This window comes from Diceros bicornis, chromosome 27, assembly GCF_020826845.1.
Source record: "Diceros bicornis minor isolate mBicDic1 chromosome 27, mDicBic1.mat.cur, whole genome shotgun sequence".
In the NCBI taxonomy this organism is placed as follows: Eukaryota; Metazoa; Chordata; class Mammalia; order Perissodactyla; family Rhinocerotidae; genus Diceros; species Diceros bicornis.
This window is the reverse complement of record NC_080766.1, coordinates 19,891,492-19,963,580: the sequence shown is the minus strand read 5'-3', so window position 1 is coordinate 19,963,580 and position 72,089 is coordinate 19,891,492. Positions and strand designations below refer to the sequence as shown.

General features: G+C 38.5%; 1 protein-coding gene across 3 annotated transcripts; it reads left to right on the top strand.

Annotated features, from left to right (window-relative positions):
• Positions 1-19,932: 19,932 nt before the first annotated feature.
• Positions 19,933-52,750, top strand: C27H21orf91 (chromosome 27 C21orf91 homolog). Of its 3 annotated transcripts, none has more exons than XM_058522950.1 (5): positions 19,933-19,990; positions 20,946-21,079; positions 44,250-44,786; positions 46,091-46,153; positions 47,906-52,750. In XM_058522950.1, exons 2-5 carry the CDS (start codon positions 20,953-20,955, stop codon positions 48,070-48,072), a joined length of 894 nt encoding a protein of 297 aa, XP_058378933.1. In that variant the 5' UTR covers positions 19,933-19,990; positions 20,946-20,952; the 3' UTR covers positions 48,073-52,750. The 3 variants fall into 3 exon arrangements, with proteins under 3 accessions (XP_058378933.1, XP_058378934.1, XP_058378932.1); XM_058522949.1 differs by lacking the exon at positions 19,933-19,990 and adding an exon at positions 20,035-20,136; XM_058522951.1 differs by lacking the exons at positions 19,933-19,990; positions 46,091-46,153 and adding an exon at positions 20,034-20,136 and having other exon boundaries at positions 47,906-47,961.
• The last annotated feature ends 19,339 nt before the right edge of the window (positions 52,751-72,089 follow it).

Here is a 72,089-nt window from a genome sequence, read left to right as displayed (position 1 = left end):
ATGATAATATTTTAGATACACTGGATTAAATAAAATTCATTATTAACATTAATTTCACTTGCTTCTTTTTACTTCTTATAATATGGCTACTAAATTTTTCAAATTACATTAATGACTTGTATTATACTTATTGGACTGCACTGCTCTAAAAATTATGGAAAAGAGCCATAGTGTGAAGAGAGAGAGAGAATGTGTATGTAACTCAGTATATTCAACAAGATGTTTACTTATAAGCCACAGAAACAATTTAGGCTCATACCGTAGAAGCAAGAAAGATTTTATTAAAGAATAAAGGAGGCTCTAAAATCCGATCCAAAGAACCAAGCTTGGAGGCTGCACAACCAGGTACAGGGTCTGCAGATTGTTTGCAAGAATGGCTCCGTCGTTCCCCTCCCTATATCCTCATCCCTTGGCAACGTGACTTTGAAGCTCCTCCCATCAAGAGGTAGGCTGCATTTCTCTACCCCTTGATTTTGGGCTGGGCTTGTGACTTGTTTTCACCAATAGAAATTGCAGAAGTAATGACTGTATCACTTCTAAACATAAACTTCATGAGGTTGTCCTTCTTGGAACCCTGCTGAGCTGTCATGCGAACAAGCCCAGGCTGGCCTGCTGAGTGACAGGGACACGGTAGTCCAGTTGTCCCCATAGCCTCAGCCGACTGTCAGCCAAATCACAGAAACAGAGCTGCCTTGCTGACCAGCAACTGATTGCAGACACATGAGTGAGCCCAGGGCTGCCTAGTCAAATCCAGTCCAAACTGCTGCTTCCACAGAACAATAAGCTAAATAGGCTACCAAGTTGTGAGATGGATTGTGTCAAAGACAAATCTGAACACTAAAGTCGTAAGAATAAACTTTATTCAGTAATATAAAGGGGTGGGGGAGTGGACAAAATCATTTGTGCTGAGAGTCTGCAGTTTTTCTAGGCCAAAGTTGAGACCTAGCTGAAAAGAGGGCTCAAGGGAGCCTGTCTAAAGGTTAGCCTAGAAGATAGTCTCTGTTACTTGCTACTTATTTTTGCCATGGTTTGTTATGCAGCAAAATCTAAATAATATAACATGTCAAATCAAAGCCACAGGACTGGTCCAGTGGAAACTCCACCACCACTCCCTCCAGACCTAGAAACTGCAGCTTGCACTGCTGGATCTGGGTGTTGCCACTAGTGCCTCTGTAAAGCGCACGTAGCTCCCACCGCTGCCAGGCCCGCCAGAACGGATTCTACGTCATTCGTGCTTTTTAGAATCACTACCCTCAATTCAAAGTCTGGAGAGAGCGCATCTGACTGATGGAGCCTAAATCAATTGCTCAATGCTTCACATTGGTATCTTCAGCCTCTGCAATGGAAATGGGTTCTGTCTAATAAAATAAGAAATTCCTCAATGAGAGAAGGGTGTTCAGATGCTGGGTCATCAAAACAAAAAAGCAAATGCTATTACAGGTACCATAATATTCCATACTTCATTGCTTTACTGATGCTGAGAATCATGACCAAAACACATCCTCATCCTTTTCTACTTTAATACTTCTCTTCATCTTCCCTGGGAAATCTTCAACTTCCCCCTTCCTCAAACCTGGCTGAATTAGAAAAATGCATAGAGGCATGAAACCTGCAAAGTAATTAGCATTCTCACTCTTTCCTTAGTTCCTCGTTGGTTATAGTTCTTATCATTAAGCATCTCGCAGTCTGAGTGAATGAAATCTTTCACCTATTTCTCAGTGTCTGGAATACAGTAAGTATTCAGTGTTTGCTTCCACACAAATAAACCAGAGATTTCATTACAGGAAGAAATAGGAAGTGAATTTTATAAAATAGGTTGGTGTCAGATTATGCAAGATGTCAAGGTAATTTATCTCAGAGGCAATATAGCACCACTGAAGGTCTGAGTACTATTTATTAGAAAGATTCACCGAGAATCAGTGTGTAGGATGCAAAAAAGGGAGTGAGAATAGAGCCTAGCTGGCAGGCTACTGCAAAATACTGGTATGTGAGTAGATGTGGGTAGCCATGGCAATGGAAGAGAAGAGTCAGATACACAAGATAAAATTAAGAAGATGATAGAACCTAATTGGTTCTGGGTGGAGGGGGAAGAAAGGAAGGAATGTTTTCATATGTCAAGGGACAAAAAAGATGAATTGAAGGTATGTGTTTTATTTTAATTGTAGTAATTTCCATGCTGCCCCCAAGAACTTTCCATCATCCTATTCATTCTGAAGCATTTTCCAACCCAGGAAAAGAAAAATTACTGCAGAACAGGAGAAAAGGATGTCATATTCTCTGCTTTTAGCTTCAAAAGCAAGGTTCTTAGGACAACAAAGATGTTGCAAGAGTACTTGCAGAAAGAGACTACATCCTTCCTCTCCACTCAAGCTCCCACGCCCAGCAGATAAGAGCCTTCTGATCAGGATGAAAACGAGTCATGGGGGGAAAGCAAAAGGGTTGAATGCATATGCAGGGAGGATTGGAACGTGATCCTCTTTCCCAAGTATGTAGCTTGGGGAGAGAGAAGGTTGGAGAAAAGTGTGGTGTTCTAGATCTACCACATCAACTTGGTACCCCAGTATCAGGACAGAAATGGTGGTGTGGGTCTCTCTGCACCATAATGACATCGGGCCAACAATTAGATATGGCGGGGTGTGACAATAGGGAACAAAGAGGCTCTGATGACTACCTTATGCTCACCAGTGAGAAGTGGACAAATAAACTTTCCGCCCTTCCCTAAGCATGGCTCAGATGTCAGTTGAAGGAGACAGCTGAGAGCCAAAGGGGTTGAATTTGTAACCCAAGTGCCAGTGCGAATCGTGCAACTGAGGCTTTACAACTGCAGAGATTTCAGAGGTGGCCTTTCTGAAGAACGCCAAATACCATGACCACTAAAGAGCAGGCAACCTTCCTCTCTGCACGTACTTCCAACCTCATCCTGTCATTATCATAAGTAACCCTTGGAACAGGAGTGTCACCCCGAAGAGGAGGAGAAGAAGGTCAAATTCAGAACTGACGTGATTTTAAACTTGAAGTGACTGAAGAAGCATGACAAAGACTGGGTTCACCTGGAAATGACTAGATACCATTTTATAGCATCAGGAGAAATAGAGCATATAATAGAAACTAAGTTCAATTATGGGAAAATAAAATGTTATCTGTTTTGTATGTATGATTTTAGAGCCTAAGAAAATGATACTTGCAACAGGTATCAAGAAGTTTAGTGCATCCTTAAGAGGATTAAGAGCTCTCTTTGGGGAACTACAACATATTTTATTTAAAAAACACAATAAATCATTAACTGAAATGGTTCAATACTAGATTGAAATTAACAAAGTGAATTGCTATTTTCCTCATGCCTGGACTTCCCTCTGAGGAGCGTTCCGATTCTAATTTAATGCTGGGTTTGGGTCACTATGTGATAAGGGTCGATAGCCAATATTCTTCAGTACAGGGCATTCCAAAGATTTCCAGTATACTCTTGGATCAGTTAAAGTTTAGAGGACTCCAAAAAGATGCATTAAGTTTTGAAGTGATAGCTAAGATAAACTCTAGAGCAGCAGTTCTCAGTGGGGCAGGAGGGAGAGGCAGCAGGCTGAGGGGTGGAAGGTGCACCCCACGGGACAGTTGGCAACGTCTAGAGATAGTTTTGGTTATCACAACTGAGGGTGGTGCTACCGGCATCTAGTAGGTAGAGGCTGGAGATGCTGCTAAACACCCTACAATGCACAGACAGTCCCCACAACAGTCAACAGTCAAAAAAGTCAATAATGCCAAGGTTGAGAAGCCTGCTCTAGAGGTAAGTTAGAAGCCTAACCACTTTCAGGGATCCTGGCAGCCTCATAAAGTTGACCTATCACTTTGAATTACTAATATAAGAAATTTTGTGTTCGCAGGATCTTCTGTTCTGGGAAGGGCTTGAACAGACCTTCGAGAATTGTTTCAAAAATAATTTTTTCTTTAAAGGGCTCTTGACGATGATAATAATATTCAGGTAAACTTAGTTCTAGTTATAGTTTAGTGCAAGAAAGACACAGATAGCAATCTACTCCTCTGTTTCTTTTGGATGCTATATTATGGGCTTTTGAATACAGAGAACAGGGGAAGGAGAGGAACAGGGGAGGGGAAGCAGTCTGTAAGAGAGAGAAGCTCAATATTATCATTTCTGTAATACTGGGAAACAAGTTACTAGGTCATTTAGTAGTATCAGCTTTGAAAAATGTAAACCTTACATTTTAAAATGGTCATTAGATTGTTTTAAGAAACACTTTAACTTCTAAATAAAAATAAAAGTACATTCTTTAAATACTTTGCCTCCCTCCTTTAAATGTATAATTGAATTAGTTAATAAATACTGCCACCTCTCTCTTAATGTCAGTAATCTGTTCTTGCGTAGTTCTATACAAAAACACTAACTGGGAACCTAATTACCATGTTAAATGGAAAAATTATAATACAGCATATGTCAACCACAAACCTGTAGCCAATTTCCTAAAACTCAGTAAAATACCTATAAGTAAACGACAAACTGTCGTGTTAGGACGTAAAATGCTTAAAATACTACTTCCCAATAACCAACAAAATAATATAGCTAATAATCAGTTGTTTGGTATACAGCAATATACTGAACATCTCCTGTCTGAAGGCTCAAGAGCTTTTCAAAATATCAACATGTGACTCTGACATTGTGGTTGAAATAACTCAAAAACTTTCCCATAGATTGTTTCACTGAAAATATTTTGTTGATTTTTCATTCCACTAATAACTAATGGTGTTGTGTACTTTTTCATGTAATTATTGGGTATTTATATATCCTCCTTTGTTAAATGTCTGTTCAAGTATTTTGGCTATTTCTGTTTCAATTGTGTGTATTTTCATTATTGAGACATAAGAACTGCTTATATATTCTGAGTATAAGTTCTTTGTCAAATATATGTACTGTGAATATTTTTCCCCAGTTTGTGGTTTGCTTTTTTTTTTTTTTTTTTGGTGAGGAAGATCAGCCCTGAGCTAACATCGATGCCAATCCTCCTCTTTTTGCTGAGGAAGATTGGCCCTGGGCTAACATCCATGCCCTTCTTCCTCTACTTTATATGGGACGCCGCTACAGTGTGGCTTGACAAGCAGTGCATCAGTGCGCGCCCAGGATCTGAACCCGCAAACCCTGGGCCACTGAAGCAGAGCGCACGCACTTAACCGCTGCACCACCAGCTGGCCCCTGCTTTACATTTTTTTTAACAGTGTCGTTCAAAGAGCAGAAACTTTTAATTTTGATGAATTCAATTATTCAATTGTTTCTTTTATGGTTAGTGATTTCTATACCCATTTCAGAAAAATTTACCTACCTCAAGATCACAAAGATATTCTCATGGTTCTTTCTTCCAGAAGCTTTACACACACTAGAATGGCTAAAAATGAGGGTTGACAACACCTAATGCCAGCAAGGATGTGGAGTAACTGGATCTCTCACAAATTGCTGCTGAGAGTGCCAAATGGTACCAGTACTTTAGAAAATTGCTTGATAGGTTCTTACGATGTTAAACATATACCTACTCTATGACCCAGCAATTCCACTCCAGGTATTTTCTCAAGAGAAGTGAAAACATGTCCATCAAAAGCTTATACAAAAATACTTATAGCAGCTGTATTCATAAAAGCTTAAAACTGGAAACAACACAATTGTCCAACAACAGGGAGTAGATAAACAAATTGTAGTATATTTATACAATAGTGAATGAAACACCAATGCGTACGACAATATAGATGAATCACAGAAACATGATGAGCAAAAGAAGACAGACACAAAAGAGTACATACTTTATGATTCAAGTTCAAAACAAGTAAAACTACTTGATATTGATAGAAATGAGAATAGTGGTTGCCTTGGGGTGGAGGGAAAGAAAGAGGATTAACCAAGAAGGGGTACAAAGGAATTTTCTAAGGTAGAAATGCTTTTTATCTTGACAATGGTGTGGATTACATGGGTGTATTTTATTATGTGTATGTATGTATTAAGTGAATTGCACACTTAAAATTCGTGCACTTCACCACATGTAAATTATACCTTGAAAATATATATATCATATTGCATTTTAGAAGCATAAGTATAAATTTGTCCTAAATGTATATGGCTGAGAGATATGCATACTTTATGGTGTTTGGGTATTAAAAGTCACAGGCATTCTACTGGAAAAATGTTAAACTGAGAGAAATTCTCTTGGGGTGTGCCTGTATTTCCTGAATGGCTGGAAAGATCTGTCCTCGTTTGTGCCCTTTTAGATGTAAGTAGAGAGTCAGATTATGTGCTGGAGGTTGTTTCACTCTGGATTACAACATTTTAACTCAGTGGGAATTCCCAACAGTGGGCCTGTGTTCTCCGCTATGCTTGATCTCTACTGTTGGGCAAGTGCCAGGAGTTCATTCTATCTATCCCTATAGTTGTAAATACAAAATATGGTATGACAGGATTTTATTATAAAATAACAAAGTTGGAAAGTATTTTTGTTAGCTATAAAATTAATGTAACCCACTCCATGTTCTCAAGGACCAGAGAAAGTGCATCCCTTAATCAGTAACCAAATCTGCTCAGCCTCCAATCTAGTCTTAACAGTACAAAAGAGGCTGCGTGACTATGGGTAAAGCATTAACAAAACCTTTTATCCTTTATGAACAAACTTGACCTTGGGTTAACTTTATAGCACTGTTTCCCTGGAAACCTGAAAAAAGGTAGAATGAAAGTGGTGCTACTGGGCAATATTTCTTATGATAAAAAATGACAAATTGCATCTGGCAGGAGAGAGACTATATGTGAACTATAAATACCTGGTGGAAACCATAACTTTGGAGTGTGATGATTCTTATAACTCAGCAGGCCCATTGCAGGGAATCTGGAATTTATGCCTCAAACATTGTTACAAGAGATATTGGTTCCTATTTCAGACATGAGACTTTATAGCCAAGATGGACCACATGTATGTGTCTCATCCCCTTGCACCCAAACTGTCAACTTGGAACCAAAGATTAGCCCCTTGATGGGTGTGAAGACAGCTGCAAGAAGTCTTACTGAAGAGGGATGCCCAAAGCTGCCAGTTACATTTCATATCCTATATATCTCAAATTGAGTCTGATGCCAAGTGTGCCCCGTGGAAGTCTCGTGAGTCAGAATTTTTAGAGACCCCCTGGTGGGCATTGCAATAACTCAGTACACAATATAGGATGCCGTATATGGAATGATAGTGAATAAATGTCTGTCATGATTGATGGGAAATTCACTGCTCTTGGAGTCCTTCTCATTTCTGTCCCATGGATAAGTCACTCTTCAATGCCACAATATAAAGTAGAGATGACATCTGCTTCTCTACAATAGTAGGAATGTCACAAACATAAAATAATACATGAAATATTTTGACCTCCTTAGAAGAAAGGCATTATAAAAGGCAAAATAGGCTTTAGTACAGGCATAGTTTCTAGCTTTATTTCCTCTTATTTGATAATCTATTTTTTGTTTTCCTCGCAGATATATACATAAATGGTTCTTCTTTTTAAAACAATAAGTTTACATATGTCAAAAATGAACCTTATAATCTCTCTTCTCCCCTGGTTAACTGCACTTGGCCATTATATATCACAAATCAAAAGCAAAGGAAGGGAGCAGTTAAATAACATTAGAGAAGTTGATGATCAGAGAGTAGACAGGAACAAAGAACAGAAATCCCCAAATCATTCTAAAGCAGAGAGAAAAAAAATTAAGGCTACTTAATTAAAGGTACTTGACATGAACATTAAATAAATAAAGCAAACTAAGAGGAGCTCCTGGGCAGTTTCCACGGGCATATAAATTAATCCACTTGTTAGGTCTGTCAGAAATCAGCGTCCCGCCCCGAGCCTCCCCCTTGTCTTCAGTTTGCTATATAAACTTTTTTCCTACATGAACTTTCAAAGAGCCTAACATAAAAAGCAAGCGAGTGAACCTAATCCTAAATGACGCACTTAGAGAGATTAAGACTCATCCTGAGCATACATGCATTTGTCATTTGAACTTTATTATGAAAGAGAGTTGGGTACACTCCACTTCCCTTACTGACTTCTAGGTATAAAGCCCACATCCTCCTTTGGCAGATAACATTACCATCTGCACATACTGAACGGCTTTGCAAAAAAGAGGGTTGGATATATCAATGATTAGATAGCTAGTTTGGGATGATAAAGCTGCAGGGCTTTTTTGTTTTGTTTTGTTTTTGAAGACAAAAAGACGCTCTAGTTTTCCAGATGATTAAGCTGAAACATTTAACAATCTGCAATTCTAATTTATTTTCTACACATACATACAAATTTCACTGATAGCCTGCAGCAGCGTACTTAAGCTGCCACCAGTTGATCAACACATTCTAACCACAGTCAGTCTCATTCTTCTGGGTGTTTAAGAAGGACCTGTAAGTGGACATGAAGGAGAAAGAGGCAAACTATCTCATCTGATTCCTTAACCCTATAATCTTCTCCATCAATGAGTTTATGTCTGAATAGATAGGAACTAAATATGGCCAAAATGGCCTACATTAGCATCACTCTTTCTGTAGCAATAGAAGACAGCCTCTGTCAAATGGTGAATGAGAGTAGAATCCATGTGGGCCCATTGCAGAGATGATAGGATAGACTACCTGTCCATCTTGGTATGCCTAGAAGACTAATCAATTCTACTAGTTACATTGAATGTGAATGCTAATAAGTACCTGCTCTGTGATAACAGTATGCTAGACAGATAGCTCTGTGATTATTTGTTTGCACCTCTATTGTCAATTCTTTGAGGATATGCATGAACTGTATCTTATTAATCTTTTTACTCTAAGTTTTGCATCTAGCATGGTACACAGTAAATTTACTCAGTAAATGAATGAATAGACAAATGGTTGAATGGGTAGCAGTATGGTGGCCAGTTCGTCTCAGCAGCTACTGAAGATACTGCTACTCTATCAGTTAGGATGTTTTCAGCTGCAATCAAAAAGTAACAGACCAAAAATGGATTAAATGAAGTAGACATTTATTATCTCTTTTAAAAAGGAAGTTATTCCAAGGTTGGTACAGTGATTCAGTTATGTCATATGGATCTAGGTTCTATCTTTCCACTCTTCCAACCTCAGTATGTCAGTGACGTATGCTTTCATGGTCACAAGATGGCTACTAAAGCTTCAACATCACATCATCACAAGAACAAAGAATAGCCAAAGCAGAAAGGAAGGAATTGATCAAAAAAAAATTTTTTTTCTTTCCAGAGGTCCTCGATTCTATCACTCTCACTGGCCTCTCACTGGCCAAGGCTGGGTCACTTGTCCTTTGTTAGACTGGACAAAGAAGAATGGAATTTCCATAACTGGTGTAGAACAGTTCTCTATGGCTAGAGAATAGAGAGAGAACAGAGACGCATCCTCCCTGTCCTACACTACTAAATGAACAAAGTGAGAATTCTGCTTACATGGAAGAGGAAGAAATGGCTATAACCCACAGTATTGGCACAGCTGACTAACAGCATGATATATAGCAGATCCGAAAAGTCAGCACACTCTCAAATCATTCATTCATTCATTCAACAAATATTTGTTGAGCACCTACTATGTGGCAGGCACTATTCTCCATCCCCAGGATACATCAGAGAACAAAATATAACTTCCAAACCTCATGGAATTTACATTCTAGAGGAGCAAGACAGACAATAAACAATAAGTATGATCAATAATAGTAAGATATATGGTTCATATATATACATATATACAGATTTAATATATTCATACATGAAAGCAATAAGCAGGTTTTTTAAAAGATCAGGGTAAGGTGGGAGTGAGTAGAAGTTTTAAACAGGGTGATCAGAGAAGGCCTCCTGAGAAAGCAACAATGATTTGAAGGTGAAAAAGCCAAAGATTAAGTGCCCCCGGGCCTGAAAAACTGATTTAATCTGGATCCCAAATGGCAAAAGGTCAGAATTCTGTCTTCCCAGCCAAGTCACATTTTTCAGATGGCCTCAAGATAGCTGCCATTAAAATGAAAGAACATGTCAGAAGAAGAGCAAGAAAGCAAAGACTGAAGTACTGTATAGAACATATGCAGAAAAATTTGTGGTTGTGCTTACATACTGGAAGGAAATAAACTAGGAGCTTACTAATATTGAGGAAATTGTGTTGTTAAAGAATTTATGAGCCTAAGAACCAAAGAGCTATGTGACTCTTTGAGCCTTAAAACAACCTATGAGCCTACAAACAGCTGCAAAGTATCTGCAGCCCCAAAGGGAACATATTCCCGAAACCCCATTTCAGATGTCACCAAGAAGAATAATAGACAAGGAAGGTCCTTCCAGAGAGCAGAGCAGGGGATCACAGAGAGCAATGGACAAGAATTTCCTCCTGGGGAGCAGAAACAGGATCCAATCAAGGGACTTGCTTCACTGCCAGAGCAGAGGTTGTTGACATCCCTGCTCAGCTGGTTTCCATCAGTGCTATGGACCAGGGACTGTTGCGTTTCTCCTTCTTCTCTTCTCCAAATAGGAGTTTTAATTATCTGATCCACCTGAGCTACGTCTGGGCCTGAGTGATAGGACTGAACATCACCCAGGAATCATGGAGTCTAAGCTGAATATAGCAACTGGATGGAACATGACTTGTCTCCCTTGAGGAAGGGCCGAGTGTGCTCTATGTGTCTTGCTTGGAGAGAGGATGACAGTGAGAAGGACATACACAGAAACTTGGCAGCCAGAGTTTCAGGCTGCAGGAGAGACAGCAGCCACCAACCAATATGCATCCACCCCTTATTCCTGGGCACATAATTGGGTTACATTACCCAGTCTGCTTTGCAGACTGATGTAACCATGTGACTAAATTCTCAGCAATAATGTGTGAGTAGATGTGATATGTGCCTGCCTCTTCAGGACTGGGGTCTTTAAGAGAGGTGTGCCTCCTCCACACTGTTCCCCTTTCTATTGGCTCAAAGCTGGATGTGGTGACCAAGCCTTGACAGTGCACCTGATGACAAGTTCCTAGAGGATGAAGGAGTCACAAGACAGAAGAATCTTGGGTCCCTGAATCACCACATGGAAGAGAGCTGCTACCAACCTGGAGCACCCTTGACTATTACATGAGGGAACAATAATCTTCTAGTTGATTAAGTCACTGATTTTCTAAGTCTACTTTTACAACAACTTAGTCTACACTAACACAGAGTTTTAGCTCCTTGGCTAATGCAGAAATTATCTTCCACATATTTTAAGATGGCAAAAAATAGTATAATACATTTTAGAAAGCTTTTGTCTTAGTCAGTGTCAGCTGCTATTACAGAACACCATAGACTAGGTGGCTTATAAACAACACAAATTTATTTCTCGTAGTTTTTGAGGCTGGAAGTCCAAGATTAAGGCACTGGCAGATTCAGTGTCTGGTGAGAGCCCACTTCCTGGTTCCTAGAAAGCCATCTTTTTGCTGTGTCCTCACATGGCAGAAGGAGAAGCAAGCTCTGTGGGGTCTCTTTTTTAAGGGTACTAATCCCATTCCCGAGGACTCCACCCTCATGACGTAATCACCTCCCAAAGGCCCCACCTCCTAATACCATCACATTGCAGGGTTAGGACTTCAACATACGAATTTTGGGGGGCATAAACATTCAGTCTATTGAACCTTTCTCTCAAAATGGCTAAATTTTTTAAAATTTTGAAACCATCATTTTCCAGCTATTTAAAAAAAAAAAAAACTGGGGGCTGGGCTGGTGGCATAGTGGTTAAGTTCGTGCGCTCTGTTTCGCCGGCCCAGAGTTCACAGATTCAAACCCCAGGTGTGGACCAACATACCGCTCATCAAGCCATGCTGTGGCAGTGTCCCACATGCAAAATAGAGGAAGATGGACACAGACTTTAGCTCAGAGCCAGTCTTCCTCAGCAAAAAGACAAAGACTGGGAACAGATGTTTGCCCAGGGCCAATCTTCCTCACAAAAAAAAAAAAAAAAGAGAGAAAAAAACCTGTGGTGGAACCCTTCATTTCCTACAGATTATGGATAAATGAATCATTGCTATACTCAACATGTAAGATTTAGCAGAATAATGAAAAAGAAGCAAGACAGAAAAATATTATTTACCAATGTGGTACTTAGACATCTTTACAGTGCTACAGCAATTAAAATGCAACTAAATTTCAATGCTATTAAAAACTCCATTCCTAAAGCAATTACTTAATGCCTGTCTCTTGCAGTAGGTGGTCAATTTCTCAAGAATAGGGACTGTTTTGCTCTCTACTCTATAATATCTGGCATAGTATCTCACACATAATAAGCATTTAATAAAAAGTTGTTGAGTGAATAAATAAATGATTGAATGAATGAAAAAATATTTAAAATGTTTAATTAAACTTTTGTGGAAAAGTAACATGTTTAGGAGAAATTAAAAAAACAAAAAAATTGTATTTTTTTTCACTTACTCTTAATGCTATCATCTGCCATAAACAAACCTTTCTGAATTACAGAAATTTCTGAAAATTTAAAATTCTGAAATTTTAAATACATCTAACTCAATGGGTGCACCAATAGTTAACTCAGAAACATGTCTAGATTTCAATTTCTAGCTTGAGTATTCCACACCTAGACACCTGATATTTATATAATGAAATATAAAAATAAACTTCTGGTAAAATATTATGAAACAGACTCTTTTCTAACTTCAGACATCAATCCTAAACCTTTCTTTTGTCACTCTGAGTGTAACAGTGGGAACTGTCCACATTACTAAAGACTGGATTGGCCCACAGTGGGAAAAAAAATCAATAGCTTGGTAGTTAACTCCCAGTCATCTCCCAGCAACGCCAACAGTGAATTTATCCACAGACTGGAAACAGGTTTGGTTTGTTCTGCTTGCATAACAGGACAATGGATCAGTAGACAGCTTACCCATAATGTCAGCATTACTGAAGCTATAGGTGGTAAATCCCTTTAATGCAAATATTTGTATCCCAAACTCTCAAAGGGATGCTTGTCTAAAGCTTAAGAGGAGCCATAATGTTAAGAGAGGTATTTTCTTTAGCATTCCCATAGAGTAGCACTAGGCTCTGTCCAGAATGCTGTAAGGATTAGACTTTCAGAAAATGGATCAACAAAACTGAAATAGCCTGCCACACTGTTCAAACTGAGTGCAAAGCAAAAAGAATCCTAAAACAATCAATTATGGCTTTCTTGCTTACAAAAAATGAAAAATAGTTTAAATAGGTATTTTAACCTCAAATATATTCTTTAAACCAGCATTGACTCTAAGATTGAAAATTTAGTCTTCGGTGTTTATTAACCAATTTTAGTTTTGATTCATTCACTCACACATTCATTCAAGAAATATTTGCTGAGCACTGTGGCAGAGATTGCTTGTTATCTATTCCAATATCCATGCTTCCTCTTTAGAAGCCCTGATTTGTAGCTGGGCACATGGGTGCCTGGAATGAAGAAATGACCCCCAAGTCTTCCTTTCAGCTAGGCTCCTCCCATTGCAAGGGTGGGGCATAACCAGAAATGTTATGTGGCAGCTTCTGAGAAATAGCCTTAAAAGGCAGCTGGTCTATATTCTTTGCCCAGTCTTCTCAATTTCCTCCATCCTGCTGTTTGGAATATGGTTCTAATGAAAGGGCCTATCTCTTGCCCACAAAGATGAGACCCACATCCTAGGAATGACAGAGCAGAAAGCTGGAAGCAGCACATATGCCTGAGGACTTTGTGGATCAGAGCCACCACACTTGCCCTAGACTGCCCACCTCTAGACTGTAACGCAAGAGAAAACATAAAATCCTATCTTTTAAAGTCACTCTCATTTGGGGTTTTTATATTATTTGCAGTGAAACCTAATGCTAGCTGATACAGGCACTATTTGTAAGCTATTATAAGTATTGAATAAATATGAGTATGGCAGAGTTCCTGCACACAACAAGCTTAAAATTTAGCAATGAATACTGAAGTATAAAGAGCACCAGAGTGGACTATGATAGACAGTTTTTGCCTGTTTATTATGTTTCAAACCACCTCTCTTCTTCTGGCAACAACAACCACTTTCCTTTGGAGAAACTCTTCTCTCGTATCATGAGATCACATTTTAATCCCTGTAGCGGCATTGCTGAGCCAAGTTCAGTTATTTGGGGAAGTGGGGAGGAGAAGAGGTGGGAATGTAATCCAAGCCTGGCCAATTAAAGTATTAGCCATTGTAACTGATTCAGGAATAAGCATATGAATTAAACTTGGCCATTTAGAATCCTGGGTATTAACAGCTATCACACTGTTCAAGGCAATATGTTGCAGAACAAAACCACCCACAACTCACTGCTTACAACAACAAACATCTATCATGGGTCTACAGGTCAGCCGGGCCTACCTAGCTTTAGGCTGCAGATTGGGCCCAGGTCTGCTCCATAAGTCTCACAGCCTCCTTGGATCAGCAACTATCTGGGTGAAGTTCTTCTCGAGACATATGGCAGAAGCACAAGAAGCCAAACTAAACCAGGTCAGGTTCATTAATATTCCATTGAGGTGGGGAAATATATTTTGCCCACTGTAGTGAACTATAAGGTCACATACCAGAGGGAGGGTAAGAAGAAGTGGAAATGATAATGCAATCGATTATGCACACAACTTGAGTTTCTGGTGCCTTTAGGGTCATGATACTAGAAAGCTCTAAGCCTGGGGCTGCACGTGCCAACCTTCTAGGCTAAAAGGATGAAGCACATCTCCAACAGCAGAGCGTGAGATAACACACAAAGAGAAGCAACGACAGGGAAAAATACCCAAAAATATTGGAAAAATACCAAAAATAGTAGCGGCATGAACAAGAGTTATGGGGATTCAGAAAAGGGAGATGATTAGAGAAATTTTTGTAGCAGACATCATTTGAATGATGAGTAAGGATTATTTTCACCAAAGCAGATACAAAAGTGATTTTAACTTTTCATATACAGAAAATTATGTAAACTCTCCAGCAGTCATTGTTGGTTTATTTACCTAATCTTTTTTCCTTGCTTTTTGGTATAGAGGCTGAAAAAGGTAAATACTCATTTTCCTAGAATCCATTGTTTTCATATAAGCTCTGGTGATCAGATATAAGTGGAAATCTGCTGGGGTCTCTCAGGAAAGCTTTTCTTTCCTTGCAAAAATGAAAGAGGCAGCTTCCTCTCCCATTTCTCCCTACCTCTTCCATCTCTATCTTCTTGCCTGGAAGAAAATATGTTGCCTAACTGTAGGGCAGCCATTCTGCACTCTTGAGAGGGAAGCCAGAATAGTTCCAAAGAGGGTAATCTTGACAACAATGAGCCAAGTACCCCTGCCAGTAGTTGGTTCCTCTGATCTTGTTGTGTGAAACAAATAAAACCTTACTAGATTCAGATACTATCAATCAGGTTTTCTGTTACTTGTATCTGAAAGGATTCTTAACTGATTTAAGCCTAAAGCCAAAGTAACGTCTACTTTAGGTCAAAAACCAATTATATAACTAATCTTTGTATATCTCCTTACAGTTTATAACACATTTTTGCACACTTCATTGAGTTACTAGATTAGATAGTATTGCAGTTAGTTAAACAGAAAATCCTGGACTATCCAAGTAAATAAGTTAGGTTTTATCAAACGAAACAGTAAAGTGGAAAGCCCACTGTAACTGTCTAACTGCTAAATAGATTTGTGTATTACTGTTATGAAAAAGGCAAGAAGCCATGACAAGTTTGTGAGAAGGAGATTTCCTCTGTATTTGTTTCAGAATGGACTGTAAAGGATGGACTGAAAAAACTACACTGGAAGCAAAGAGATCTGTGAAGAAGCTCTTGTTTGGTGAATGAAGGATCCACTGACAAAATAACAAGAGATTGTAGCCAGGGTGGAGTAAAGAATACCAGAATAGCTGTTAAAAGTTAGGAAACAGGGCAAAATACATGAAATATCTATTTTCAGATACTGGGACATAGGCAGAGCAAAAATGTGATCCCAAAGAGAAAGGAAACAAATGAGGTAAACCCTATAATTGCCCCGGTCTTTTACCTGGAGGTACTTTCAGACCATGCTCCACATAGGGAGAGCCAAGCAAAGATGGGTTGAGGAGACAAAGATTGAGTTTAGGGAGTATGAGAAGTCTGGAATTTGCAGTAAAGAGTGCTAGAAAGGAAGAACCATACATGGAAAGAGTTTCAGAATGCTCTTTAAGTCTTTGCCTGAATACGAAGCTATGTGTGTGTGTGGGGGGGGGGGGGGTAAGATTCCAAGAGGCTGGGCAAAAATTAACTACCAGAGAAAAAAAGAGTTACCGAGGAAGTGTAAACTAAAAAACTACTGGGACTCACAAGGAAAGGAGTCATTTGAGTTTTATCCAACTAGAGAATAGAAACTTCACTGAAGACCTGTGACATATAATAGAAAGCCTAAGCCACTCCTTAAGAGAGGACTAGAAAATCCTTATAACAAAAGGATAGTCTAGACTCGCACAAACGGAATTTAAAAACAAGCCTCAAAAAGACCAAGCTGACCCACTACTAGAATAACAGCCTTCCTAAACAAAGCCCAACACTCTTTAAAAATCCAGACATTCAGTTTATTACTTTGGTAATGCTGCCATAACAAATTAACACAAATTTAATGGCTTAAAACAATATCCATTTATTATCTCACAGTTCTGTAGGTAAGAAGTCCAAGCACACCATAATTCAGTTGAATCCTCTGTTTCAAGGCTGAAATCAATGCCCCATGCATGATAAACACAGGAAAATCAACCAACACACATAATAATCAAATTGGCTAAAGCAACAATTAAGAGAAAATCTTAAAGCACATAGAAGCAGGGAAAAAGACACATCATATACAACAGAAAAGATTAAGAAACATTGCTAACTTCTCCTCAGAAACACTGCAATCTCAAAGAACATGGAACAACATCTTTTAAAAGCTGAAAGAAAAAAAATCTATCATCCTAGAATTCTATATCTACAGAATGATTCCTTCAAAACTGAAAGTGAAATAAAGACATTTTCAGACAAACAGTAGCTGAAAGAAATTGCTACCAGCAGAGCGTCATTACAAAAAATAATAAAGAGAGTTCTTCAGGTGAAGGAAAATGATACCAGACGAAATCTGGATATACACAAAGGAAGGAAGAACACTGGAATTGGTAAATATGTGGGTAAATATAAAAGACATTTTATTCTCTTTGTAAATTTATTTAAAATATAGTTGATGAAGGAAAAAAATAATGTATTTGGAGTACATGACACTTGTGAAGTAAAATATATAACAATAATAAATGATCAGAGTGGAGAAATATATACCAATTGATTGAAATATATTATCACAGGCTTCTTATATTTTACATGAAATGTATATCAGGTAGATTGTGAGAAGTTAAAGATGAATCTACTAAACCCCAGATATTTTGCAGCCCCCAAATACATAAATATAGCCATTCATCTATACATATGTACATATATAAACTGTAGCTAATGGAGGAGATAAAATGAGGAGACAAAATACTAAACAAAAAACAAACAAAAAAAATCCTCAACTACTCTAAAGAAGACATAAAAAGAGGGAAAAGGAACAAAGAGCATACAAGACAAATAGAAAACAAATAGCAAGATGGTAGACTCAAACTCAACTATATCAATAATTATGTTAAATATAAATGGATTAAACACACCAATTAAAATACAGAGATTGTCAGACTGGATTAAAAAAGCAAGACACAACTATGTTGTCTACAAAAAATACACGTTAATATAAAGACAAAGAGAGGGTAAAAATAAAAAGAGGGGGAAGATACACATGGAAACATCATAATAAAGCAGGAGTGGCTATATTAATATTGGAGAAAGTAAATTTCAGGAGAAGAAATATTACTAGAGATAAAAAGAAAAGTTGTATATTGATAAAAGGGTCAGTCCATCAAGAAGACATAACAGTCCTAACTGTGTAAAATGGTATAACCACTTGGGAAAGCAGTTTGCCAATTTCTTTTAAAAGTAACTGTGCACTTACCATGTGACTCAGCAATTCCACTCCTAGGTATTTACCTAACAGAAAGAAAACATAAGTCACAGAAGGACTTTTACACAAATATGCATAGCATCTTTACGATAATAGTCCCCAAACTAGAAATAACTCAAGTGTTCATCAATAACTAAATGGATAAACAAATCGTGAAACATTATTCGGCAATAGAAAGGAACTACTGTTACAAAATATCACGGTAAATCTCAAAAACATGAAAGAAATGATTGCCTGGATGAAAGCAGCCAATCACAAAGGAATACATACTGTTTGATTCCACATATATCAAGTTTTAGAACTTGCCTTTAGTGATACAAATTATATCAGATGTTGGGGGACGAGGCATAAGAGAATTTGGGGGTTGTGGAAATGTTCCAAATCTTGATTGGGGTGGTGGTTACACAAGTGTATGTGTTTGTCAAAATTCATCGACTATACTTTTAAAATGGAAAAATTTTAATTCTGTAAGTCATATCTCAAAATGTTGACTTAAAAAAAAGGTTGGGGAGAGAGAGTTTTAAAGTTAGGTAATAGGGTAAAATGCCACAGAAAGAGAGATAACTGTGAATTGGAAATAACTTTTCTGCTAGAAGGAAATTGTTAGTGATTTTAGAAAGCATTTTTATTGAAAAGATGGTTTGAATACAGGATGCAAGACATTTTAGTCATATTTACCTAGGATGAGAAATTCAAACAGAAAACACTTAGATTTTACTATTTCAGTTAGTGCTTCTCAGACTTTAATGTGCATAGGAATCACCTGGAGGTCGTGTTAAAATGCTGCTTCTGATTCAGGAAGTCTTAGCTGATACTTGATATTCTACATTTCTAACAAGATACCAGGTGATGTCGATGTTGCTGGTTCATCTACTACGCTTCGAGTAGCCAGAACACAGATCACTTTTCTCAGGTATTGACGGTTTATATCAAGTGCCAATTTGGTCTAGAAGTTCCCAAGATCTGTGGAATCCATTCCCACCATCAGTTACATTCTATTTGTGAATGTAACCAGTACAGGTGTTTATGATGCTCTGGAAAATGAGTGTAATTTTACATCAGCATCCTTAGGTTCAAGTCCCAACTGTTTCTCACCAATTGATCATCTGGGTTAGTCACTCCAAAACTGCAAAACGAGAGAAGTGCTTCCGTTTCTCCTCTCTAGGCTGTTGTGACGATTACAATAGAAAATGTAAGCGAAAGTATTGCTTGAACTATAACCTAAAAAAAAAAGAACCGCTTAAAACGTCAAGCAAGGGGGGCAAAACAAGACCTTAAGTACCCGTCTTTAAAAGGGGCGGGACCTAAAATAAGAGGTGGGGCTTCGGGATGATCCCTTTGGGCGTGCAAGGAATGTGCCATATTATAGGGGAGGGCCGCCCCATTTTAAAAATAATCTGTAAAAAATAAGCTTCTGTACTTAAAATCACCTCTAAATTATGCAATTTGAAACATGAGCTTTTCACTCATTAAATACTTCAACTGGCACCTAACGTGAAGTTCAGTGATACTACTTTGCTTCCGTCTACTGATTTCAAACAAAGTCCTCTCCACGCATCTGCATCCCTCTCTCCCATCCACTCGTCACTTCTGCCCCCGCTCCCTGCGGCCCCCGCCCCGGGACCGGAGTTTCCACTACGCTGAAGGGGGAGGTGGTAACGGACTCGTCTATCTTTGTGCCTCTAAGAGGGGGGTATGAGGAGCCAGGTTCCAGAAAAGCTGAAGAGACCGGGGCCCAGAGCCGCGGCATCACGAGAAAAGACGAGTGAAGGACGCGGCGTCGGAGCGCGAGGAGGGAGGCGGGCCCGCAGCCGCCGTGCGAGCGCGCAGCTGTGCCCTCAGCCGCGCCACTCCCCTCGGAGCCTTCACGGGATGGCACCGGCGGGAGAGGGCGGGGCCGGGCGCGCGGCGGCCGCCTCCGCTGCGGCCGGAAACAATAGTGGAGAAGCCGGAGCCGCGCGGAACGGTTGTGGCGGCGCGCGGAGGCGGACGGTAAAGACCCCGCGCCCCTGTCCCCGACCCGCCTGCGCCCCGGCCCCCGGCCCCGCCGTCCTGCCGCTTCTGCGCTCTGAGTCCTGCGGCTCCTCGCGCTCCTCCGCGCGGGGCGCTCCGACGGACGGACGGAGAGACGGACCCAGGTTCGCGGCACCCTGAGGGGCGGGGCGCGTCCCCAACCCCGGAGACGGGGCGGCCGGGCGGCCAGTAGGCGCCGGGGCCGAGGGGACTGGCTGCCGTGGCCCGCGGACGCGTTCGCCCTGAGTGGGAGGGAGCCTGGGGCGAGGGGACGCGGCGCTGCGCCGGCTGGGCTTCGGGACGCCGGCTCTGCTTGGCCGCCCCGTCTCCGGCCGTGCCCGACCCGCACGGTGGAGCCGCTGCCAGGCCTTCGCTGCGGGCGCTGTGGCCGCGGCTGGGACGCGCTCCCCGGGGGTTCGCTGTCCCACGTGCGTTTTCCTGCCGCCGATCTCGGATGGGAAACCTCGCTCCGCCGAGTTAGCGAAACGCGTCTAAGGTTCCCACAGTGGAGTCAGCAAAGCGGTGTCCCTAGCAGGTCGTTCTTCCTGCATTTAGCAGCGTTCAGTAGGTTGACAGACACCGGCGGCTGAAATGGCCTCGCTGCTAAGCTCTCTCTGTGCCTGGTCGGAGGTGGGGGGCGGACTGGAATACCCGCAAACTGCTTCCCTTCTGATCCCCTCAACCCGATGAAATATAGGACCAAAAAAAAAGGCACTTGGGCGTAGTGTCACTTGTGGCTAGGCTTTAAGTGTTACTAGCTTTGTGTCTTGGCACAAAGTATGCTATTGAAGTACTGGTATGGCGATGCTTGTTTGAGGGGGCTGTTGCATTAGATCAACTGAAGAGCATCTTTCTCTTTTCCTAGAAGTTCCTGATATTGCCGTCATGGCAAGTTCTTGGAATTGCATCACTTTTCTTTTCTGTTTCTTAATAGGGGCACTATGACCGAAGAGGAGCAGTTTGTAAACATTGATTTGAATGATGACAACATTTGCAGTGTTTGTAAACTGGGAACAGACGAGGAAACACTCTCCTTCTGCCACGTTTGTTTTGAGCTAAATATTGGCGGTAAGGACACAGTATGGATTCATGTCATGCATGAACTTTACACAACTACTTTACTTTTATAAGGTAAAACTAAAATTTCTTGAATGATTGGAAATTGTGCCAAATATGAAGTGTGAAGATCTGTCAAAAATAAGCATTTCTGGAAACGAAGCTGAAGTTAGCACAGCTATGAATTTAAGAGAAGTCTTTTTTTAACTCCCACAGTACTAACCCCAGTTTTGCTAATATAAAAATGAGCTATGAGTATTGACGGGTAAACATGTCTTCTGGTTTGAGAGCTTATTAAGTTGTCAGATTGTAACAGACATTTGTGTGTGTGTATGGTTTTGTTTTTTTCATGTTAAGAACTAAGGTAACCAAACATTTACATTGATGGACAAATGTATTCTCTTCTTTTGGCCTACCAACGCCAGTACCTGACTGAGGTGAGCTGGAACTCTTTTCCTCAGTGTTACCTTATTATTTGGAAAAATGTTTTTAAATTTTAGATGACCTCTTTTCAGTGATCACACACCTCTTTTATAATTTTTAAAAACTAAGATTTTTTTAAATTTCTTAATAGTATCTCTGAGAGTATATGAAAAAGAGTTCTTCGAATATTTTTAAAAATCTCTGTTATTGAATGGATTGGTTTGGATTGGTGTAGGTAACTGTACATTAACGTGTCTGTGGATATCATTAGTTTGCCCCCAGGAAACATGTAGGATATGTTTCTTTAATCTTGACGTTGTCATGATAAAAACTCTGATTTTTTTAGAAAATATGAGTCAAACTGAAAAGAATCTTAATATTCCTGCAATAAAGTCTGCCTTTCTTTTGAATTTTGAATTATATCAATAGAGATTTTTTGTTAGACTTTCAGATTTTGGACAGTTTCAAAACAGTATTTCATTCATTTTTCTGGATTGTATATTTGAAAAATTTCAATATCTTTTTTTATTTATTAAGTAGGAGATATGAAATGTTCTTATAGTGAAAAAAAAAATTAGGATTATCTACCTTGAGGTTCCTGTTAGGACTTGTTTTTCAGAAATTGTTGTAGGCACCAAATTAATATGTTTAGATATTCTATAGTCAAAGTCAAAATAATAGCCGTGAGTAGACTACTAAAGACATAGTGGAGTTAATTACTATAGGACATTCATCTTCCATTTAAGATCATATTGGTTATGACAGTTTTGCCATTATATACTTTCTGAACATGGTAATTGATTGAAGATCATGGATTTCCTGTGGGTTACAGAGAATACATATAACTTTGGCTTTAATAAATGTAGTAATTATAACTAATTTCAAAGGGATGATTTAGAAATATGATTCTTCTGTGGCATTTAAATTACCATGTCCTTAATCACGTTAGAGTGAAAGATCTAACTAAATGTATGTTCTTGGGAAATAGTTGGCCCTGTATATTCTTTTACATTGTAGATTTTAATTTTAGATGGGCAAAGGCATTAGAAATGATCCAGCCCAAACCTTTTTTTTACATTGAAGGCCAGATAGTAGGACTGCTAACGGTTGCTCCAGTGGTGATGGGGAGCTGTTGTTATGTGCCAGGCATTTACTGTGAGCACTTCTGTGCCAGGCACTGTACTAAGCACCTTGTGTGGATTTTCTTATTTAACTCAAAATAGCTCTGGGATAGCTGCTGTTATCCATTTGAAAGGTAATGGAAGCTAACCTCCAAGACCTCAGAAAAGCACTTTGAAGTTGCACAGCAGTAATTGACAGTGCTGGCTTTGAGGCCTGGCGATCTGGTTCTAGTATATATGATCTCAATTCCATTGATCTACTGTCAGTTGTTATTTTAATTGTTAGAGCTAATATTAGAAACTTGTTTTCCTGAATCCTAATTGTCTATCCTTGCTATTAGGTCAGTCAACTTTTTCTAACCAGTGCTTCCTGCTAAATCATCATTAGTGGTGTTCATGCTGTGATAGAATTTTTCCACAGAAACCTAAACTTTCATAGTTGCTTTTCTAGCCTTCTTTTTAATGTGCCTTTTAACTAGTTCTCAATTATTATGTAGAGAATATACAGATATTCCTTAGGTACCATCTTTATAAATATTTCATCTCTGATAACATCTATCTCGATGCATAAGCATGACATAAGTCCTATGTTGTTGAGATAATAGTTATCTTTAAAAGACAAAAACAATTCTCAATTTGAATTTTATACTCTGTATATGCTCAAGGTTGTATATTTCAAAATGCCAATTAAACCTATGTGAGAAATTATTTTAGAATTTAAATTTCTTCTCAATTTGTCTGATGTCAGTTCTCACGAATATATACATTTCATATTTACTACAGTGACAATATGGTGCATTATAACCATTTTGATTTAATATAAGATTATTGTAGGAAAAAAGGAAGGAAATAAGAACACTGAATTCCACAAAATTTCATTTTTTATATCACTATACAGGTTTTTAAAAATCAATGAAAAAAACTGATAATAAAGTAATCAAATACCTGAAAAATAACAAGGTATATTTTTTTGTCTATGTCAGTAAACTTTTTTAAGTGTTTTTGAAGTTTTCTTTTTCCTACCAAGTTCTCAGCACAATGCCAGTCAATAAATGTTATAATGTAAGAGGGATTTTAAAAAATACAACATTTAACTTTACTAGTTTGGTATAACTTTATTGTAGTATGGTAATGTTGCTGTTGCCAGGTTTCGTAGTTTACTAATTGCTAAATTTGTTCTAAAGCATTCTGTTTTTTTCTCTGCCAAGAGGCTAGTTAAAAATTCTGTCGAGGAATGATAACAATTTGGCTAGTTTTGAGTCCACACATTTGTAGTAAACAAAAATATTTTACACCTTTGGGATTGTTGATTACGTCGACTCAAAACTGGTCTAATCAAGTGGCTTCTTGTTTAAAAGCTGTGTGCATGCACATATTTATAAAATGAAGACAAAAGAAGAAAGAAGATAACAAAAGTCAGTCTAATCTTGTCAGAGAGATTAGTATTTTGAGCATGGTTGTAAGTTGCCTTTTTTCTGTGACTTGATAGTAATTAAAAGGAAAAGGGTAGCTACTTTTTTATATACTTCCAAGCCATAGGTGATATACTTCAAGGACCTAAGAAATGTACTTGGAGGACTCAGATCTTTTAAAATGTTCACAAGATTGATTTTTTTTTTTGTACCTATAATTCACCATTAGAATAACTTGTCTGCTTGCTGGCTTAGGAGACAAATAAACTTCCTATTACTTATGGTCTATCCTTGGTCCGAAGACACTGTAAACTTTTTTATGCATGTATGATCAAATACTCTAATAAGCATAATAGTTCATTGTGCTAAAATCTCTAAAGTTATTTAGTGACCAAATTACTACCATTCCCAAAACTATTGAGGCTAGAAGGAAGGTAGCCCGGGGTGATCTGAAGCCAGGAGTGAAACTCGATTGTAATGTAACCAAGTCAGAAAAATGAAAGTAGAGGGGACAAAGATCCCAGGACTCTGATCTGTTAGTTCATACTGTTTTCATTTTGTTCCAAAATACTGTGCAAATAATTCTTAGAGCATTTCTACCTTCCTTTAATACTTGATTTTCTTTCTTTTCTATGTAGATATACTTTTTTATAAGACTGCATCCATTCTTATGCCAAGCTAAGTTTTCAGTTTAAGTTGATCTTGCTAGTTGACTAGTAAGCATTACTAATGTTTGTTAGTCCATCTCAGATTTTGTTCTCCCCTTATTTGTTGAAATTTCCAGGAACTTTTCTAGAAGTTCCAAATTCAGATCCTTAGTAATCTTTCCAACAAGAAAAATTTTTAGGTGTTTTCTGTTGGTTAAGGCACTGGTGTACACAATGCTTACTTTTAATCTCATTCTTCCTTGATTCTCTGTGTCTGACGGAAACACTGTTCATAACGGTCAGTAGTCAGGGAGCAGTCTGAATCTCACTATTAAATCCTTGATTTAGTTTGGAAGTCAAGACTGGTTATTAACTACTCGAGTCCATCAACAACTCTTCCTCTGTCCTGCTTCTGACATGCCAGCATCTTTCCACTTAAGTACAGAGGCCCACCACTTGTGATAGGGAAGCTGTCTGTAGCTAACTCAATCTGGCATTAGCCTCTTTCTCTTGGGTTTCCCACAGTGGCAAACATCGTGCATTGGTATTAACTAAAAGAGCACTTTTAAATACAAATCCTAATGTGACTTTTGAACTTTAGCTTGGCTATCTTTGTTATACTTGGAAATACAGATGGAAGGTTGTTTTTTCCATAACTGCCTTTTAATGTCACTTTAAATAAATTTAAACACTTTTAAAATGGCTCTGATAGTAAAACCTCATTATTTGGACAGGAACAGGGAGAGATGGAAGTGGAAAGTGGGTTTAATTGGTGATAAATTTAAGTTATAGAATATTTTAAAAGAAAAGTAATTGAAACTAGGCTAACTACATGTAATTAAGACTTTTGACTTAGCTAACACCCATGTATGAGGAGCCAGGTTCCAAATTCTTATCCCTGTCCTAATTATGGTGGCCTCTTTTTAGTTACTCCCAACTTTTACTTCCTTTTAACTTTGTTAAGCTTTATAATTCTAAAGTCTAGGATGAGTTTAAAATTTAGATCATACACAAATTTCAGTTGGGAAGATATATCCATTAGGAATTAGGTCTGGCTGTAGGTAACAGGAAATCCAAATAATAATGAAATAAAATGGAATGGATATTTATCTCTCTCGTATAAAAAGAAGTTGAGCCTGGAGTTGGTATGGTAGTGCCATGATCAGGACTCACCTGCTCCTATTTTTCTATTCCACCTTACTTAACACACGCTTCCCATCTTCAAGGCCATCTCATGAGCCAAGGTGATTGTTGGAACTCCAGCCATTGCTTGTTTATTCTCAGACAAAAGAAAGGACGTCTGACACAAAGTGCATGCCAACAGTCTGTCCTGCATCTAAAAAGGAGCTTTTCCTGAAGTCTCACCTAACATTTCTTACACATTTCACTGCCCATTCAAGAGAAGCTGCTCCAGATAAAATCAGTGTTTTACAAAGAAAGGGACAAAGGATATTGAGTAGGCAACTAACAAAATCGGCCACAGAGAGGCCTTTCTAGTAATTAAAGATTATACCACTTGAAGACAAACTATTTGAGCTGCAACTAAGACCAACAAGTAATGCTCTGGTGAGTCTTCTAATCCTGGAGTTTGAACTGAAAGAGATTTTAGCAAAATGAGGGATTGTATTCTGAGGATAGGCATGCAGCCAGATCTCACGGGGACTTGTTACCAGAAAGCTGTAAGAATTTTCAAGTTTCTGACCCATCTCAGTACATAAAATGTAATGATTAGTGCTACTGCTCATAAAGAGGTCTGCAGTGTTTTTTTTATTCTGTTAGAAACTTGTGTGATTAAACAAGTTAGATGTTATAAACTTAGGAAAACTCTTCCCTTTTTTCTCCCAGCCTCTGTTCATGATCGACTACCACCTTCCTGTACGTTTAGAGAAGAGTGCTTTTCTGCAGCTGGACACATCTGCCACGGCTCCACTTCTGCTTAGTGATTAAGCGTGTGGGCCCTGGACTCAGACCTTGAATCTTGACCCTGCCACTTACTAGTTGGGGTTTTTGGCAAGATAGTTAAGTTTATAGTGTCATACTGGTTCTCAGATGTTACTAGTAAGGGCAATTTTGTATTTTTGTTTCTTAATCTTGAAATGATGGTGCCAGAGTCTGATTCAAGAGGCTGAACTCCAGGTGTTGCCTTTTGTTCCAAGAACACTTGGCAGTAGAAGCAGTGGAGCTCAGATGTATGTTTGCTCATGATGCTCGGAGTGAAGCTGCAGAGTAATTGAAGCATGGCGATTAGGGGCACGTGTTCCTAATTCTGTGCCCCTTAAGTCCAAAAACTCCAGGTGGGGGCACACCCTCCAGAGCCAGACCTTCTGGATTCAAATCCCCACTTACTAACTGTGAGACTTAGGCAAGTTACTTATGTGTATTATTATTCTGTCAATTCAGCTAGAGATATATGCCCATAATATTTATTTTCTCCTATTTAGCAATGTAGTGTATAGCTAAAATGCCTGTAGAAATGACTAGGAAGGTTGGAAACCCTTACTTTACCAACTGATTTTTGTGTTACCAAGCATTTATTGTAGCTCTCCCATCAGGACTGAGGGATAAGTAATAGTATCCCCATTTATATGTGGCTAAAGGAAGGCTCTGAAGTCAAGTACAGTTGCTCTAAGTCCCAAAGATACATAGTAAGCAACACAGAAGGGGGCCACATCAGGTCTCTGATGTCAGAGCTGTTGTAACCACTAGGAAATGGACATTTCTCTGTTTGACCTTTGCCATATTTTAACAGTTTAAATTGTAGACTAGCCCCTCTATGATGACGGCATTAATGCATTGGTTTTCCTGATACCTCTGATTAGTTCTGCGAATCTTCTTTGTAGTCTCTTTTTTTTTTTTTTTAAATGTTGTCATGCTGTGTTCTCAGCCTTCCATCCTCGCTCTGTCTGGGCTTTCATGACTTTTTAGATGCTGATAACTAGCAGACCTCCTCTGCCTCCTTCCCCCATCCCCCAAGCTACATGTCTATATATGCAACTAATATTTAGACATCTTCACTTGTATAGCCCATAAGTACTTCAAACTACATGTCTAAAGCTAAACTATCACTCCTACCCTACCCATACCTTTTCAAAATGAATGAATAAATAAAATAAGGAAGTGAACTCCCCTTCCATCCCTGCAGCCAAATCCCAGGGTTGGAAGTGCAGTATGGAGAAGTTAGACTTGACCTGCCTAGCTAGAGCGTATGCAGGGTTGCTCCGCAGAAGAGCCGGCTGCCCTCGTTCCTAACAAGTTACTTCTCGAAGCGGTCCTCCCTGCCCTTCGCCACTCCTTCCCTGCCACCACTGCCTACCACATTGTTCTTTCCCTCATAGCACCCTTTTCTTCATGGCACTTGCTATAATTAGTTACTATAGTTATTTGCTTGTGTGTTTAATGTGCTCTCCTCCCTGAATTTGTAATTCCATAAGGACGTGAATTAGAGTGTTTTATTTACTAGTATATAATCGGCACCACAAGGACTGGCAGGGAGTAATAAATGAATATTTGATTGATGAGTGAAAAACCCATCAATCTTAAGGGGACTTTGAAGAACTGTCTTTCTTTATGTTTTTTCCCTTAAATTTGCCCACAGTGAAGCTCTTCTGCTCTTTTTCTGCCCTTTCACGAGATCTTTCTGGAGTCTACTAAAAGTTTTATGAATCTTACAAATAGAAGAGCTTTGTATCATATTCAAAGAAAAATATAATGTAGCCAGTAATACTAACAGTGATATCTAGTGTACTTTTTCAATCAGGAGGATGAAAAACAGAAATAGTATTTTTCTCCAAACACAGAGCAAGAAGTTTTAACAGGACTGCGTTTAGAATGGGAGAGTCTAGATTCATTTTACACACTGCCACTCAGTTATTCTGGACACACCAGCGTAGTGATGTTTGCTCATAATGGTGACCCCAAGGCAGCTGATGATCTTGAGTGCATTTTAAATCAGTGATAAAAGTATGTTCTCTAAATCAGTGATTTAAAGTTGAAAACAAAGAAGCAGAATATACAATCCAGAATATCTTATTAATAAGAACATCATAATTATAAATAAAAAGGATTTGTTAGAATACATAAAAATGGCATTCTGGTTCACAGTCATAATTCATTCATCCCAATGTGTTGACAAAGATGAAAAGAAATGTTTTATGAGATATATGGAAACAAATTTAGATTGAAAATCTTTGATACTTAGGTCAAAATGATCTATTCTCAGTAAAAGGATATAATTTTTGTGATTGTAATAATTTATAATAACTGTTACTGGAAAGCTGATAAAGAGAAATCAGCTGCCCAGAAATAAGGGTAATTTTTCTATTATATGCAAAGTAATATTGGCCTGAGAAGAAGGAAGACAAAGATAGGTTTATACCTCTAGTCTGAAAAAAATGAAATATCACTCTAGTTGGGAGAAGCTACTTCCTCTGTCAATAAATATGTAAGGGATTTACACATTTTGATAAGTGGCTTTTCTAAACAGTAGTCAGGTATTGTTTGTCAGGTATTGTGTGCTTTACATGCATTGTTTTATTTCATTCTTAATACAACTATGTGAGATAGGTGCTGTGTTATCCCGATTTGACGAATAAGGGAAGTGAGCAGAGAGTCTGGGTAGCTAGTCCAAAACCACACAGCTTAGAAGGTCAAACCCAAGGTCTCTCATTCCTGAAAGCCCAAATGTCTAAATCATTTCTGCTTCCAGAGAAAATTACATGGACTCTTAAATAAGAATTTAGGAGATATTAAGAAGCTTTTAGACAAAGTTAGAGATGAATTACACAAATGAGAATATTCAAGTAAGGAACAAAATATAGGTCCCAATAGATGCTTAATTTTTAAAAATAATTTCTACCCATGATATTATTTGATTAATACACATTCGGTGGAATATCCAAAAAATACACATTTCTGATGACTCAAGAGAGTGAGATAATGCAATCTGTATAGATTGTAATCTAAACAAATAATAATCTGTCAAGAAAATATGGTTTTTAGAACTCTTGGATTGGATTGATGATAATCACAGAGGAGAGAAGACCTAGGAAGATAACGGACACACCCATGACAGTCTTGCCTGTTTCTGCCCAGGAAGAACAAGCTAGTAGAGCTTCAGACTGACGTTTGCTACAGAATTATGCAGATGTCAGCTAAGAACGGGGCAGCGGTTCTAACACTGCTCTCTGTCCTTCCAACCATCCAGGTAATGGAGGCTAACATACTTACCCTGCCTTTTGTTTCTCTCAAGAGGGAATAGGGTTCTGAGTAAGTGGAGGCAGCCAGTGTAAACACAAGTGAAAATGTCAGCACCAGTGCTAGAATTGCACACTGTCTCCCTTTTGCTCATCAGCCTCTGTAGCTGATCCTGGGGCACTCTCTAGAAAGAGAGAAAGAAACAGGTGGTTTATGAAGTGGATTTTCTAGTTTCTGAGTTTAGAAAATAATGAGCGTTAAACTTCACTACATCAGTAGAACATGTTGGAAATGTTTAGAATGTATTTAGAAATATTGTCCCTCTGTTTACATTCTAATAATAAAACGTAAGAAACTTTTCCAATGTCTATTACTGAATATAATACAAAGACAACATAACTTTACATTTGTTAGCACCTTAGAGGTTGGAAGGTGCTTTTACAGCACCTTATATTTAATCTCCACATTATATAGGAAATGAACATTAAGTGTTCATTTCAGAATTCCAAATAAGGTAATACATGAAAAATATGTGGTTGAAATCAAAGTGGCTAACTGCAGAATTACCAAAATGTTATCAACTATAGTTCTAGTTAGAGTGGATTTAAATTACTGTCATCTGATTTGGCACATCATCTGTTAGGATTTTGATATGGAGAATAAACCCATTTAACACTGAGCCTTGGATTTAGTTTGTAACAAGGTAACATTGTCTGTTTGTTTACAAAGAATTTTAAGCTAGTGTATCTATTTCTGGTTGCTTTTTGCCATTACTGTCTCAACTGTCTATGAGTAAGGCAAAATAATGATTTGTATGCACCCATCAAAATCTAAATCTCAGAATTAAAGCTATGTGGTTGAGTCCATAGCAATTTTTAAACACATTCATTGAGTAAATATTAACTGAGCAACTGCTATGTGCCAGAAATTGTACTGGCAGCTGAGGATAAGGCAGTTAACAAAATAAACATACATCGCCGCCACTGTGAAGCTTACATGAGAGGAGGGAAAGGACAACAGAATAAATTATGCAGTATGTTGGAAGGGGATATAGGATTATTTGCCTTTATGAGGTGTAAATTCAATCTCTAATATATTTTCCATGTATTACCTCATTTAAAATTCACACTTAATGATCATTTCCTATATAATAACCAGGAGATTAAATTTAACAGATAGTAAAAGCATCTTCCAACCTCTAAAGTGCTATACAAATATACTTAAATGACATTTTTAATATCTAAAACTCACGATAACTAGTGGAATAACATCCCCAATGAATTTAATGAACAATAATTGCTAGTCTGTTTTGGAAACAGAGTCCATATGCTGAGGAAGTTTGGTGGTATTATTGGGAGGGAGTGTTTCAAAATTAACATGAAATACTCTCTTACTCTCTGACTCATATCTTATATTTCTATCTTCAAATATTGAAGAGGATCTTTGGTATTCTTTAAGTATTGGGGACAATGTAAAATATTTTAAAGTTTTTGTGTTCTTTCTACTTCCTCCCTAACACTGTTTGTTAATAGTATTTGCCCTGAGAGCATTTATTTCTGTTATTTATTATCAAAATATCTTTCATAATCTTGACCATGTTACTTTGGCTTACCAGATTATTTTCAGTATATCAGCAATCAATTTTCAATTCAATGTCAAGCAAGATTTTGGCTATATTTCTACTACAAAGTAGAATAAATACAATATAGATAAAATATAATTCCTACATACTGTATCAGAAAGTTCTCCAGAAAACTCAGTTTTATGTTACCAGTGAATGTATTTATTAACTGAATATGACTGATAAATATCAGTCATAACTTATGTTGGGGAGGAAATTAAAATCTCACAATTCTATATTTAGTTGAGACTGGACATAGAACAATTTCATGCTCCTTACAGCCTGTCTTTTCTCCTACCCACTCTTCTGAAGTCATCTCTTGACCTTCCCCTCCATTTTTACCTTGTACTGACTCATCACCTTGCCTGCTTACAGTTCTGTTCTCTGAAACCTGGCAGATGGACCAAACAGATGATTAGGGTTGCAGAAATGCTCATGTCTCCCATATTTAAAAGAAAAGGAAAAATCAAGGGAAAAAACTTTCCTCTCCTTCCCTTAAACCATAGTTCTTGAAAGAGCAGTGTTCATTCAAGGTCTCCTCTCCCTCTCCTACGACTTATTCTTCGGCACCCTTATAATTTGCCAACCTCCTGTGCTTTCACTAGTGACCTCTTAGTAGTCAACACAATAAATCGTTTCACATTCTTGCCATTTTCAAAATCTGACATTTAACATTTCCCTCTATCTTGAAACACTCGACTCCCTGCGTTCTGCAGTAAAATAGCTCTGGCCTCTTATTTCTGCCCACTTTGCTGTCGTCTTCATCGCCTATTACAGGTCCCTAAAATACTAATGTTTCATTGAATTCTGTCTTTGTCTTTCTTTTCTTCTCATATTGCGCTTATCTGTTTCTTTCACTGCAGTGGCTTCAACTATACAAACATAGCGCCAGGCCAACTCTATCTTGTAAGCACCAGACCTGTATATCCAACCGCCTGCCAGATCTCTCCATTTAGATAATTCTACAGGTGTCTACAGGTGTCTTGAGTTTAAGTTTCTCAAACTCAGTATCTCCTTACTTCCATATACATATGCATTTTCTATTTCGTTCCATCTTTGGTTCACTTAGAATTTCAGGCTCCATACCTCAGAGATTTTGATTTAGTAGGTCTAGAGTTGAGGCTAGGAATTTGCATTTTAACAAGAATCCAAGCTGACTCTTATGCAGGTGGTTCAAGGACTGAACTTTGAAAAACTGCCTTTAGTGAATGAATGGTTCCAGATTCTTCAGGACATTACATGTAGAGTTGTGTAGGTGCAGTGATGAATTAGGGCTGAAATCTTACCTGAGCTCTGCTTTTCAAGCTGTGTGCCCTGGCAGGGATGGCTTTCCAATTTGCAAAGGCAGGTTGGCCTGTGGGCTAGCAGCTGCCCTCACTACTTCCCACCCCCCCACCCTCTCCATGCCGTCTGTCCCTGAGTCCTGTTGATTCTCTCCAGTCTGTTCCCTACTTTTCATTCCCACTGCTGCACCTTTGTCCAGGCTCTTATTCCTTCTTACCAATATTACCTCAAGACCCACTTCATTCATTTCATTCACTACCCCACACCCCCAGTTCTCTCTCAGTATCACCAGAAGGGCCTTTAAAGTACAAATCTGATCATGCCATTCATTGTCTTAGAACTGTCCTCTGATTCCTTGCCATTTTCCTCAGGTTAAGCTGTGAACTCTCTAACATGACACATAAGACATGTCATGACCAGGTCTGCTTAACTGGCCACCGTCATCTTTCATCACCCCCCCAAAGGCACTCTACAAGCCAGTCACAGGTGCCCACTCTCTCTCTCCTTCCCTCCCATTCCTTCTCACTCCTGTGCTTTTGCTTATCAGGTTTCCCCTGTCCTAAACACCATTTACTTCTTCCTCCTGGTATGCAACTGCTTAACTTTTGGAGTACAGCGTATTAAGTAGAGGTGATGATAAATATCATTGCCTGTGTTCACAGGGCTGCTGTGAGGATCACAACAGATGAATATAGGAGCCCTTTGGTAAATACAGTATGTGATGCAAATGTTAGTATTTAAATTCAAATATAGAAGGGTTTCGTTTTCATCTCATGTGAAAAGATGAGTGTTACTGAAAAGATTGCTATGATTGGTTTTTATATTGTCCTGAACAGCTTCTCCATTGACAAAATAATTTAATTTTTCATGTACATTGAGGAAGTTTGGATTTATCCTGAGTTTACCTTTCTATCATTTGGTTTCAGTAGGTTTTTCTGCTCTAGCTGCCATCATTTCCCTCATGTAGCAGCTGCTCAGCAAATCTTTTCATCATAGTTTCTTTTTTATCAACAATACAAATTGTGTTCACTTATCAATGTCTTTCTTCCTCACTCCCTTTGGGTCTCCAACAGAGATTGCTAGATAAAACTATAATGTGGGTATGATTTTGCTTTGGGGGAGGGGCACTGGTTTCATTTGAAGGTTAAATACTTTTTTTGCTAGATACATTGTTAGCCTAAGAAAATTCTCACAATCTTAAATTCAAAATTTTAGGTATGTGTGTCTTTTACCATTTCAGTATCTTAATCTTTTTTCTTTCACTTAGTTCATTGGAACATACAGTACAATACTAAAAGCCCAATTTGTCTTGGACTGAGGAACACTATGTTCTTTGCTAAACTAAAATGTATTTTTTTACAGGCATTTTTTAAATGTTTGTCATTGAAAAAGCAAACTATGCCTGTTTTAGAAATATCAAAATACAAGAAGCAAAAAGAATGTTAAGATTCATAATCTCACCTATCTACCAATAATCTCTTAATATTTTTGGTGTGTTCTAAATTATTTTCTGCAGGAGAGTGTGTTTGTGTGTGTGTACATGTGTGGTATATTATGTTGAAAAAATGAAATCAGGCTATATATATCATTTAATAACCAGCCTTTTCGTTTAATATTTTAGGAACGTCTTTTTCATGTTAGTAAGTAAAATTCTACCACGTTGATTTTTTTTTTAAATTTTGCATCCCATTGTTCCGTAATTTATTTAACCAGTATCCCATGGATGAATGTTTAGCTTGCTTCTAATTTACCAGTACTAAAACACTCTCATATGTACATCTCTTTTGCATGTCTGATTAAATTCCCATTTTGTTGTAGTTGAAATTCCCAGAGGTGGACTTTTGGGTCAAAGGCATGTCCCAATTGGCAATCTTATCATTTGTTTTAATATCTTCCATTATTACTGAATTAATACCATGTAATCTACCATTAAAAAAAACTGTTTCATGGTGGAAGAATTTTATTGTACGTCAGTTCTGCAACCTCTTTGTTTGGGTCAAAGTTTTTTACTCTAGAATTGCTATGATGCATTTATAACACATAATCACAGTATTTGTTTTAGCATTATGCAGTATGATTCATTGATTATTATTACTCTTTTTTAAGCTTTAGTTTTTCTTATCAAGTGGTTGGTGAGTTGTAGTGATTGTTTCCCATCGGCCTTAATTTTTACCATTTACAGTAGTCCCCCTTTATCCAAGGGGGATCCCTTCTAAAACCGCCAGTAGATGCCTGAAACCGCAGATAGTACTGAACCCTATATATACTATGTTTTTTCCTACACATACATACCTGTGATAAAGTTTAATTTATAAATTAGGCACAGTAAGAGATTAACAATGATAACTAATAATAAAATAGAACAATTATAACAATATACTGTAATAAAAGTTACCATAGATCTTAGCAACCTCAGCATATGATTTTTTTTTCTTATTAAGTCGAGAACTTTACGGCTTCTCTTTGGCAGACCTGAATTGCCAGCATCCCTCCTCTTGCACTTTGGGGCCATTATTAGATAAAATAAGGATTTCTTGAACACATGCACTGAGACGCCATGACAGTCGATCTGATAACTGATGGCTACTAGGTGACTAATGGGCAGGTAGCATATACAGTGTGGATATGCGGGACGAAGGGGAGATTGACGTCCCAGGCGGGACAGAGCAAGACAACACGAGATTTCATCATGCTACTCAAAATGGCGAGAATTTTAAGACTTATTATTTATTTCTGGAATTTTTCCACTTAATATTTTCAGACCACGGTTGACCACGGATGAGAAACCACAGAAAGCAAAACCGAGGATAAGGGGGAGACAACTATACTACCTATATATTAGTAACTGAATTGTAAATGTCTTCAAACTCACTACCTAGTATATCTCTATTTATTAGATGCTGCTATAAAGCATTTATTTAAGGAATAGTCAACTAGAATTTCAGGAACAGTGATTCAAATATATGCAAAAAAGTTGAGATGCAAAACTGAGGTTTTAAAATAGCTGCAGGACAGCTTTTATTTTGTTTTTCTTACTTGTAAGAAAATAAATCATTCAGAACTTCAGTTGGGCAGACAGCAGTCCAGGAGATGAAGGGCAAAAAGTGCATATGGCTATCACATTTCTTGCTTTCAAACTTATAAATTTACTTTGTCACGGTACTTTGGCCACATTCATCTGGTGTTACTATATAGGCGTTTTTTCAGGCTCTCTTTTGTTTAAGTAACATGTATCTTTTTAACCTTGTCTATCTTTAGGAAAGATTTTTTTTTTTCTGCAAATTAGTGTCTCCATGTGCCAGAGGTACGTAATTATTTAAAACTGATTAACTCAGTTATATTATAGTTAATTTGAGTAGCTTTTTGGGAGTCTGTTATGACAAATTTATGTACACAAAAAATTTCAGAATAAATGTCAGTACATTTAATAGAGCTATTTAGGGGGAAAATGGAGCAAGTACAAGTAGAGGGTTAATGTTACTTGGGTCAGCTGGATTATTGACCTAAAACTTTTAATGATATAACTTTGTTTGTACCATTTAAAAATTATAGTCCAGGGGCCAGCCCCGTGGTGAGGTGGTTAAGTCTGGCATGCTCCAAGTTAGCGGGTTTGGATCCTGGGCGTGGACTTACAGCACTCATCAAGCCATGCTGTGGCGGCAGCCCACATACAAAATAGAGGAAGATTGGCACAGATGTTAGCTCACGACTAGTCATCCTCAAGAGAGAAAAGAAGATTGGCAACAAATGTTAGCTCAGAGTGACTTTTCCTCACCAAAAAAAAAAAAATATATATATATATATTTTATATGTATAGTTTATATATATAGTTTTATATATATAGTTTAAATTTGATATATTTTAATGTACTAGAAAAACAAATTTAGCTTTTTATATTCTATGGTGCTATGAGCTTCCATCCATGTTCTCATTCCAAGTGCCCTTTTGCTTATTTAATTACCTATAGACAAACCGCCCTGTCAATTTGGTAGCCTAGCCACAATGTGGTTATTCAAATTTAAGTTAATTATAATTAAAGTTAAAACTTTAGTTCCTCAGCCACAGTAGCTACATTTCAAATGCTCAATAAACACATGTGGCTAGTGCCTACCGTATTGGGTAGCACAGATAGAGAACATGTCCATCATCACAGAAAGTGCTATTGGACATTGCTGGTTAAAAAACAGGTAGCTAAATTAGGGATTAGAATTGAGTGTGGATTGTTATTTTTTGTATGCTGTTAGTAATAAACAGTTGTTATGTAGGTGTGTTTCCCCAATTTTTCCAACTGTTATAATGAAAAAGTAAAATTCACTGAGAGAGATTTTCTTGTTGATTTGCAATTTATACATCTCCTATCAATATGAGAACTCAGCTCTACCATGGCTTCCTTGGTTATTTGAGGTTGAGGTCTATCTTTTCACATTATCTCTCTGAACTCTTTGCTCACTGAAATTTGCCCTTATAATTCATTTATTGGATTACACTGCTTCAACTGCCTAATCCTTAGCACACACAAGAACTTTAAAATGGAATAAAGTCTCTTAGCTGAAATCTGCTGTCTAAAGACCACCTGTTGGTATATCTTTCTTTAGGGCAGTGATTCTCAAAATGTGGAAAGGCAAGTTGCTGAATCCATCTGTATACTGGCTTAGTGTGGTTGCCAGTAATTCCATCTGCTGCCAATGCAGAGATAAGCAATTACCTATTACTTTTAAACAGTATGTTGGGTACTTGAACATGACAAACTAAGTGACTCTTAAGTTAGCTAAAGGCATGAGAGGGAGGGGAATGGGGCACTGTTTATCACAGTACTTACTAAGGCACATAAGACAACCGATAAAAATTTCCAAAAGGTAGAAGGCTTTCCTGTTGTGGGTTTCGGAAGCAAGTAGCTGCTCCAGCTGTCCATCCTTGCATACCCATCTTTGGTCTAATTTCCTACCTAAAGGACATTAGGTATCTAATTCTATGTCTCTATCTATCCCATGACAGGATAGACAATCAAAGCTTCCTCCCACTAAGTGGCTGTGATTGGCAATAGATAAAATGGTAATAACTCTTGAATCATGGCTTGGCTGCTGCAACTTGCTCATCAAATGCAGAGTAGTCGGGTCGAGTTGGGTGTCAAGGCATCATTGGGACAAGCAGTATTTACACAGAAGCAATCCACACCTATATCATTACACAGGTTTAGTATAGTATAAGAGTCACTAACCAACGTGGCTGAGGAGCCTGCTAGGTCACAGGTACCCGCACACTCATGAAGGGAGTGGTAAGAAGTGTTTGAATTGAAGAGCACTTGCCCTATTTTCAGATGGTAGCTGCTTCTCATTACCAGCCAGTTGCTGCCAAATCTTTTGATTTTGTTGTTAAGAGAAACCAAGAAATTGAAAATTGTTAAGTGGCTCTAATTTTTTTTTTTCTTTTAAAACACTTGTAGGCTAAACAAAACTCGTGTGCAGTATGGGTCCAGACTTCAGGCTGTGGGTGTGCCGCCTCTGCTTACAGAACATTTCCTCTATCCTTTTATCAGAAATGGGAATCTGATCCTCAAAAACAAAGAAGTAGCATCTCAATCCTTTTAGTCTTTCTTAGAACAACAGGTTTAGCTATCCTCCCATTTTTACAGTTAACACTTGCTTGAAGAAGCATGTGATTACTGCTTAGTATGGGCAGAACATAAACATGCAGGTCTTGTTCTCCCCTTCTTAGCAACCAAGATAAGATCATCATAAAAAGAAAAACACATCAACTCTTGGGAAATTCTTTAAGCTGGGCAAAATGTGAGCCTCCATAAGAAAGATTTTGAAGCAGTACCGTGTGAATTGTTGCACAAATGTTGGTCAGGGCTGAAGACAATATGTTTAAAATTTCTTCACAGCATGTTAACAACCTGGAACTTAAATCATAGCTACATTTTCTTGCCTAGCTACGTTTTCTTGCCTTATTTAAATATTAAGAAAGAACACACTCAAACCCATCATTTGGAAAACCAGTACTGCCAGTGTTCGAATTCTGGTTAGTAGTTTGAAAAAGTTGAAGTGCTTGATCTCTTAGAGCTTAAAATCTATTCCTGACATGATAACATGTGTATTAAAGCGTTACATCCAACTACTGGTTATATTATATTTGCTCTACCTATAGAGCAAATTATATGAAGCCATTCCTTTGACTGGGAAATGAAATATAATAATCAAATTCAAAATGAAGTCTAATTGACAGAGAGTAAACATGCATAAGGCAGTCAGATGATATGATTCAAGAATGTGTAAAGTATACAACCATGTAGCATCCATGTAGTCAGCTGAGAGACGGTGCTTTTTGACAGGACCAGCTGGTGAGCCATCAGGAAAAGATTGCTTAGCTTACCTCATCACTACCAAATCATAAATAAGGTCTTCTTCGAGAGGTTAGGGGTAAAAGCTGAGGATGAGGGAACATGTGATAGAACTTGTTAAGTGTTTTGGGGTTTGTGGCTATTTTCAGTGCCATTTGGAGTATGTAATTAAGGAGAAAAACTGTATTACTGTGATAGGCTGATTAAATATAAGCATGGAAATATCCTTACTTTAAAAGGATAACAGTGGTAGGTAGACAAAAAGATCTACATTTGAGTGGCTTTTGCTCTTCTAGGGGTTTAACCATGTTTTCTTAAAGTAAATAGGTTTTAAGAGGGACTTAAAGAATAGAAATGAGGACAGCATGCTAGATGGGTCAGTGGGAGGGTTTCAAGTATGTGAGAATGATATAACAAAACCAGAGGTAAAAGTGGGAAAAGATAAAAAAGAAAGAAAACTATTGAATAGGAACAGCTTAACTTTTTACAATATCACTGTTCATACAGAAATATACTGCCTACATAAATTTCTAAATAGCCTCTATCTAGAAGAAATTACTATTTACAAAAATTTAGCAATTATGGTTGCTGATTAAAGTCTTGGTTCTCTAATAATAATGACCTCATGACAAAAAAAGTTACATGGACATCTTCAAGGTATGTTTTAAAGAAGTTTTCATGATAGTTAGGATGTCAATTACATTGGCCTTCAAAGTTTTTATTAGAAAGTTGTGGTGCAATTTTTGTTGAACAGGTTTGGAAATGCCTTAAAATTCAGCTCCTCAAAAGTATCAGCTCATTTAATTGCATTTAGATTCATTTCCTTTCAAAAAAGCTGCTGAGGAAGCAAATTAGTGCTCAGAGCTGTTTACACTTGTAAATGCAATTAAAATTGAAAAGTCAGTTGGAAAACTCACTGAGATCTCTGATAATAGCAATGGTTGTTTCTCTTATTAATTTGAACTGATGAGGTGGAAAAAACAAAATCACTTCGGGGGTTTATAAATGACATATATTGCTGATACAAATTAAGTGGGCTACTCCCATTCTTTTCTTGATTAAAAAGTAATTTATTCAAGTAGATGAAGTAGTCTATTATATTTTTCGAATTTTTTGTTTCTTCTACTGCATGGGATATTTTAAACTGTGTTTATAAAACAAATATTTTCAAATTGAACTTTAAAACTCAGTCAAGTTTTAAATTTTCAGTGAGCTAAAGAAATTAGAGGTACAGATCTGGATGAATGAGCTGCAATTTACATAAAACCACCTTCTTGTATATTCACTGTCTGTAAATTTCTGTTAAAAATATATAATTGAGTAGAAGTTCATGATTTTGCTTAGCAGATTGAATGATGCCACAGGAATGCCATCTCTTTATTAGTGCCACTCATCAGTTCTTCAGACTAATGGCCCAGTAAACTAAATGTAGGAGTAACTTCAATGGAAGATGCCTTAATTAACCTCTGCAGCCTGGCAAAACTGCACATCCTGGTTCCCTTGCTAGGATGGGCACAACTTCATTGCAGTAGACCTTAAATCATAATTGGTAATAAGTCTGGGAGGTTTTTTTAATATAATTAATTTTTCTTCATTCATTTAACTACTTTTTCATGAGTACTCAGCATGTGCCAGGCAGTGTGACACTGAGCCTGCATGTGAAGCAGATATGGTCCCCTTTCTTGCAGACTTACCTTCTGGCAGGAGATGAAGGCCAGTGAAGAGGCAATCGTAAAATCTGGTGTGATAAACAATACACCTGAGTTACTTTAGTTTAGGAAAGCCTTCTGAGAGGAAGTGAGAATGAGACAGGAGATGATGATGACCCAGATAGTATAGTGGGAGTGGTAATGGAGTGAAGCAGGATTTGAGATGTTGTACTTAGATTTTGTGGGAAAAAAAGATGGACTATTAAGATGGACAGCAAAACATCTGGGATGGGTGGGGGGAGCTGTCATGGAGGACACCCAGGTTTCTTTCTTGAGCGCCTGGTGGTGCCAGACTCGGAAGAGGATCGGGTGTGGGGATTGAGGGGTGAGAATGGAGGAAGAGTTTCATTAGGCAGGGTGAGTTTGAGGAGCCCATGGGACATCTAAGTGGAAGTGTCTGCTGTATTCAAAACTCTTCCTGCCCATGGCACTTTATTTCACGTCTTTTTTAGGGGATTTTTCTCCTGCAAGTCTGAAAGAATCTGAAATTTACTTTGCATTTATGTATTTTCACAGTAAATTGAATATTATAGTTCTCTGATTTGCTGTTCATCTCAACAGATGACTTATATGCATGTAATCATGTGCTTATCTGGGTTCCTAGCATTCATTTGGGGATTTAAGTAAAAATTAAAAGAAAATTTATTTCTGGAGAACTTTATTATGTGAATTACTAAGAAGCAACATTGGATAAACAGATATTTAAAAACCCACATTATTCTTCAAATAGACATCTATTATATTGACCTGTTGTTGAAGCTCTGGGGTATGTGAGGAAACTCGTTGTTTCATAGAAGTTTTTATCTTTTTTTAATACAATTTTTGAAGTCTCTAAATAAATACAAAAAAACACAAAATTTAACAGCAAAAATTAACTACTGTCTATAGCTTAGTTTAGAACTCTTTTTATATGCTAAAGAATTTCCTTTCATATAGACTGAAAGAGAAACTTATTACTATGTTTAGATTCAGCTAAATCATTGCCACACAGATTAGAGCTGTGGCCATGATCTGAGAATGACACCGTTTGCTGTGTCGAGGGACTAGCTAGCCATCTGTTGGCAACGACACCTGAGAGAGTTTACAGAGAGTAAGGAAGCTCTTCAATAAATTTTCCAGAATAAGTAAAGTAAGCAGGTTTCAAGTCCTGTCTGCCTGCCCGCTGTTTACCCAGAGCGGTAGTATTAGAATCAGATAGCAGAAGGGAGCTGTTTGGTCTATAACTTGTACTACCTTTTTGTCTTATTTATGACCTAAAACATATTACAAAACTTTAAATATTTTTATTCTAATAAATAAGGTTTGTGAACTTCCTTTTTATGTTAATTTGCCTAGTTTTGAAGGTGTACATTGAGTTATCAAATAGAGCTTTGAGGTTTTGCATTTAAGTATTTCAATTTTGCTGGAAAGTTGATCTAATCAGACAATAACTGGTAAAAAAAAATATATACACACATACAGTTGCAGTACAGGTAGCAAAGTGGTAAATAAAATGTGTATGAAATTCCGTTTAAGTTCACTTTTGCGCTCAGTGGAAGAAACAAGGCTGAGATACTTGAGTTTACCTCGTGAGAGCAGTGGTTCACATATGCTTGTACTATTAGTGTTCAGGAGGGGTGCCCACATAGCTTACTTGTGAGGGAGCTGATAGAGAGCCCATTTACACTGGTTTTGACAATCTCAGCAGGTCCCACCACTGGCTGATGTTATATGGTTTTGGAACAAATTAATATTCGCAAGCACTTTTATTCCTGATTTAATACCACTAAAACGCAAATGCTTCATTAGCTTGCTATTAGCTAGAGTTTGGAGTTCAGTTAATAAAATTGTTACGACTTCAGTTTTTAAAACAAAGGATGAATACAGAAGGTAATTTTTTCTGATGAGTCAGCTAAAACTTTTTTGTTTTTTTTTAATTTTATTTATTTATTTTTTCCCCCAAAGCCCCAGTAGATAGTTGTATGTCATAGCTGCACATCCTTCTAGTTGCTGTATGTGGGACGCGGCCTCAGCATGGCTGGAGAAGTGGTGCGTCGGTGCGCGCCCAGGATCGAACCTGGGCGGCCAGCAGCGGAGCGCACACACTTAACCGCTAAGCCACGGGGCCGGCTCTAAAACTTTTTTTTTTTAACCTAGCACCTGAGTGGCTCTCCACTTACTCTGTTTTCAAAGCTAAGCAGATTTAGACTGGTTAGTTCTGGCAGGCATTAATTTTCAGCTCCACATCCCTATTCACCGTCAATGTAAAAGCACTGCTGTTTGACTTAATACTATGTCTTGAATTTAGGAAAATATATGAATGTATTCTGTATTTTGAAATGTATTGCATATTTTAAAATGTATTCTATATTTTAAAAAACAATTGCGATAGCATACTTAAGCTCTATTAAAAATTGGGAGATAATAAAAGTGTAATAAGAATATTTCCATTATTTATTGTGTGTATTGAACATTTGTGAGTTGAGGAATTATACTGACTGTTGTATCTTGACAGATTGAATTTACTGCTATATGAAAAATAATTGTGTGTATTTCTTCTAGAGGATAAAATTATCTTGATAAAGCTTTAGTAAGTATAATACAGAAATGGGAAAACATTTTAGATGCTTTCATTTTCTTAAAAAAATGAATCTGAACACTTCATTGACTTTTGTGTGTGTGTGTGTGAGGAAGATCGGCCCTGAGCTAACACCTGCCAATCCTCCTCTTTTTGCTGAGGAAGACTGGCCCTGGGCTAACATCCATGCCCATCTTCCTCTACTTTATATGGGACGCTGCCACAGCATGGCTTGACAAGCGGTGCATCGGTGCACCTCGGGGATCCGAACTGGCGAACCCCGGGCCGCCGCAGTGGAGTGTGCACTTAACCGCTTGCGCCACCCGGCCAGCCCTTCATTGACTTTTTGAGGCTTTTATTAACGTATATTTTTCTGGTTCTGGTTTGTCTTTCCCCAATAAAACATAAGTAATAATTTAAGAATATAATTTACTATGTTTTTGTTAGAAAAAAAATTGTCAAGCATTTCTCTTATTGAGCCTTGTAATAGAAATTTTTGCAAGTGTGTACTTCAGGAGGATTAGTGAAGAAAGCACTATAATGTAAAGGCCAGGATTCTGTAAATGTAAATTGCTGGTTCAGTAGTATTTTTTATATTGTATGCTATAACATATCTCTGGACTAAGGTTAAAATTGAATCATTAAGTCTTTAGAAAGGCTTTGTTATTCATAAGAATTTAATATCACTGAATATATAAATTGAAGCAGAACTTATTAGACCATATTTTATATTATTAATACCAATATACTTTGGCATTTTTCCTCTAATTTATAAACTGTCAGTGACTGTATTTTACTAAGATTTGTGTATTCTTAAAGCAACTTTAAAAAACAAAATTTTCTCAAGTCTCTGTCTTCTCTTTTTTTTTCTGTAGGAGTACCAAAATCGAATCTCTTGCACACCAGATCATTAAGGGGCCATAAAGACTGCTTTGAAAAATTCCATTTGATTGCAAACCAGGATTGTCCTCGATCTAAGCTTTCAAAAAGTACCTATGAAGAAGTTAAAACCATTTTGAGTAAGAAGATAAACTGGATTGTACAGTATGCACAAAATAAGGATCTGGATTCAGATTCTGAATGTTCTAAAAATCCCCAGCATCACCTGTTTAATTTCAGGCATAAACCTGATAAAAAGTTGCTCCCACAGTTTGACTCCCAAGTACCAAAGTATTCTGCAAAATGGCTAGATGGAACTACAGGTGGCCTCTCAAACTGTACACAAAGAATTTTGGAGCAGAGGGAAAATACAGACTTTGGGCTTGCTATGTTACAAGATTCGGGTGCCACTTTATGCCATAATAGTGTACTGTGGCCTCATAGTCACAGCCAGGCACAGAACAAAGAGGAGACAGTCTCTAATCCAGAAGCTAATGTCCAGACCCCGCATCCACATTACAGCAGAGAGGAGTGTAAGTAAAATGGGAGAGGTAAAGGCTGGAGTTTTGTTGATTTTTATGTTTTTATATATGCATGATGTGTCAAGAATTTTGCTGTAGAATTATAGATTTGGTAAATACAGTATTTATTTATTTATTTATTTATTTATTTTTGTGAGGAAGATCGGCCCTGAGCTAACATCCATGCCAGTCCTCCTCTTTTTGTTGATGAAGACTGGCCCCGAGCTAACATCCGTGCCCATCTTCCTCCACTTTATGTGGGACGCTGCCACAGCATAGCCTGACAAGCAGTGCGTCGGTGTGCGCCCGGGGTCAGAACCCGGACTGCCAGCAACGGAGCACGCGCAGTTAACCGCTACGCCATGGGGCCGACCCCTGATAAATACAATATTTAAATGGCATGTTCACCCTAGCAAAAATGAGATGTCTTAAAACTCCCCATCACTTCTGGAATACTTCTTAGTATGTCCTAAGCATTGGAATTCTGCGGTCCCATCATTTGTTTTGTCATTTTAAATTATTAAACTGAATAGAATCAACAAACTGTGAACTGGAAAATTCAAGGCTTATCTTGTTTAGAAGTACAGGCTCAACTATTGACTAACACACACTGTCACGTGCTAATCCCTACAAGACTAATTAACTGGGGGTGGCATTTCGAAAGCAAAACTCTCACATTTTACTAAAGGCCAAAGGTAATGTGTGCACTTATCGTAAAGTTGGAAAAGTGACTCAGTGTGCATCTGTTTTTACAAAAATGCACAGAAGCTGAGATAATTTTAATTGACTTAAAATCAAGTGATCTTAGAGCTAGAAGGGACCTTGGGTATATTTCTATACAACAACTTCTACATATCAACTATCTAAGGTTATATAACTAGATAGACAAATTGATTTTTCAGACTATTTTAACAGTACTTTAAAGTAGTGTTTTTCAAAGTGAGGATCATGAACTATGTAGTGCATAAGCAAAATTACTTGATTGTGACTAGCACTTTTTAAAAACTGAAATAGAGTAAGAAATATCAGAATCCAGTGGACCTAATACTAAGTATTTTTTGGTGACACTTTTGTTTCAGGTGGAGGTGTACTGGGAGTGATATAAAACATGTTTCTTACTGTGGGTTGTGGTCAGAATTTGACAACTCCTCCTCCACACTGTGTAAGAGTTAATGAATGAATCCTAGGGTACTGCTGAATGCTATGTTGGCAGATAAGTGACAATATTTTTTTTAAATAGGATCTTGTGTTAGTGACGTAGGCAGCTTATTTTCCCAGGTTGTTGTGGTAATAATGACTGTATTTTCATGTTTCAGTGAATTCGATGACTCTTGGTGAGGTAAAGCAACTGAATGCAAAGCTCGGACAGCAGATACAGGGTAAAGAATCAGTGTCGATGATTTTTGCATGTGAAAATTTTGATACAGAAAATCCCCTATGACAGGTCACCATTAGCTTCATCTGCGTTTAAATTTGGAAATGGGAGTAGAACCTGTTAGAGTTTCCAGAGCAAAAATAAGAAAACAACTTCTTTATGAACTGCAGGAGAAAGAGGTTTCTCAAGTTGTTAAGTGAAAATGTAGATTACAACTTAGTCTCTACCTCTTAACATGTTATTGACCACCTACTCGTGTGCCAGGCACTGTGCGTTGTGCTCCCTAACAGTTCTTTAAGGCAGGTGGTATTAGCCTCGTTTTTTTTAATTATGAACAATTTCAAGCACAACAGTAGTGAGAAAGTATTGTGAACCCTTTGACCCATCTTCAACAGCTTCAGCTAGTATCAGAAGCATAGCTAGGTTTCCTTCGTCTCTACTTCTACCCATTCCCCTCGCCCCACCCCTACTCCCAGCATGGATTATTTTGAAACAAATCCCAGACAACATATTGCTTTGTCCATAAATACTTTAGAATTTTCTCTAAAAGATGACTTTTTTCTTTTTTGTTTTGTGAGGAAGGTTAGCCCTCAGCTAACATCCGATGCCAGTCCTCCTCTTTTTGCTGAGGAAGACTGGCCCTGGGCTAACATCTGTGCCCATCTTCCTCTACTTTATATGGGACGCCACCACAGCATGGGTTGACAAGTGGTGTGTCAGTGCGTGCCTGGGATCCGAACCCGTGAACCGCGTGCTGCTGAAGCACAGCGTGCACACTTAACCGCTCCACCACTGGGCCGGCCCCTAAAAGATAACTTTTTTAAGGCAGTCATACCCTCATTATCGCACCTAAAAAAAAAAAAAAAAACAGCTAGTAATTCTTTAGCATCATCAAATATGGTAAGACTAACGGTTAGTGTTCAAATTCCCCAGCTGTTTCTCTTCTCTTCTTTTTTTTTTTAACACGTGATTCCCATTTAGGTGAGGCACCTGCACTTCAGAGACATTAAGTTGCTTACAGAGATGATGTATTCAGTCCATAACAGATGAAGGATTCTAACCCCTGCCTTAACTCCAAAGCTAGTGGTCTTTCTCAACCACACAGCCTCTCAGAATAATAAAATAAAATAATAACAATAATAATAGTAATAGCAACTTATATTTATCAAGTACTTATTCTGTGGGAAGTACTTTACAAGTATGATCTCATTTAATGCTCACAGTAATGCTGTGTGGTGCTTACTGTCATTATTGAGGTTAGACGTAAGAGGAAGTTAAGACATAGTTTAAGTTACTTGCCTGAGACTCTTAAGAGTAGGAACAAGGATTCAAAAACCCTGATAGTCTGATTCCAAAGCCTCTTAGAGCGGTTTCCAGCCTGGTACTAGTGCTCCAAGTACTAATGAGCACTTCTGATCCATAGTCTTATTAGATGTTGATTGAACCTATTTATATATTCAGATTGAGAAAAGTGTCACGGAGGTAGTTGTAAGTGCCATTTCTGCTGTGCATCTCTGTAGTCATTGCTTATAACTAAATTTTCACTTGACGGGGAAGAAGAATACAGTATTACAGTTGGCTGTGCAAAGTATACAGCTTCCTAGGATGATCAAAACACAGCTGTTTCCATAGTGTCAAGTCACTTTCATTGCGAACATTCGCCCAATGCATTCATTTCAGGTAGTGTATTTGAAATATAAATCGTAGGATTAGCTTTCTATGTACTAAAATGGAACTACCTTTTAAATCTTTACAGAGGTTTTTGAAGAGTTAACACACCAAGTACAAGAAAAAGATTCTTTGGCCTCACAGCTCCATGTCCGCCATGTTGCCATTGAACAGCTTCTCAAGAACTATTCCAAGTTACCGTGTTTGCAAGTGGGGCGAACAGGAATGAAGTCACACCTACCCATCAACAACTGAACTACACTTACACTTATTTCTTAAGCCCTTATGCCCTACCATTTATTGATCTGCCAAGCATGCAGACTTTGAAGAAGCTGAAGAAAGTCATGGTCGGTTTTTTTATGGTTGTTAAATTTGTAAAGCTCAAGGCAATATTTAACATCTTTGTCAAATAAAGCAGATCATTATGCTCTAGTCTTCTAGGGATAATCATTTTGGTTCATTTTGGGCATCTTTTTTCCCATAATTACTAAATGGCCCTCCCTAACTTTTACCACATGTGACTACTTAAATATACTGTTACAGTGTGTTTTTATTAAACATATTTTAATGTAATTCGCCTGTCAAAACAATAGAAGGTTAAACTCCTTAATTAGTCTAAACTACTAAAGATAACTTTTAAGAGGGAAATGGAATTCATAATATCACCTCTTATTTATTATGAGCAATATTTTAATATGAAAATTTTATATATAAAAATGCTATTTTAGGTACCTTTCCCATTCTCTTTATAAATGTGTATTTGAATGGCTCTGTATATTATATTTACACTTTCATGTGTGAATGTTTACCCATATTTCAGATCACTGCATTTTATTCTCTTAATATACTGTTTTTACAACTATTATTTTGTTTTCCAGAGATAAATGTATTTTGGAGTAGAAATCTATCTAGTTAAATTGTTTTGACTTCTGATAACTCTTATGAAAGAGGAATTAATAACTTTTTAAAGCAAGTATCCAAGAAAAGAAAATACATTATTTTTTTCTAACAAAAGTAGTTCTGAGTTAGTTCAGGAAGAAAATGCTAATCTAGTTTTTGTATGTTAGCTTGTCTCCATAGAAGTAAGCCTCTTCTCCTTCATTATTACTTTCATTCTAATGACTTTGATGTGTTAAAATTCAGATGCAGTAAGTCAGGCCTCACTTCCAAGTCAAATGTAATATCTGTCTTCAAATTGAATGTGCTGTGAAATTGTTGTCCTATCTTTGAAAAAAACTGAAATTATTCGGTGTGCCACTTTGGATAAAGGTCCAAGAATCCTTAAACTGTCCAAATTCTGTTATCAACATCATTGAAATTAGTGCCCAAAGAAAGCATCGTGAGGTATTTTTCTAAACTTTAGAATCTAAAGGAAAAGAGAAGATTGCTTGACACAGAAAAACAAAACTCTAATGCAAAAAAATAAGCCCATTTTGTAAAGGATATTCTTAAAAATTGTGATGTTTCCAGAGAGTTCTGAACTAATAGGTTGTCTCAAACAGCTAGATAAGTTTTTTAATAACATATTATAGTAAAAGCTATAACCAATGCAGAATCAAAATGGGCTCTAAATTCTGTTTTCAGTTGGTGCTTAGAATGTATTTATGAGGTGAGAGCCTTTGCTTGAAAGAATCTGCAGAATAGCCCATTAACTTGGCAGCTTCAGGCGTAAAGATACGAATGACTTCTCCCTTAAATTTGGCAGCCTGCCCTGGCTTAGGTCAGATTTTAGTCTTGAACACAAACAGTATTTGACTAAGCAAAGAAACGCCTCAATCTAGTAGAAAACAGCTTTTTGTAATGTTAAGATGTGTTAAATTTGCGTGAGAGTATTAATGGATATCTCACTGATTTTGTTCTGTTTTCTTTGAAGTATGACATAACTGCTTTTTGGAGGGAGCTGTTGAAAGATGCTTTCAATTACTCTCGATTCTTTGAGTCATCCAAAATGAATTTAAAATCCAGAGAGTGGGGATGCATTGCCTTAGTTTTGAGAAGCTTTGAACTGAATGTGTGCAATATCAAAATCTCCATAAATTTACAAGTTGAATAAAGACATTTCCTCATGATGCCAGTTAAGTGTCTTAGTGCTTAGTTGTTATGGTCACATTTTCAAATTTAACGTTACTGTTTTTTGGCATAATTCATTAAGAATGTTACCAGCCAGTGTGCTCGCACACATTTGTGCTTCTATTTAGATCACTTAGGGACAGTCATAAAAGTTTGGGATGTGTTGCATTTGATATCAGTGGTAGCATATTTCCAGAATATGAGCCATATGGTGCAGTCCTGAATACAACAGTGTTATCCAAAGAAAGTGTTTGCTTATTTCTTAAAGAGTTTCTGGCAAATACATAGCTTTACTAACGAGTCTGGAACTACTGGATGGGATTGTGCGTGTACCAAGGTCTTAAAACCAGGGACTCTGATTTATTCCATTTAGATATTTCTACTTAAGCTCTTCAAAGGAAAGGTGCTCTTAAAAAATATCTGCGGTGCTGGTACTCACTAGTACTTTATTCATATGAATATTCTAGTAAAAAAAAATTGTTGTTGAATTATTTTGCATAGCAGTTTATCCAAATATTTGGTAAGCTTATTATATACTCCTATATATTCTTGATTGAATATGCAGTTTATTGTGTATGTTAAAATAAGCATAAGGGACAGAGTTGATTCTAACTTGAGAGAACACAAGTATTTATGATAACAGAAATGTCGATTACCATACTTGGCTTTTATTCTCTACAATTGTTAGTATTTTTGAGGAAGTTTAGAAGAAAAGCTCATATATAGCTTTAGTTTCAAAAATGGCAAAAGAGAGACTGCCAACCAGCTATTACTAACATTTCCAGAGCTTCTATGATTAAGGGGGGTGAAATAAGACTAATATTTTTTCACTTAGATTTCATAATTAGACAAGTTGAATTGAGTTTAAAAAATCAGCTTAAAGTCAAGTGATTTTGACCACACAAGATTGTTCTCTTTAAAGATTAAAGTTTTAAAATCTGTTCAGCCTTTTAATTAAGCTAAAAATCAGTTGTTTTTACTTTGAGATTATCCTCCTTTTTTCCTAGTATTTAATATCCAAATTATTCTTTTTTAAAAAAAAAAAAGGCATGCACTTAAGACATGAATAATAGATGATACAGGTAGCAGAACAGTGTTTTGTTCCATTATGTAGTTTCTTATGCACAATGTTGGAGCAAAGAAATGTTCTTAGTTTTTCAAATTATATATTCTTTTCACCACAAAGTGCCCATTTTTATATACATTTAACGATTATTTTTAAAATAACAAGTTCTTGTTGGAAAGTGATGTTGGAAATATAGTCAAAATATATTCTATTTTGTTGACATCTTGACAGGCATCTTGAGATTTCTTGGGATTTTCATTTTATCGTATTCTTTCTCATTGAAAATGGTTTAAAGTGTGTTCTTTTTTTTATGTATTTTTTTTACCTTGGTGTTTACCTTGTCAATTTTTGCTAGTTTTTTTAAATACATTTTGGATCTCTTTGTGTGTGTTGATGTTTACCCATTTGGATTTTATTTTGTTGTTTTAGAAGAAATCTGCTTGTGTTATTAACGTTGTAAAACGTAATACAAGATGTATATGCTCTAAACTTAAGTAGGATATTTTTTAAAGAATAAATTATTTGTGTAGCTTAGTAGGAGGTTCAAGTTAGTGACCATAAAATTAGGTAATGTGACATGAAAACTTTTAAATGGTACAGTGTAAAAGTTCTTGTAGTGTTATTTTTTCTGATTTCCTGACAGATGTTATTGCTCATGCTCAAGTAAGACATTTGAGTATTTTTAAGTACTTATTAAAAAGTGTAGTATTCTACAAAAATTTTAAAATGTATTTTGTTCAGATGTAGCTGTAAAGCAAAGATAATTGATTGCATTTCAATGTTTAATTGCATTTTTAACTTTAGGTTGGTGAAAATTATTTGGGGAAATCTGTAGTGAAAAAAATCAGTAAGAGGTAAAACTCAATAGGTTTTTCTTGCCAAGTTAAGTTTTGTGGTAGAGGGGTGGGAGAGAGTTTATTTTCCAGAAAATTAAGGTAATAAGCCTCCAGCACAAGTAAAGGTAACTTGGTAGAGGGCTATAATTCTGTGTTTGGAGTCATGTGGTTCTGTCTTGCATCCCAGTGTTTTCATTCACTTGATCTTTTCATAATCACCCTTGTTATAATGTAGTGTAACTATTAAACAGCTTGGTCACCTTGCCGGGAACTATACCATAGCAAGTCTAGCATTAAGATTTTTTGTAGCACCTAGGTTGTAACATACTTTCCCTATTCTTTTTAGTTTGAGTCCAGATTACTAATGCATTTTAGTGATCTTGACTTAGTCCACAATTTTAAGCTTACCAAAGTGAAACGAAGAAAAAAATCATGGAGATGAGTATTGCCTCCACCCTCCCTCCAAAAAAGTGTTAGTTGAACTTCTCTCATCTGCACATAAAGCAACCGGAATTTTAGTAAATGTGTTTCTTCTTTCAAACATGTAGAATGTTTATTTCCATTCTACTACCTCCAAAAGAGGCAGTTTAGAAAGTGTTCAGTAGGGACCTGTTAAATGCCATTCCTGCTTTTACAGTTTGTGTGTGTTAACCTTGCTTTAAATCCAAGTAGGTTATACTGTGGTCATTGAACTTAATCTCTCTTTGGTTTAGAAATTTATTTTACAGAATTGTGCTAAGACCTTTGGAAAAAGAAAATGAAATTGCAGTAGTGAAAACCAAGTTGGTTTCAAAAAAGTTTATTTAGACATCACTTGGCTGTTATACTTTTCTTTTAAAACTGCAATAATTTATATATTTGTATTGCTCTGTGTTGGAACTGTAACTACATATGCTTGTCTACTATTTTTAATTTTTACAACAATAAAATAAATATTTTGTTACCTGTTAGCTTCAGTGGATATTTTTAAGTGTGCTTACATTTTTTTTTAATAGTGGACGCATATGAAGGATTTTGTTTTGTAGATTTAAGGAGTCTAACAATATTTATATAACAATTTCTTGTCCTAATAATTTCTTGTGAGAATCTTTGTTTGATACTTAATATTCTTTCTGTCCCAAGAGTCCAGAAGCAGGAAATAAGATTCCTGTGACTTAACTGGATGTCTATGCAACTTTTTAACTTGGAGTGTACTTTACATACAATAGATACACAGATTGTAAGTATGGTGTTTGAGTGTTAACAAATGTGTACACCTGGATAGCAGTCAGCCCTTGCTGCCCCTTCCCAGTCTCTTCCCTCTCCTTTTCTCTTCCATCCACGGCTCTGATCTCTGTCTCCGTGATTTGCATTTGCCTGCTTTAGAACTTTATGTAAGTATTAGGCAGGATGTACTCGTTTGCCTCTGGCTTTTTTCACTCTACTGGATGCTTTGAAGTTCATCCATATTAGCTCAAGGATCAGTAGTTCCGTTCCCTCCTTTTGTTGTTGACTGGTATTCTATTGTATGAATATATTATAATTTGTTTATCCATTCATCTGTTGATGGACATTTGACTTCTTCCCAGTTTGGGGCTAATGTGAAAGCTGCTATGAATATTTTTAAATTGGCTTTTGAAAGAATATTAAACATAGAAATATGACAAAGTATTCAAGGTCACTTGTGGTTAGCATTATGAATCTGAAATATTTATTAAATTACCTTTTTTTCTGTGAATGATTTTTAAAGTAATTTTTATAATTTTGTGGTAATAAAAAATTTTAAACCAGGAAACAAAGACAGTTGTACAAAAGGTCTGCAGCAGATTACAAAATAAGGGATGTTGCAGAATTGGAACATTTAATGGCTTGCTAAGAGAATCTTAATCATCCTTGAAGGTCTCTTCAAAGTCTAACAGTCTAAGTCAGACCACTTGCTTTTCCAGAAGAGGCAATGAAGACCAGAAGAGTCTGGTTTGGAGACAGTATTGGAAAGAGCACCAGACCACAAATGAAGTTGTTCTGTTTAGCTGTAACTCCTGTGTGACGTTAAGGGAAGTCTGTCACTTCTCTAGGCCTGAATTCACTAAGCAGAGCTAACAGCTGGTAAAACGTAAGCCTGGTGCTGCTGCATCACCTTTGTTCCGGCCCAGTTTCCCAGCCTTCCTGGAATTTTCAAACTATTTGTAAAATGATTTGCTCTCGCCTATTTTTAAATGTTATTATAGGACCTGGAATTATTTGCAGGTGTCATAGAGCCTGGCAAGTAGGTGCCAGTATAGTGGATAGAACAGGAGGGAGAGCTGTAGACGGGACGACACCCTTCTTATATCATTTATATATTGGTTTTCTAAATTATTCATAAAAAGTTTTCAATAGGTTTTACTTTTGGAATCGGATCTAGATGATGTCCTAGATCCCTTCTATCTTAAATTCCACATGATGTGCAAGTTTACGTCAGTGGATTTCTTTTTTCCTTTCTCTTTTTTTGTGTGCTCTAAATTTTTTTTTTTTTTTTTTTTTGAGGACGATCACCCCTGAGCTAAAATCCATGCCAATCCTTCTCTTTTTGCTGAGGAAGACCGGCTCTGAGCTAACATCTATTGCCAATCCTTTTTTTCCCCAAAGCCCCAGCAGATAGTTGTATGTCATAGTTGCATATCCTTCTAGTTGCTGTACGTGGGACGCGGCCTCAGCATGGCCGGAGAAGCGGTGCGTCGGTGTGCGCCCGGGATCCGAACCCGGGCCGACAGTGGTGCTCTAAATCTTAATCACAATCCCACTCCAGTGTTTGAATGGCATAGACCACCTTTACCTCAAGAGGCAAAAATTTACAATCCCAGCCTCCCTTGTATCTGGGACACCTCACCCTGATTGGTGAAGCAAAGAAACTGGGTAGAGGAGGATCCATGTTGAGGGCAGCAGTCTCTAACGATCAATAGGGGGAACCCATCCAGTATCCCATATGTTGTGGGGGCAACAGGTAAGCTCCTGGCAACTGGTATTGAGCAGCCCTTGCTGTGTGTGAATTTGGCCATGAACCTAGCAGCTGATTACCTTCATTCCTGCCTGGTTTCCAAGCCTTCTAGGCGATCTCTGCCCGCTGAATAAATTCCTTTCCAGCTTAAGTCAACTAGTTGCTTTCTCTAGGTTGCAACTGAGAACTCTACTTCATCCACTGGGTCTACGTCCAATGCTCTTGTGCTCTGAGATCTTACAAAATTGGTTTCTAAAAGTGAACTGAGAACCACTGCTTATCTAAACTATCCCTCAGGACCACATGGGCTGCCTGGTGGGTCAGCTGAAACAAATGGGTCAGATTCTGAAGAGAAACCTTTTGGTAATACAGATGTCAGTTTTCCGGTTAAAAGTGTTCATTGTTTACAGGTGGGGTGACTTTGGAGCCCTTCCCACTACCTGCCACTAACTGCTGAAAGTGCTTACAGTTGGTATCTACCAGGATCTTGGAGGAGGTGGTCTAATTGAAACAGGGATGGTCATAACTTAGCTCTGGGCTTGGTCTCTGTTCTCCCTAGTGATACTAAATGACCTCCAGCCCAGTAAGCATCTGTTGAATGAACGAAAAACTTCAGAAGCAGCACCAGGATTGCATGTCCTCTAAAAATAAATCAGTAGCTACCCAAAAATAATGGCTAAGGCCCTCTTCCAGTGACTGAATATTACACATTCTTTCCACACACCTCCATGATTCTATTTCAGGCCTTGGCTAACTCGCACTTGTTCTGTCTCCATTTCTCCTCCAAACCAGTGTTTCTCTAACTTTGAGTTTCATGAAACATACATCACTGGGCTGCACCTCCAGAGTTTCTGAAACCACAGGTCAGGGTGGGAGCCAAGAATTTTCATCTAACAAATTCCCAAGTGATGCCGCTGTTGCTGGTCTACACAGCACTTTGCAAACCACTGCTCCAAACCATCCACTGCTGCCAAGTTTACTTCCCAAAAGGTGTGATAATACTACTTCTCTGCTCAAAGACTTTTCTAGATTACCATTGCCTAGAGAATGAAAATCAGTCCTCACAGCTCAGCATTAAAAGCCCTCACCATTTGGTGCCCACCAATTTTCCATTTCAATTTGTTCATCAAATTGAGAATCTGTTATGTGCCAGGAACTCTAACAAGCCCTGTAGGCTTTCAGTCCAAGGGACACAAAAGCCAACATGACTTTGTTGCTCAACTGAAAAGGATTCTGCCGAGACATTAAATAAGGATTGAAAAATGTCCATTGGATTTAGCAACTAGGAATTCAAAGAGAACAGTCTTAATGGACCTATGAGAGCACAAGTAGATCAGAATGAAGTGAAGTGTGGGTGGGGAGGTAGGGTAGCGGATTTGGGTGTGAGCTCTAGAAAGTTACCATAAAGTGAAGTTGAGGAAGTCAGGATGTGGGTCCAAGGTTGTTTTTTTTTTTTTTAATTGGGAAGTACTTGAACATGAATAAATACTGAGAAGACAAATCTAGTGGAAAGACTAAAGATGGAGAGACAGCAATGATCAAAGGAGTAAAATACTGAAGAGGCGGAACAGGAGAGCACAGCTAGAGTGATTTGTCTTTGAAGAGATCTAGGAAAGTCCCTACCAGGCTGCTTCTATTTTCCGTGAGAGAGAAGGAAAAGATGACGGGGTCAGAGGCTCGAGGGAAGTGGTGAAGTGCTAACTAGCTGCTTCCTGAGGAATGAGAGGGCGCCTGGCTACACTAGGAAGGGTTGCAAACTTCCATTTAGAAGAGGTGGAGATTGCGGTCCATGAGTCACCGGTGACTGAATTTCTCTGAGTTTGCACTCAGATTTTGTTGCTAGAAATACATACAGAGAAGGAGTATTTTTGCATTTGGAGTAAAACTAAACTGAGAGCACTACTGAAAATAGAATCTGAAACTCAGATAAATTTGTGGCTCAAAAATTCACAGAAACCCTACCCAACAGGTAAAATTTCAAGTGTAGGAACAATGAGAAATTTGAAAAGCTACTGCAAATAACGTGTGGGGGGAAAATGAATTCTGTAGCTTTAACTTAAGCAATAATTTTCAAGCAGTTATTTTCATTTGTCCTCTCAGTAATTGGTCCTACAGGTGACAGTGGACTAACACTGCCTTGAAGGCCAAGCGCTTATAGGTCAGTTGGTATCAAGCTTCAGCAGAGGGAAGTGAGGAAGCGTCTAACCTAGATAAAAGGAGGTTTGTAAGAGGATAGTCGGGACACAGAATGGGGAAGAAAGCCAAGGCATAGCTAAACACGGTTTTGGATCTGTATCTTCGGAGCAAAGAAAAGGCAATGTGAAAGGAGAGGGCTCTTCTAGGGGAAAGAGGCAACTGAACTGAAAGTGATGACGGCAGAAGAGGAAGTTATAATGAGCAAGGCGGTTGCTAAACGACATTAGGGAACTTGGGTTCTAACCCTCCTGTGCCGCTCCTGGGCACTGCTCTACCACTCTTAGCCTCTGTTTTCTCCTCTGTAAAACACAGAATTGAACTTACTGATCTTTAGGGGAACTTCCAGCTCTAACACTCTATAAGGATAATGAGTTGTAAGAAACCTGCAATGGAAAGTCTCCCCAGCCCCTGCATGAACAACAGAATTGAGCTGAAAGGATATAAAGGAAGTGTGGTTTCATTTAAGAAGAAACTTCGAGGTGCTTTTACAGCAAGCTATTTCTGTGATCATCTGTGACGAAAGAGAAAAGGCAGCGGAATCAACCTGGCTCATAAACAGCTATACAATTCTCTGTGTGCTGTTTAAGAGCAGCAAGAGAAAAGGACCATAAGTCTTGACACCTTATTACTCTCCCACATTCTCATATCAGGGAAAAACGTTTGGGGAGACTGTTTTCTTAGGATTAACGTGGGAAGGTTCTCCCACACAATCAGAAGTTGGGTCACCTTGGGGCCGGCCTGGTGGCGTAGCAGTTAAGTGCGTGCACTCCGCTTCCGTGGCCTGGGGTTTGAGGGTTCGGATCCTGGGCGCACACCAACGCCCTGCTTGTCGAGCCATGCTGTGGCGGCGTCCCATATAAAGTAGAGGAAGATGGGCACGGACGTTAGCTCAGGGCCAATCTTCCTAAGGAAAAAAAGAGGAGAATTGGCGTTGGATCTTAGCTCAGGGTTGATCTTTCTCACAAAAAAAAAAAAAAAAGAGGTTGGGTCACCTACATCACGGCTCCTAAAGACCAGCTCAGACATTTCCCCCTGTGCATGGAAAATGAAAAATGTAACGGCACTGTGGTAAGCTGTTGAATAGGACATAATTTATTCAATCAATAGAGCTGTCCTTTACTCTGATATTTCATCTTTCCTATTATGGGAGAAGAAAACTGTTCTTTCTTTCATGAAGTGATAACAACAGTAGATGGTAGACTTTCGTTTTTATTTCTTTGTTTAGTTTTGAGTCCTTACTTGGTAAAAAATAAAACCACAATCTCATGTTGGTGTATCACTCAGGGTTCTCCAGAAAAACAAAACCAATAGGATATTTGCATAGAGAGAGAGAGACAGAGACAGAGACAGAGACAGAGTGTTTTTTTAGGGCATTGGCTCACACAATTGTGGGGGCTGGCAAGTCCAAAATTTGCAGGGCAGGCTGGCAGGCTGGAAATTCCAGCAAGAGTTGATGGTGCAGTCTTGATTCTGAAAGCAGTCTGGAGGCAGAATCCCCTCCTCTTCAGGGGAACCTTAGTCTCTTCTCTTAAGACCTTCAACTGATTGGATGAGGCCCCCCCCACATTATGGAGAATAATCTGCTTTATTAAAAGTCTATTGATTTAAATGTTACTCACATCTAAGAACTACTTTCACAGCAACCTCTAGACTGATGTTTGACCAAACAACTGAGCACCATAGCCTAGCCCAGTTGACATACAAAATTAACCATTACAGTTGATCTCTATTTTTATTTTAATAATCCATGAATTTGGTAAGTCTGGAAACCGTGGATCTGCCATTACCTCATCCAGACAGCTGCCTCTAAGCAGCACTACCTGAAACCCCTCAGCTCAGGTCTTAATGATCTCCAGGGAAGGAAATGCACTCAAGAGGCTCTTACACAAGTCTGAATTTTTCCGTGTGTTCCTAGAGGACTTAGAGGAACAGCTTTTCATTATTTTTTTGAATAATCCTTTGTGTAACAAAGATAGTTATCTTTTTTTCCCTTAATCAGGTGTTGGTCTTAAATTATTTGAAGACTGAGTTTTATATAAGAAGTAAAAGATATATAGCCCCTAGAAGATTCAGTACCCAATAATTTCAGATAAATTATGGAAGGTTTTAGATACTGAATGTTCAGTTTGTTCTTCTCTTATTCTCCTTGCTCCCTCCTACTCCCACCCCACAAATAACTATCCGGAGAGTCATTTTGTATCAGAGAAAGACACCACTCTATCCCGACCACCACCAGCCCAAAGCACACGTTCTAGAAAACAAATTTACATAGTCCTGGGTGGCAGAAGAGGTCTGGGGCACCCCACAGCTAACTGGGTAAATAACTAAATTGCCTTTATCACTGTGGGGAGTTTTGTTCCTTTTAGTCCTGATCAGATAGCTCTGAAATGAGAAAAGGCAGCATCCGGGCCGCCTTCGAAGCTTCTCTCAGCTGTTGCTGCCACACTGCTTCTCACAAAAGCACCAGCAAAATGTTAGCGCCCCGTGCACTGCTACTGCCCTACGGAGAGACTGAGGGAGATTCCCTCACTTCACAGAAAAGGAAATGCAGGGGAGTTGAGCTAGTGACATGCAAAACCACATTTTCTTTCCATCCTGCATCTCTCCTCACCTTCACACCTGTGTAAACAAAGTACCAGCCAATAGATGTTCACGTTCTGCAGGGCGACACTGCTTCTCACCCAAGTGTGGATGGAATTTCTCTCCCAGATTGACACAGATTGATCTCACTTCAGAGAACAACGTGAACCAGCATATGAGATACATAAATATCATAGGAAACCACTAAATATGTGGTGCTAAAAGGGCCTTCAAGAGTCTCAGCTTTGATTTGATTTGATTTTGTTTTGTTTTATTTTAGGAGAGCTCTTTCTTTAAAAAAAAAAAAAATCCTTCAAGAACAACGAAGGTGTAATATGTATGAAAATGGAGCTGCTGCTCTACAGGAAAGACCATGGAGATTACTGGAGCAATGTCCTCTTCACATCCTTCCAGTGACTATCCCCCCAGTTCCCAGAGACTGCCACCCTGAGCCCCGAAGCAGCTCTGAGTGACCTACAGGGCCCTGAGAATCTGCAAAGTGCCGTTTAGAAACTGCTGATGTAGTCTCACCCCCTTAGATGGCCTAAATTGCTTAAGAAACTTCCAAACATTCTACAGACCTTATTAGCTGCAGCGGCAAGGACCAAATCCCAAATCTCCTGATTCCATTTTCAGAGCTCCCATGATAAGATGCCACCTCCTCCTAGTTTTTATTTCTGCCACAGGAGATCTTCTGTCAAATGGAACCGCAGGCTATTTCCCCACACTCTGATGGACCACAGAAACAGCCTGGAGAAGACAGCACAGGAGAGAAAAGGCAAGTTTTCCCAGCTAAGTGAAGCCAGGTTTTGTCCGCCAGGACAGCTGTCATGAATACAGAGGGCGACTTAGATGTCCTCATTCTGGACGGCAACTAGCATAGGCGGTGAGAACAGATCCTATCATTAGAACCTGAATACAGCAAGTGCCTTCCTTATGTCAAAAAGCCAGTTTCTGCAAAATCCATTCCTAGGAAATGTCAAAGCTTGTAAATGCGCATCGCTATTACCTAGAGAAAAAGGAAAACACACCCGCTGCCCCTGACTGGTTCTTCAAAGCAGAGGCGCTCAAGTCATATATTATTGTATTGTAGCCATATGTTTGAGGACTGTACACGGTGGAGGGGGGATTTCCTGTGTCAACAGAAGGAAATCACAACAGCGTGTACAAAGCCCCAAATGTCCCTTATTATATTAGTATCTCTTATGCAGAAATGACATATTTCTGTACCTCACCCTAGAACCAATGAGATAAAGGCTAAAGTAGCTGAAGCAGCAAGGAAGCTCATTAAGAAGCCGAATTCCAATCTCATACCTAAACAAATTTGAAGTGGAAAGCTAGTTAGAGACAAAGAAACTTTAGAACAAGATCTGAAACTGTTAGTTAAGTAACCCTCTGCTTAGTCATTACCACTCACGTAATGCTCATTAGAAGAAAAAGGAGGACCTATCCAATTACCCACGGCTTGGTTTCCTGTTGTGCTAATGGGCAGGAAGAAAAAGACGAGAGCCTGAAAGCACGAATTCGTGTCTGAGTGCAGCCTGCAGCGCGGCCACGTGTCTGGGTGTGCTGAGTTGTTCCGACCAGTCAACTTAGGTAAAATCTCATTACTGGGGATGCCAGAAATAGCAGCAGCAAAATGTCCTAAGAGACCGCAAAAAGTTTGTGTTGCCCCTTCCTCTTTCCTTCTAGATCAACTCAGTCCAAGAGCTATTAGGTGAAGTAAACAAGGTAGGTGTCCACAGGGGTGTAGGGGGGTGCGGCTGCTGGTTCAAGAGATAAGGAGGGCACCCATGGGGGTATCAGGGAGAGATGAGGGCCTGGATGTGGGGCATCAGAGCCTCAGTGGGCTGAAGAGGGCATCTGCAGGGGGAAAGGAGCAGGGAAGGCAATGGAAGATTGGTTACATACACAAAGATTGGTCAAATAAGTAAATATATCAATAATAATAGGGGGCTGGCCCTGTGGCTTAGCAGTTAAGCGTGCGCGCTCCGCTACTGGCGGCCCGGGGTTCGGATCCCAGGCGTGCACCGACGCACCACTTGTTGGGTCATGCTGAGGCGGCCTCCCACATACAGCAACTAGAAGGATGTGCAACTACGACATACAACTATCTACTGGGGCTTTGGGGAGAAAAAGGGGAAAAAAAAAAGGAAGAGGATTGGCAATAGATGTTAGCTCAGGGCTGGTCTTCCTCAGCAAAAAGAGGAAGATTGGCATGGGTGTTAGCTCAGGGCTGATCTTCCTCACAAAAAAAAAAAAAAAAGAACAATAGGAGCCTGGTTCCTCATTCTTGAAGGAGTTACAAATACGGAAAGAGAGAAAACTAGAATGAACCCTGTGGGTTTGACTGGAATTAAAGATAATGGGGTAAACTCATGATTTTCAAGATAGATAACATGGATAGAGAGATGATTAGATGGATGGATAGATAGATAGATAGACAGATAGATAGATAGATAGATAGACAGACAGACAGACAAAGTATGGATGTATTCACATGTAAATGCACCCATGTGTGCTTGTCCACTGAGAGGGTCTGAGAGAGTGACCCCGGACAAAAGCAATGAGTATCACCTAGAACCTACATCTTGGTTTCTACAAACTGTTCTCCACGGGGCCCCTTGGGGAAATGATTGACTTTAAGGCTGGGTCAGGGAAAGAACAAGATGAGTCTGGAACATCTTTTTGTTCCAGAATGTACAGAAGTGCTCAAAAAAATGATATGGACATGTCAAAAGAGCACAGAAGCCACACTGAGGGGGCTCCACTGGCGAAATGGGAAATAATTTAAGTATTAAAATAATTAGTGAATCAGTTGAATAAAATAGGAAAATATGTGTCTAGACTGATTAAAAAAATGAATAAACTGAGAATTTGTCATGAGAGATGGCAGAGTTACCTAAGCTGAAAATAGTTCCCCCTAAATAATTATTATTTACAAAAGGGAAAAGAATAAGGCTCAACCTTAATCACGTAATCAAAGTGATACAGAGGAGTGAGGGTGAGGGTGGGGTGGGAAGAGGCACGGAACTGCTATTTTCCATATGAAAATACAATTTTATTTTTCTAATGATATAAATGTATACCTGTGATAAAAATATTAAGTTCGAAAAAATTTAATAAAAATTCTTGTATGTTATTCTTATGTCTTATTCACTGAAAGCTAGAAAATAAACAACAAATATTATCAATTAAGACTATTCAATAACACAGTGCTTGAAACAAAAAATAAATGAAAAGGTTTTTACAAAGGAAAAAAGATCATATAATAGCTCTCAACACAAATTCTTGATCCTTAGAGTTTCAAATGCTACCAATTTGAAAAAGGCAATTTTATTTGTTCTAAAAGTTAGCAAATACCATCATTAGTTATTGTAGGTAGCACAATACTATTGAGCATTTGTAGAGTCTTACTGAAGGGCAAGCATTGTTTTTAGTGCTTTATACACAATATCACATTTAACTTTCACAATTTCTCTGTGAGGGAGGTCCGATTATTATCCCCATTCTGCAGATGAGGTAACTGAGGCACAGAGAATTTAAGAACCTAGCCCCCCATCACACAGTTAGAAGGATGAACACAGGTAGTTTAACCCTTGTGTCTGTATTTAACTACTACACTGACAGTTTTAATCCTTAACTCTAACCCTTAGTTCTATTCCTCCTCACCTTTATTCAGTATTCACTTGTCTCCCAAAACATCTCTAGGAGCCATCTCTGCCACCATGACTAACTACCTCAACCTTAATTCTAACCCTATTTAGTGCCTTGGCTATTAAGGAGCCTCATAATTTCTCTTTGTCAGGCACTGAATGTTTGTGCCCTCCCAAAATTCAAATGTTGAAGCCCTAACAGCCCAAATGACGGTATTAGGAGATGGAGCCTTTGGGATGTAATTAGGTTTAGATCAAGTCCTGTGGGTGAGGCCCCCATGATGGGATTAGTGTCCTTAAAGAAGAGAGAGGCCAGAGCTCGATCCCTCTCTCTACCTTGGGAGGACACAGCAAGAAGGCAGCCATCTGCAAGCCAGGAAGAGGGCTCTCTTGATCTTGGACTTTTCAGCCTCCAGAGCTGTGAGAAATAAAGCTGTCTGTTGTTTAAGCCACCCAGTTTGTGGTACTTTGTTATGGCAGCCCAAGCTGACTAATACACTCTCCCTGTGTCCAGACCCTCCCCACACTGATCCATACTCCAGGCTATCTCCCAAGTAAGCTTTCAAAGATGGATTTATCCATGTCACACTACTTAAAAACGTGTGATGGTATGTCGCCTGCGGGTGTGGTTCATAGCCCTCAGGAGGATATTCAAAGGCCTGTACCACTGGACCCAATTACTTTTACTTACTTTATTTCTCACTACACTTTTCTATGAAATATTCCCTCCAGTCCATTCCCCAAACACATCCTATGCAGCCCCTTCTCTCTGCTTCTGTGTATGCTCTCTGGCTGTTTCTGGAATGCTCTGCCCACCTTCTCTCTCCAGAAATTCCTTTTTACCTTTTAAGACCCATTTTATTTGTCCAATCTTCTGAAAGGCTTTTCTCCAAATTTCTGTGCTCCCATAACACTTTGCTTATACCTCTATTTTGGCAAGCATTTCTTTAGGGACAGGCTCAATCACAGACTGAAAATGCCCTCAGGGCAAGGACACCATCTCGTTGTCTTTGTATCCTCATCCCTTGCACAGGGACTGGTAGTAGATGCTCATTAAATTAATGTTGAGGGAATGAGTTGAATTCATGAATACACTCTTTCCAAATTTTGATAGCCATTAACTTTGGTTGGAGTAGTAGATAATTTTAACAAGTAGAGGTTTATTTTAGAGATAATTTCGCTTATCTAATTTCCTAACATTGTCACACTGCGGATTTCCTGCATTTCCACATCCAGTTCACTGATCAGCTATCAAACTGAGGGATAGCTTGTCATTTCATTACATCTGCAGTGAGTCACTTGCCTGGGGAAAAGTACATGTCACACATTTACATTTTGGCCTCAAGGTAAAAGCACTTTTTTGTTTTCAGAACAGAGCAAGAGTCTTGAAAACTACAACAATAAATCCAATACCGATGTGGTCAGCGATGGAAACTTAGTATCACTCATAAAAGTGTACAGTTTCTAGAGGCATGTTCCTGGTCTTGGGCTGGTATTTGTGACCATTATTACTAGTGAGGAGTTGCTAACTCCGAAGTCCCACACAGACTACTTGTGCAAACAGAGCCTGTAAGAAGCTATCCAGCCAAGACATTTCTTTTTTTTTTTTTATAATGAATTTATTTTATTTTTTTGTGTGTGAGGAAGATCGGCCCTGAGCTAACACCTGCCAATCCTCCTCCTTTTGCTGAGGAAGACTGGCCCTGAGCTAACATCCGCCAATCCTCTTCCACTTTATGTGGGACGCCGCCACAGCATGGCCTGACACGTGGTTTGTCAGTGCGCGTCCGGGATCCGAACCCAGGCCGCCAGCAGCGGAGCGCGCGCTCTTAACCACTACACCGTGGGGCCTGCCCCTCAGCCAAGACATTTCTTTAAGGTTTTCAGCCTTAACTATACAGGCATATCTCATTTTACTGCTCTTTGCTTTACCATGCTTCGAAGATACCGCAGTTTTTACAAATTGAAGGTCTGTGGCAACCCTGCATCAAGCAAGTCTATTGGCGCAATTTTTCCAACATCATTTGCTCACTTCATGTCTCTGTGTCACGTTTTGGTAATTCTCACAGTATTTCAAGCTTTTTCATTATTGTATTTGTTATGGTGATCTGTGATCAGTGATCCTTAATGTTACTATTGGAACTGTTTTGGGGCACCACGAACATGCCCAAATAAGACAGTGAATTTAATCAATAAATGTTGTGTGTTCTGACTGCTTCACTGACTGGCCGTTCCCCCATCTCTCTCCCTCTCCTTGGGCCTCCCTATTCCCTGAGACACAATAATATTGAAATTAGGCCAATTAATAACCCTACAATGACCTCTAAGTGTTCAAGTGAAAGGAAGAGTTGCACATCTCTCACCTTAAATCAAAAAGTAGAAATGATTAAGTTTAGTGAGGAAGGCATGTTGAGAGCCATGACAGGCTGAAAGCTAGGACTCTTGTGCCAGACAGCCAAGTTGTGAATGCAAAGGAAAAGTTCTTGAGGGAAATTAAAAGCACTAATCCAGTGAACACATGAATGATAAGAAAGTGAAACAGCCTTATTGCTGATATGGAGACAGTTTTAGTGGTCTGGATAGAAGATCAAACGAGACACAACATTCCCTTAAGCCAAAGCCTAATCCAGAAGCAAGGCCCTAACTCTCTTCAATTCTATGAAGGCTGAGAGAGGTAAGGAAGCTGTAGACGAAAAGTCTGAAGCCTGCAGAGGTTGGTTCATGAGGTTTAAGGAAAGAAGCCTTCTCTATAACATAAAAGTGCAAGGAGAATCAGCAAGTGCTGATGCAGAAGCTGCAGCAAGTTACCCAGAAGATCCAGCTAAGATAATTAGTGAAGGTGGCTACACTACAGAACAGATTTTCAACGCAGACAAAAACAGCCTTATATTGGAAGAATATGCCATCTAGGACTTTCATAGCTAGAGAGAAGAAAACGCCTGGCTTCAAAGCTTCAAAGGACAGGCTGACTCTCCTGTTAGGGGCTAATGCAGCTGGTGACTTTAAGTCGAAGCCAATGCTCATTTACCATTCTGAAAACCCTAGGGCCCTTAAGAATTATGCTAAATCTACTCTGCTTGTGCCGTATAAATGGAACAACAAAGCCGATGACAGCACATCTGTTTACAACATGGTTTACTGAATATTTTAAGCCCACTGTTGAGACCCACTGCTCAGAAAAAAAGATTCCTTTCAAAATATTACTGCTCACTGACAATGCACCTGGTCATCCAAGAGCTCTGATGGAGATGGACAATGAGATCAATGTTGTTTTCACGCCTGCTAACACTACATCCATTCTGCAGCCCATGGATCAAGGAGTAATTTTGACTTTCACGTCTTATTATTTAAGAAATACATTTCGTAATGCTATAGTTGCCATAGATAGTGATTCCTCTGATGGATTTGGGCAACGTAAATTGAAAACTTTCTGGAAAGGACTCATGATTCTAGATGCCATTGAGAATATTCATGATTCATGGGAAGAGGTCAAAATATCAACATTAACAGTTTGTGAGAAGTTGATTCCAACCCTGAAGGATGACTTTGAGGGGTTCAAGACTTCAGTGGAGGAAGTAACTGCAGATGTGGTGGAAATAGCAAGAGAACTGGAATTAGAAGTGGAGCCTGAAGAAGTGGTTGAATTGCTACGATCTCACGATAAAACTTTAATGGATGAAGAGTTGCTTCTTACAGATGAACAAAGAACGTTGTTTCTTGAGATGGAAACTACTCCTGGTGAAGATGCTGTGAAGGTTGTTGAAATGACAACAAAGAACTTAGAATGTGACATAAACTTTGTTGACAAAGCAGCAGTAGGGTTTGAAAGGATTGTCTCCAATTTTCAAAGCAGTTCTACTGTGGGTAAAATGCTGTCAAACAGCATCCCATGCTACAGAGAAATCACTTGTGAAAGGAAGAGTCAATCGATAAGGCAAATTTCATTGTCATCTTGTTTTGAGAAATTGCCACGGCCCCCCAACCTTCAGCAGCCACCACCCCATCAGTCAGCAGCCATCAACATCAAGGCAAGACCCTTCATCAGCAAAAACATTATGACTCGCCGAAGGCTCAGATGATGGTTAGCATTTTTTAGCAATAAAGTATTTTTAATTAAGGTATGTACATTGTTTTTTTAGACAATGTTACTGGACACTTAAAAGACAACAGTATAGTGTAAACATAACTTTCGTAAGATTTGGAAACCAAAAAATTTGTGTGAATCTCGTTATTGCAATATTTGCTTTCCTGTAGTGGTCTGGAACCAAACCCGCAATATCTCCAAGGTATGCCTGTATCATTGGTGATGTTAAAACTTCTGCTAGAAGAAGAGACCCAACATTTGTGTGGGGCAGAGCAGTGAGAATGATGGCTAAGGAGAGATCACTCAGGAGGCACCCATGATAGTTTAGGTGGCCTTCCTCAATGGAAGGAGACAGAGACATGTCTTTGAAATATCCCGATGTACCATTATTTGAAGTATAGACTGCCTTGTTTACAGATGTGCACATGCACACACACTTTCAGTTTCTGTGTTTACCAGCGTAATGTAGCACATTGAACACACAAATTAGATTATTTTTTTTCTTTTCTGGGGAGCAGTGGTATAAAGGAAAGAGCATTAGACTAAAAGTCAGGTTATCCGACCAGAGGAACTTGGAATAAATGATAATGGCAAATAATAATAACAAAAAGTTATACAACAATTACCATGTGCCATGAGTTGTTCTGATGATTTACGCGTATTAAATGAGTTAATCCTCTCAACAAACCTAAGAAGTGGGCACTATTACTTTACAGACGGGAATCTGAGGCACAAGAAGATTGAGTTGACAACGTCATGCAGTTGTAAGCGGGGGAGCTGGGATTTGAGACCAGGCATTCTGGCTAACAGGGTCTGGGCTCTTAGCCACCAGCTCTAACATTCAGTAATTCTAGTACCTATTTACATTTTTCCCATTTGTTTGGGTTTTTAAGCATCAGCAGATTTGCCTTGCAAACAGTCCTCATGCTAAAGAGTATCTGTACCAAAGGAGAAATTATACATTCAAATAGTCATATGATATTAACTGAACGGACCAGATCATAAACAATCTTTGTTTAAAAAGTAGGAGACGACTAATAAAAGATGCGATTTTTTCAGCCATCGTTCAAATGCCTATCCATAAGCCTATGTTTAGGTCATAAAAACTCCCATTTTGTAACAGGCACATAACAGACACCTCCTATAACTCAGTGCACCGCCTTCAACACCAATGAAGTGAAAAATGCTTCTCTTAAACAACAGAAAGTAAAAACCATGTTGAAATCACTGTAGTTTTAACCCCTCTGGTCTCCAAGAGTGTCTTCTCTTTGGAAAAGCTCTAGAAGCACTATTCAACTCAATCATAACTCTTGCAATACTGCACCATTTGGTACTAACAATCAGTGCAAATAGAGGTTCAGAAATTAAACCAGGTGAGAGCAGGTGAGGGTGCAGAAAGAGACGGGCCCCCAGAAGGCGTGCAGTGCTTGAGTGTCGAGCAATGTGATCTCAGCAAAAATGTCTGGTAAACTCAATTTGTCTTAGAATTTCACAGCTCCACTTCCACCGAGATTAAACTTCGGATTTCATTTCTTTACCCCAAGCAGGAACATATCTGACTATAGCTATTTCTCAGTCTGCAAGTTTTATGGGGCAGTGAGCTAGAGTATATTGTGTTAAACCATAACCAGCAGTAAATTACAGGGAGGAAAACAAAGCAAATTCTGCTGAACAGGGTGATTTTTTTTTTGAAGTGAATGAGCAAATAGTGAAACATTTCTTAGGAATTTGTCATCATACTTCATCTTTATTTTGTCTTTAGTTAGTTTAGCAATAGAAGCAGTATTTGAAAGAAATGCTTTCTGCACAAGGGAAGGTAAGCTGAGGGAACACTGGTGCCCTAGCCATTGTGACAGTCACCAGGTAAACCCTGTTTTGGTAACTCTTAGGATTTTACTTTTAAGTCTGTGGACAAACATGCTGCGGAGAGAATCTAACTTAAATATTTCAAACTTCTCAGCTTTCCTGAAACTGTTGAATGCCGGCAACAGCATCTTTTTGTCCAAGCAGTTCAAAGTTTTCTGGGGGAGGTGATGGGGAAAGGAGAAAGAGCGATGCATAAAATAGACAAAAACCAGTCTTTGCCCCAATAGTGTAGACTCTGGCGGCGGAGGAGGAACAACAGTAGTTCCCCGGAGGCTGAGAGTGTTGGCCTCCCATCCAACCTATTTCTATGTAGTTTTTTCAACCCACTCCCACTCCCAAAACTGGAGCAGAATTTGGGAGATGAAGGCCACAGCATCTTTGTACCAACTAGGGAAGCACAAAACTCGGTAGCTTCCCTGCCTCTTTCAATAATGACACAAGCAATCACCAAAAGATCCTTATTAAACACTCACGTGTGTCACACTATAAAAGCAAAAAGAAGAACCCATACATGAGATATTCCCCAACCATCCACCTCCCTCCCCATTATTCAAGATAACATTGAGGGAGTAGAATTGAAGCAGTGCCATCATGCATCATGGGATAGGAATTAATGTTTTAATTCGGTAGATAGAGAACGTGAGGTTCTAAGAAGATGCTGTCCCTCTCAAGCCCACAAAGCTTCAAAGGCTCTGTTGTAGCAATTTTGAGAACATAGAAGAGCCGTTTAAAGTCAAGGCTGCCCATTGCAGGAACCCTGGATCTTTGGGATGCTTTTTAACAAGTTCTCAGACTCTAAAGAATTGGGAGGATTAAACTTTAGACCTTATTTAAAAAAAAAAAAAAAGGTCAAATTAAAATGCTTCCTAAATCTAATATAGTCTACATGGTTTCTTTAGAAACAGACTCCCTTCCACCCTCTGGAGAGAGAGTTAGGGAAGCTGTTTGCATTACAAATAACCATCAGCAAAAATTTTCATCAGGAGACAAGGGACTCTTACTAGAAATTCAAGAATCCAGAAATGTATAAAGGTCTATGTGTTTCAAAGATGATTCACGTTTAATTATGCTGAGAAAACGAGTTAGCTCTTGCTCAAGAGGGTTCTGTAAGACAAGGCTTTTTCAAGGATCTTCCAAAAAAAGAAGAAATCAGTATATGGGGGTGGTGAGGACAGAAATTATGCTCCTTAATACAAATATCAAAGAGCAGTCTGCTCACCACAACACATACAACCATGTAGTCAAAACAGTTATGTCTTGGAATGGGAGATAATCGAGTGCCTGAGAGAAAAAATAACGGGGAAATAGAAACATGTGCTGCTCCCAAACATTTCTTAGGCCGTCTCTTAAATCTTAGGGTCTTAATATGCTAGCTCTGGAAGGAACTTCAGAGTCTTCCGTTCTGACTGATATACTTAGAAGAAGTTTGAAGTCATCTCCAGGGAGCCCATCCACCACTTCTGGAGACACTCCTCAGGTGTTATCTATCTTTGTGAAATCTGTCTCAACTCCCCAGGCAGAGAGAGGGGGCTCCTCTTCTAGGTTCAGAGAGCCCTACTTCCTACGCTATTTGGGCACATGTTACAACCACGTTATTTCTTCTTTAAATGTCCATAAGCACCAGTCGATAAGAAAGTAAGAACTATGTACTTATGTCTATTTGTGTGTGTTAAAATCCTCTGTGCTTAGTAAAACCTGATTCAATGAGTGGGTGCTAACTGATTGTTCAAATAGAGTCATGTGCCGCATAACGACATTTCAGTCAAGGAGGGACCCCATATAGGACGGTGGTCCCATAAAATCGGTACAGTACAGTTGGCCCTCCTTACCCATGAGTTCCTTATCTGAGGATTCAGGCAAGCTGTGGATCGAAAGGCCTACCATGGTTGTGTCTGTACTGAACATGTACAGAGTTTTTCTTGTCGTTATTCCCTAAACAATACAGTATAACAACTATTTACACAGCATTTATATTGTATTAGGTATTATAAGTAGTTTAGAGATGATTTAAAGTATATGGAAAGATGTGTGTAGGTTATATGCAAATACTATGTCATTTTATATATATAAGGGACTTGAGCATCTGCCGATTTTGGTATCTGAGAGGGGTCCTGGAAATAATACCCTGTGGATACCGAGAGATGACTGTAACGACAAATTAATGCATAAGGAAAATAAGGCCCAGATCTATTAATTGGCTACCCAGATCAGACAGTTACTTTGTGTCAAATTAAATCTCCTCGAAGGCCTGAAAAATTTTTTGGCTATATATGCCAGCAAAGGGTTTTACTGTAACAACAAAAATTCCATAACAAAGCTGGCAAAACTTTTAACTCATAACCCAAAAGTTTGCCTCAAGTTAGCTACTGTCCTTTTTAATATTTAAACAATAACACTGTGCTGGACACTACGGAGAGAATTTGAAGCTTCAGAACAAATGCCAAAAACAATTGTGTTCAATTTTTCAACATAACCGTACCTCACGTTGTCTGCAGGCCTAGTGCTATGCCAGCAGCAAGGAGACCAGGATGAAGGAGACAAATCCCGGCTCCCCAGGAGCTTGCCATCTAGTAGGCATTTAATGCAGAACCTAAGGATTCCTTCATTTTTTAAGACAAAAATAATTTTTTCCAAGAAAAATTTTCTCCAGAGAAAAATAACATATGTCATTTTTAAAAAAAAGTTAACGGGGGCCGCCCCCGTGGCGCAGTGGTTGAGTGCCCACACTGTACTTTGGCAGCCCGGGGTTCTCGGGTTCGGCTCCCAGGTGCAGACCGACTTGTCCCACCATGCTGTGGCGGTGTCCCATGTAAAGTAGAGGAAGATGGGCAGGGATGTTGCCCCAGGGCCAATCTTGCTCAGCAGAAGGAGGAGGATTGGCATCGGATGTTAGCTCAGGGCTGATCTTCCTCACACACAAAAATAAATAAATAAATAATAAATAAATAAATAAAATTTATAA

Coding starts and splice junctions, on each gene's coding strand:
- C27H21orf91 (XM_058522950.1), top strand. CDS start 20,953: ATGACCGAAGAGGAGCAGTTTGTAAACATTGATTTGAATGATGACAAC. Junction 21,080..44,249: donor TTTTGAGCTAAATATTGGCG/GTAAGGACACAG, acceptor TTTTTTCTGTAG/GAGTACCAAAATCGAATCTC. Junction 44,787..46,090: donor ACATTACAGCAGAGAGGAGT/GTAAGTAAAATG, acceptor TTCATGTTTCAG/TGAATTCGATGACTCTTGGT.